Source organism: Sus scrofa, unplaced genomic scaffold (genome assembly GCF_000003025.6).
Source record: "Sus scrofa isolate TJ Tabasco breed Duroc unplaced genomic scaffold, Sscrofa11.1 Contig74, whole genome shotgun sequence".
NCBI classification, from domain to species: Eukaryota; Metazoa; Chordata; class Mammalia; order Artiodactyla; family Suidae; genus Sus; species Sus scrofa.
Genome location: NW_018085302.1, coordinates 515,433 through 587,521, shown reverse-complemented (window position 1 = coordinate 587,521; position 72,089 = coordinate 515,433). Strand labels below are relative to the sequence as shown.

Here is a 72,089-nt window from a genome sequence, read left to right as displayed (position 1 = left end):
TTAGGGGTGAAAGTCTAGGGCATTCTCGGATTTTATGATCATGTGCCCATCCTGATCATGCATGTGTCTGTCTAGATTCCCTGTGATACAAGTATCTTTGAAAAGCCCTCATTTATCATTTATCTCTTTCCTTCTCTGCTTTCTTCCCAGGTTTTATTCTCTCTGCTGCTTGCTCTGTCTGTTATCCCTTATATCATGTCACTGTGACTAGCAGATTGCTTTGATAATTTTGAAAAAAAAAAATTCCCTGGAAGTCACTGTAGCCCTGAGAAATTTCAAAGGCGGATAAAACAAAGTCAATAGCTCTGAGCCAGCTATTCAGGGACCCATCAGGCAAGTGAGGACACACAATACCGACTAGGTCCATGTTATTCCCCCTAATCTGAGCCAGCTACAATGGGAATGTGGGTCACCATCCCCATCCCCATGGCTGCCACTGAGTTGGAGGGTGCAGAATGGTGGGTGGATAAGTTAAAAGAGCTCGTTAGTAACTATTACTATTAAGTAACAATTACCCAGTAATTGTTATTCTTGAAAAACACTGTACCAGGTATATTTAGATGTTCAATGAACACTGATAAAAAAAAGAAATAAAGAATTTGGTTTCTCTATAAAACAGAAACAGACTCACATACATAGAGAACAGACTCGTGGTGGCCAAGGAGGAGGGAGGAAGGAGTGGGATGGACTGGGAGTTGGGGTTAGTAGATGCAAACTATTACATTTAGAATGGCTAAGCAATGAAGTCCTACTATACAGCACAGGGAATTATATCTAATCCCTTGAAATAGACCATGATAGGAAATAATATAAGAAAGGGAATGTATATACATGTATGACTGGGTCACATTGCTGTACACCAGAAACTGGCATGACATTGTAATGCAACAATGCTTTCTATATATACTTTACTATAGTGAAAAGAATTCAGGTTCTGACTGTACTTCAATGACAATCCAAGTGATGTAGATGAATTCTAACCCTTGTTGTTCTCTGATCAGAAGGACAGTAGGAAGAAGGTAAAAATATTTATTGGGCATTTTGTCAAAGGCTCCTAAAATTAAATACTTTACCCTTGAGGAAATATACAGAGGTGGTTAACCCACTTGAATAATCAACTCATCTCTCTATATTGTGAGAACAGAAGGAGTTGAGAAGGCAGGGATGTGAGGATTTCTTGGCAGATCAAATTATAGAGGCAGTGCTTCTCTCTGATACCCTCTGTGGCTAGACATAAGATTCTAGTGATATGGTGAGAGAGAGCAGGATAAGTACTAAAGACCAAAATATGTGGCTCTGCTCTGAGCATAGATGCTCTGAAAATAAGCTTGGAAGAATTGGCTTTGGAATAGATCTCATCCGGGGGACTTTTAATCAACTGCTGTCTTGATAATTGGATTTGCTTTGCTAGCCTTAAAAAAGCTCTTACATGTATGTATATTCTTTTTCTCATGAATCTTCCATCATGTTCTATCCAAGAGACTGGATATAGTTCCCTGTGAGGTCCCTGTGTAGGACCTCATTGCTTACCCATTCTAAATGTAATAGCTTGCATCTACTAACGCCAAACTCCTTGTCCATCCCACTCCCTTCTCTCTCCCACCTTGGCAACCCCAAGCCTGTTCTCTATGTTTGTGAGTCTGTTTCCATTTTGTAGGTAGGTGTATCACTGGGTCACTTTTCTGTGCAACAGAAATTAGCACAACACTATGAATCAACTATACTTTAATAAAAAAGAGATTTCATTGGAAAAGAAAAAAATAAAATAAAAGCAGTAGAAAAAACATGTCCTCAGGGCTCTTTATTAGTAATTGTGCTGTAGGAAAACAGAAGCAATAAAATATACATTAAACTTATTTTAAGGAATTGTTTGGCTCATGTGATTATGAAAGCTGACACATCCCAAGATCTGCAATGGGCAAGCAGGAAACCCAGGAGGCCTGATGATGTAGTTCAGTCTGGATGCTGTCAGGGTGGGATCCAGGAAGAGACATTTCAGTTTGGATCCAAAGCCAGAGAAAAAAAACAGTCTCTCATTTCAAAGGGAGTCAGACAAATAGAGAATTTTCTCTCAGTTTTTTTTGTTTTATTCAGGCCTTTGACTGATTGGATGAGGCCCACCCACATAAGGGAAGGTAATCCATTTTACTCAGCTTACTGTTTAAATTGTTAATATCTTTCAGAAACATAATTACACAGATACACTCGGACTATTGTTTGACCAAATATCTGGGCAGCCATGGCCTAGTCATGTTGATGCAAAAAATTAAGCATAAGTCCCCTCCTTGTCAAACTGGCACCCATACACATCTTTTTAAGTCATACTTCATTTTTTTTTCTTGCTTTTTAGGGCTGCACTCATGGCATATGGAAGTTCCCAGGCTAGGGGTAGAATTGGAGCTACAGATGTAGGCCCATACCACGGTCACTTCAATGCAGGATCTGAGCCGTGCCTGCGACCTACACTACAGCTCAGGACAATGCTTGACCCTTGACCCACTGAGCAAGGCCAGGGATCGAACCTGCATCCTTGGATACTAGTCAGATTCATTTCTACTGCGCCATGATGGGAACTCCGAAACTACCTTGCCTGTAATTGAAAATGTACTAAAACTCTTCCCAGAAGAGGAGGTAAAACCTTTAAGTGATATTTATTTTTTTGATACTCTGTAACTCCAATATTAAGTTTAAGTACTTATGTATGAAAAACTAGCCATACATAAGTACTATGATAGAAAGCTAAAATAACTTCTGTTACATGATAAGGGAATAGAGAAGACAGACAACACAAACGTATGCTTTATATATGCAAAAACACCCACAACCACATTCATAACACAATGAGGAGGAAATACTGATGACAATCATTGCCCTCATTTCTATAACTGGTCATGTGGTCATAGCTGGTATTTACAACTCCCTTCTTCCAATACCCATTCTATATTCTTTTTGCCTTCAACTGGCCATGATTCCTTACATGGTGTGGTGACTAAATATTCATTCCTGAAGAATCTGGACCTTTAGTAGTCTTGTTCATATTGAATGATTGCAGTTTTCCATTAATCATGGTGCACTGCGTTTTAAGAGTTGCCCTAAGGGATGTCTTGGAGTCCAGACATATCCTTCTTTCCCTCTCTTGTGGCGTTGTAGTCCACTTTCCCCTTGATACTTAGAATCAATCATTCCAACCAGCACAGTAACTCCTGTTTTTGCCAGTTGAATCAGAGAAAGCTTAAAGTGACTAGAGAGCAGTCTTTCAATTCAATGGAATCATTGTTATATTTCCTGATGGGAACATGCCTCTCTTTAGAGCTAAGACTTCTATGCTGGCCGAGTACGAGGTTCAGGATGAAAAAAATTTTGCTTGTGTGTCACTAAGTGTAATAGTGAAAGATGATACTCCTTAATTACCGGATCCATGAATCTTGGCTATGGACAAATGAGCACCATATATTGGATGCTGATTTAGGGTATGTGAGCCTTCTGGAGATCCTTGCTGCAGCCCTACAAGATGCTGCCACCCATCTGTAACTGTAACTGTATTCAAAAGGCCAGTCCACATTTTAATAAGCCAGTTGCTTTTAGGCATCTCTCAAATTCTTTTGTGTATAATTTACAAATATTTCTTGACCTCTATCTCTCTGTGTTAGATGGGGTCCTTAGAGGCAGATTCAAAGGTGGGATTTTTATGAAAATGATCTATAAAAAAGAGTTGAATGAAGGGACTATGGTGGAGGGAGAAGGATGTAGTAAACCAAACTCTGGTTTTAGTCTGTAGTCATGGAGGCTCTGGAGTATAATTTATGCTGCAGAACAGGTTCTACCCTGAGGCAAGTAGACCAGGTGGTTTCTCTTCTGGGGGTCCTTCAATGGATCCTAAGCTTTGGGAAGATAGGACCCAAAGTCCCAGCAATGAAGCCCCATTGATGATCTATGTTTCTGTCTCATTATTCAGGCCCCCAAATATTTATGGATTAATGAATGAAGGATGGAAGAATGAAAGGAAAGTATTTATTCTGAAATTTCTTTGTGGGTAAATGGAGCCACATCTTTTTTAAAAAATTAAGTATATCTGTTTTAATTATTCATTATTAATGTCATTTATAATGGTATCAGATTCATGAGTGGTGAGTTTAGGAACCAGTGACACCCAGTTTATTGGCAGTAAAGCAACACTAGAGGGTATCATACACATACACCATATATGTCTACATTTAAACATAGACACACGTGTTTAATATACAGAGATACACTGTTAGTAATGCTATTATCTTTACCTTTTGAAAACAAATACACACACATGTTTGAGAGTGTGTGTGTGTGTACATACATATATTTTAGTACTTCCAAATTGTGGAAACACACATTTTTAAAAAGAGGGTTTAATAAGGAAATGTTATCAAAAAGTAAACAGGAGTTCCCGTTGTGGCTCAGCAGAAATGAATCCGACAAGGAACCACGAGGTTGCGGTTTCGATCCCCGGCCTTGCTCAGCTGATTAAGGATCCAGCATTGCTGTGAGCTGTAGTGTAGGTTCCAGACACAGCTTGGATCAGATCCTGCATTGTTGTGGCTGTGGCGTGGGCTGGCAGCTGTAGCTCTGATTAGACCCCCTAGCCTGGGAACCTCCATGTGTTGTGGATACGGCCCTAAAAACAAAAAGAAAAGAAGAAAAAAGGTAAAGAGATTAATAGAAAATATAATATGACTAGCTCATATATGTAAGATAATTAGATCTTCCGGAAAGATAGGAAATACATTAAGATAAACTATTTGCTCATAGCCTGATAATCTCAGTTTGGATTTCTTTCTCATCCTCTTTAAGAGAAAAAGTAAAAAACAAATTGTGATTTTCCTAAGAGTTTCAACTAGAATTCTCCTCAGAATCTGAATCACATAAAGGTAGGAAAAAATTCCCTAGACTCCAGTATGTTTTTCCTCAACATTTTATTAATTTTTATGGTATATTTTTATTTATTCATTCAGTATTTATTACAAACCAGAAATTGTGCTGCCTCATAGAAACTGTTATTATATAGCATATGCAAGTACTTTATGGAGTACAACTTCATATTTAATACATAGAAATTCCTGACTGATATCAAGATGTTCTTTTGAGTCATTGTTCCTTCTGATTGTTTTCCAGCCTAAGATGGTGACAGAGCAATACTAAAAATCTTCTGAAGCTTACAAAGAAATTTGGAAACACTGTGCAATCTTTGTTCAATTCTTAACAGAAGTTCAATGGACAACGGTTTTTACAACTATGAAATGCTTATGCACATTATATTAAAGTCAACATATTACCATCAGCTGATATAAAAAATGAAAAGTTAATGAAAAATTATTGGGTTTTTAGTCACAGTAATGAACTACTATATACAATCTGTCCAGCACACTTCCTATCTCAATAAACAGTAACTAGTAATTATTCAGCTTTCTATCATCCTTTCTTGACTGTATAAAGCAGTTAGTATTATGGTCTGGGAAGCCATTCAGATTCTGATTACTGTCTCTTTGCTATATGTGCTTTGATACTTTCACTTTTCTTTCAATTTAATCTTTTGTAAAGTGGGCATGACAGCAGTGGCTACACCTTTGGCTTGTTATAGAGGTACTCCTTAATACCAATCTATTTATTATTTCTGTCATTTTATTACATGGAAAGTCTATGAATCCATACACATGGTTGAAGCTACTAAAACTAAGTTCCCAGTTGGTAGACTTTTCTAAATATGGAAAGATTGGTCCTGGGTTATGTTTTTTCTCTTTTTGCATCTATTTCTGTTTCCCCCCAAAGAATCTATAATTTTCTGTGATTAATTTATTTTTTATCCTTTACATAGTCCTTGCTGAGGTCATCCAAGATGTCCTTTGACCTTTGCATAAGTTGAATTATTGTTTGGCTCCAGACACATTTATCTGTCACCTGAAATGGCTTTTCTATTCCACAATTTCCTAATGGCAGTTTCCATCTGGGCATTTCTCAAGGTATAGATTAAGGGATTCAACATGGGAGTGATCATAGTGTAGAATACAGCAACTGCTTTATCAATTGGTAAAGTAGCTGCAGGTCTCGTGTACACAAATATACAGGGCACAAAGTATAACACAACTACAGTGATGTGGGAAACACAGGTGGAGAGGGCTTTGCGCCTCGCCTCCAAGCTGTAGGTCCTTAGAGAGCACAGAATGACCACATAGGAGACCAGCAGGAGAAGGAAGTTTAAAAGACAGATGAACCCACTGTTGGCAGCAACAAAGAGCCCCAGAGTGTGGGTATCAGTGCAGGCAAGATCCAGCAAAGGGTTCAGATCACACATAAAGTGATCTATGACATTAGGACCACAGAAGGGTAATCTGAAAATGAAGAGGATCTGAATGGTTCCGTGAAGGAAACCTCCCACCCATGACACTCCCAGTAGTAGCCCACACACTCTCCAATTCATGATGGTTGTATAGTGCAAAGGCTTGCAGATGGCCACATAGCGGTCATAGGCCATCACAGTCAGCAGGATGACCTCAGCACCTCCAAAGAAATGTTCCCCAAAGATTTGGGTCATACACTCATCAAATAGGATGGTTTTCTTTCCACGGAGTGAATCTATAATCATTTTGGGGGTACTGACAGAGGAATAGCAGGCATCAATAAAGGAGAGGTAGGCCAGGAAAAAGTACATGGGGGACCCCAGGGATGGGCTGGCAGTGATGGTGACCACGATGAGCACATTTCCTACCACAGTGATAATATAGATGACAAAAAACACAGCAAATATGATTTTCTGCATCTTTGGATTCTGTGTGAGCCCCAGGAGAACAAACTCTGTCACATTGTTCATATTCTTTATGTATTTCATGTAAATGTTTATTTCATTACCTGAAAGAAACCCATAATTTAAATATATGAAACTTTAGATTTATTCAACTTATTCATTCTAATAAATTATGTGTCCAGACTCTACTGAATGTGAATTTTTTGAGTTGATTTTTTTTTTGAGATGAATAAAAGATTCTGAATTCTTAAGATTAGTGGAACTGCCACCCAGGAGAAAATTCTGTTAAGATTGCAGACATGAAGAGGTTTTGTAAATACACAGGCAGGAGACCTTAATCATCAAAAATGCCAGAGTTTAACTTGAAGTAGTAGATTTCACAAATAAAGGCAGCTATGTCTGAAAAGAATCAGAAGATGGATGTAAATCTTAGAAATTTTCCTTTTCACTTCTAATAAATGGAACACTGTGGAAGGTAATTGAGAATACGAGTAAAAGGATGAAAGGAATTTGATATTATTCTAGTAAGCACTTTTGAGAGTTTTGGATAAAGTCGACTGGGGTTTAGTAAGGGTGTGGAAGGCAGAGACAGGAACCACCATAGCAGATTACTTACAATAGTTGAAAATGGAGTAACAAGAAAATGGTGGTAGGAATATAAAGAATAGGTACAAGTGCTAATTAAAAGTATTTGTAATGCAGATTGACTAAATCTAACAACTTCATAGTAGGTAATAGCATATACTTTTTAATGATTGATTGCTATGTGTATGGCATAACAGCAAATGCTCCCCCCAAAATACTTCCTTTTTATACTGATAACAACCTCTGTGGTTGGTATTGTATCATTCATTTTGCAGGTGAGGACAAACTCTCAGAGACTAATGCTAACAGTTGTAATAACCATGCTACTATTGACTAAATGAATATTTAGTGTGCTTTAAGTGCTTAGGCAGATATTTGGTATTTAGTATTTTATCAGTACAAGCATATGAGATGGTTACTATCGTTTTTATACTTCCTTTATACATTAGGAATTAGGAACATAGAGAAGTTAAGGAGTCTGTCCCAGGCCAAACAGCAAATAGAGGGCAGGGCCAAAATTAGGTTTCAGGTGATTCTTATGTATTTTCCCTTCCAAATTCTTAACCTAAACCTAATATTGTGACCTTGTAATAAACGACATTTAACTAGTCATCTCCTTTTGAAATGACCGTAAGAATTCTAATTACCGTAACACTAGCTCAGAGGCAAGCTTATATGGAGCAATTTCATCAGCACGCGTGCACGCGCGCACACACACACACGCACGCACACAGACACACAATGACATCTCTGAATGCCCAAGTAGTAAGTAAAATGTGGTACTGTGTTCATCAAATGGCCCTTTCATCTTGACTCCTCCCTCAGACCTAACTCTCCCTTCTCTGATTCTACTCCAAAGAATGGGTCCCCAGATTTCTCAGCAAAATGTTGAAAAATACTCTTCCAGTGATGAAGTGATTTGAGAGTAAGAAGGTTCAGATTTGAATCCTGGTTCTTTCACTTGTAACTTTTTTCATCTGAGGTACATTTATTTGCCAACTTACATCCTTGTTTTCTCATCTATAAGGTTATAATAATAATAATATCTACCTCCTAGATCATTGTGATAATTGATTGAGGAGGTATGTATGAACACATCTGCCACCCTGCTGTGGATGTGAAAAGGACTTTCAGTTATTTTTGTGACTGTGTATACACTTGTGGGATAGAAAGAATGAACAGTTGGAGCAGTAATACAGGGAATAGTTAACCCTGCAATAAACTCCAGAAGAATCAATTTTACTCTCAGATAAGCATCAGAGCCTCATCTTATCCATAGCAGTCCCCCCCCCCAGGAAGGATTTCCATGTTTGTGTTTCATAAAGCAGTTGATGATTTATGTTATGAATATTTTTAATTTTCTCTTTTATATATGTGAATTGTATTTAAATTTGTTTTAATCCTCATCAATAGCTGTGATTAGAATTGTCTCATAGCAAGGTATGGTTCCTGGTGTCAGAGAGCTGGGTTCTACAATTTGCTTAATCTCCATGAGCCTCCAAATTTTTATCTGCCAAATTAGGTGATACTTATGAATATCTTTTGAAAAATTGGAATGAGGAAGAGGAAATAGCCTATCACGGTGTCTGAAAACTGTTAAAGAATAGTGAGCACTATATCTAGAAAATAATAATCTAAAATAAGCAACAGCACTATTGGAAAGCTTACCTTGGCTCTCTTAGATGGTCTTAGTGATATTTAGGTGTGTACAGGAGCAGTTCCATATTCAAATTGACCACTTCTTGTAATAAACACCTTTTAATATGAAAACTGTCACATTTGGAAAGAGATTATTACTTGTCAAATGAACAGTTGTTAAGAAATTATATACATTGAACATGCACAGTTTTTTGGAATATTAATTATATCTCTATAAAATTGTTAAGAGGGCATTCTTACAAGTTTGAATCTTTCCAGGTAGTCTAAAGCCTCAAGTGTCCTTCACAGAAAGCCTGTTTCAAATCTGTTTTCTGGTTTTGAATTGGAATGGGTCTGCTTGAAATACTATGTAAAAATGATTTTAAATGAATATCTCCAGTCCTGCAGCGCAAGAGACAAATGGTGTGGAGGAAGCACATTGAAGTGGATCATTGCCCCTGATGAATCTTGCTTTGGAGAGGGGAACAGCAACAAAACTCATTTTCACCTTGCCCTTGTACAGACTTTTCAAGAGGTTTCTAAAGGGTTCAGGGACCTTGTATTATAACTGCTGCTTTCTCTCCTAGGAGATAATTATCTCCTTTGGTGGAAGAGTTTTGTCCAGAAGCATTTTTTTTTTTTTTTAATGGCTGCACCTGCAGCATATGGGAGTTCTCAGGCCAGGCATTGAATCAAGCCACAGGTGCAGCCTATGCCACAGAATGAATCTACTACATTATGTACAAGTACTCTACCTTGAAATTTTATACTACTTGGTTTTGAGACAATATAAAAATGCAGTAACCAAGATAGCATGATATTAACATAAGGTAAGTATATAGATATATGAAACAGAACCAAGTCCAGAAATAGACTGGAACGTATATGGTTAATTGATTTTCCCCAAAGCCACCATGAGAAAAGAAAAGTCTTTACAACAAAAGGTGCTGGAAAAAGAGGATATTCATATGGATAATAATAAATCTGAGCTTGTAATTCAATCACATAAAAATTAATTTGAGAGGAATTACACACCTAAAGAGTAAAAAAGTTAAGTCTTCAACAAGAAAACTGCAGTGTATCTTTTAGGAACAGGGATTGACAAAAATTTCATAATTAACATCAGTTAGATTTAGGATTTAAATATCAAAGCCAAGGAGTTCCCATCGTGGCTCAGTGGTAATGAACCCAACTAGGATCCATGAGGATGCTTGTTCAATCCCTGGCCTCGCTCAGTGGGTTAAAGGATCCAGTGTTGTATTGAGCTGCAGTGTAGGTCACAGACAGGGCTCAGATCTGGCATTGTTGTGGCTGTGGCATAGGCCGGCAGCTGTAGCTCCGATTTGAACCCTAGCCTGGGACCTTCCATATGCTGCAGCTGTGGCCTAAAATGTAAAAAAAGAAAAAATATATCAAAAGCCAAACCCAAGTATTTTAGAAGAAAAGTAGGTATATGAATTTTTAATTGATTTTTATTGATTACCAATTTTGCAGAAGCTTTAATTTATTTCAAGGTAAGAGAGAAAATAGGACAACACAGTAGAATAGAGACTGGGTCTGTGCTTATCTAATAGCTATGTGCTTTAACTAAGCTGTCTTTGTTCATATCTCAATGAGTCAGTGTTAAACTGGAGTTTTTCAGTTGCTCAGTCAGTGCACTTTAACTCTTCTTCTCAAGTAGTTTCCAGCTAATTGATAGTGACCATGAAGCACATACTTCAAGTATACTTGAAGATTATGTTTGGAAAAGTACAATTATTGGACATAATAAAATGGAATTACCAATGGATTTAGTAGCTTCCATAGGTACCTTCTTCACTATTCATCAAATGAGATAGTCCAGCTCAAAACTTAAACCTGTTATTAGTCCCAAGATCCCACATAATTTATCTAATCTAGGCCTAGGATAAAATTTTTTGGCTTCAACTTCAATATCACTTAAAAAAATACCTTACCTTTGCATTCTGCCTTTATCCCACGTTAAGCCATGTCCCAATTATACACACAAAGATACATATGTCCTTTTTCAGAGTGCTCACTGCTCTTTTTTAATTTTTATTTTTATGGTTAAACCTGAAGCATATGGAAGTTCCTGGGCCAGGGATTTAATCTGAGAGACAGCTGCAACCTATGCTGTAGCTGTGGCAGTGCCAGATCCTTTAAAACAATGTGCTGGGCCAGGGATTGAACCCGAACCTCGGCAATGATCCAGACCACTGCACCATGGCAGGAACCCCCTCACTGCTCTTTTTAAATAGTTGAATTTTCTTTTTTCTTTCTTTCTTTTTTTTTCCCCCTCTCTTTTTAGGGTCATACCTGTGGCATTTGGAAGTTCCCAGGGTAGGGGTTGAATCAGAGCTTCAGCTGCTGGCCTACGCCACAGCCATAGCAACGCCAGATCCAAGCTGCATCTGTGACCTACACCTCAGCTCACAGCAATGCTGGACACTTAGCCCACTGAGCAAGGCCAAGGATTGAACCCACATCCTCATGGATACTAGTCAGTTTCTTTACCACTAAGCCACAACTGAAGCTCTTAATAGTTGAACTCTTGCATCATGAGAGGAGATACATTTTTGAGGCTTTGGAGGCAGACTGGTATTTAAGTTTCTCTTTTGCCACTACTCAAGTCCAATCCTGAGTGAATTACCTAAACTGATAGTGCTTAATTTCCCAATTTGTAAAATGGGAATAAGAATAATGCCCATCACAAAATTTACCCCCACATAATGTGTTTAATGCAGGGCCTGGCCAGCTGTCATTTTTATTATTGAACAAAAATGTCCAGTGCATTTCAGATTTTCTGTAGACATGTATTGAAAGAAAAACAAGGAGTTTCTGTCATGGCACAGCAGAAACAAATCTGACTAGGAACCATGGGGTTGTGGGTTTGATCCCTGGCTTTGCTCAGTGGGTTAAGGATCCAGCATTTCCATGAGCTGTGATGTAGTTCACAGACTCGGCTTGGATCCTGTGTTGCTGTAGCTGTGGTATAGGCTGGAAGCCTCAGCTCCGATTTGACCCCTAGCCTGGGAACCTCCATATGTATGGCCCTGAAAGAAGAAAAAACAAAGAAATGAAGACTCCGAGTTCGAAGGGAGAAGAATTTGGTTGTCATTTTGGCAAAGTGCCCTAAAATTAATTACTCTTCCCTTGAGGAAATAGCACAGAGAATAGTCCCACACTTGAATAAAACTGGTGTCTTTATATTGTGAGAACTGAAGGATTTAAGAAGACAGGACCATGCAGATTTTTTGGTGAGTAAACCAGAAGGCAGTGTCTCTCCCTGACTTCCTTTGTGGCGAGTCACAGGCTTCCAGTGAAATGATAGGAGGAGGCAGAGTGAGTCCCAAGGACCAAAATATCTGACTTTGCATGGAGGAGAGATGCTCTGAAGAAAGACTTGGAAGAATTGGCTTCAAGAAATTTCTCACTCAGGAGTTCAAAGACACAACTTTGCCTCCTTGAGGATTCAGGTTTGACTCCTGGTCTCCCTCAATGGCTTAAGGATCCAGCATTGCCACAAGCTGTGGTGTAGGTCACAGATGTGGTTTGGATCCAGCATTACCATGGCTGTGGTATAGGCCATCAGCTGCAGCTCTGATTCAACCCCTGGCCCAGGAACTTCCATGTGCTGCATGTGCAGCTGTGTAGAAAAAAAAAAAGAAAGAAATTTCTCACCCAAAGCACTTTAATCCACTGATGATTTTCCTCATAGGATTTACTTTTCTACTGTTAGAAATGGCTGCCAGGTACTTAGGGCCTAGCAGACCAAGTTCTATATAAAAAATTAGTGATCTCATATGATATTTGATTTTCTCTGTCTGACTTCTTCACTTAGTATGATAATCTCTACAGGATCTTCCTCTTTGACATTTATCCTTGTTCGCCTCAATTTGTTAGCGTACATTTTCAAAGCCGTTGCCTTTTAGATGTGTTCAGAAACATTTTTTTGAAAGTTTTTTTAGTGATACACCCATGAGAATAGTAAAATGGTATAACAACAATAATTTTAAAATGATTGACTCTCCACAGCAATCCTAAATAAGGCATGTTCATCCCTCCTTTAACCAATGAAAAAAATAAGGCAGAGGGAGATAAAATGAATAGTTACATAGTTAATAGGGGGTGGATCCCAGACTCCCAAATAAGACTTTGGATTTTAAGTCCATTTCTCTTTTTTTACTCTTTAATACATTCCTAATTTTCCCTTTCTCCTTCTTTTCCGTTTTCTTTCTCCCCTTTTTTCCTTCCTCCCCCTGCTTCCCTCCTCCCTCCTTCCCTCCTCCCTCCCTCTTTCTTTCTTTCTTTCTTTCTTTCTTTCTTTCTTTCTTTCTCTCTTTCTTTCTCTCTTTCTTTCTTTCTTTCTCCCTTCCTTCCTTCTCCTCCTCCTCTTCTTCCTTTCTTTCATCAACTGTGACCTACACTGCAGCTGCTGCAAAGCTGAATTCTTTAACCCACTGCACCTGGCTGGGTATCAAACACAAACCTCCTCAGTGACCAGGGCCACTGCAGTTGGATTCCTAACTCACTGAACCATGGCAGGAACTCCTCTTTTCTGATTTAAAAAGTTACTTATTTTTAAGGGGGGAGAGGGGAGAGAGGGGAACCTACAGGGAGTTTGGAGTTGGTAATGCAGACTGTAATATTTAGAACAGGTGATGATAGGGTCCTGCTGTATAGTGCAGGGAACTGTATGTGATCTCTTGGGTAAGAATGTGATGGAAAATTAAAAGAAAAAAAGTGGTGGCTTGGTGGCTGGATCACTTTGCTGTACAGTGGAAATTGAAGAAACACTGTAAATCAACTCTACTTTTAATAAAAATTAAAAAAAGAAAAGTTACACTTTTTCATCATTGAAAACTAAAAACAGGGAGTTCCTATTGTGGCTCAGTGGAAACAAACCAGACTAGTATCCATGAGGATGCAGGTTCAATCCCTGGTCTTGCTCAGTGGGTTAAGGATCCAGCATTGCCATGAGCTGCGGTGTAGGTTGCAGACACGGGTGGGATCTGGTGTTGCTGTGGTTAGGCCAGCCGCTGCACCTCTGATTTGACCCTTAGCCTGGGAATGTTCATATGCGGTAGGTGTGGCCCTTAAAAAATAAAAAAATTTAAAAGGTAAATTAAAAACAAATGAGAAAATTATAAAGAACAAAACAAATACCACTTATATTGTCACTTGTAAGAATATACAAATAAAAACCATTTTTACATTTTCGTGGTTGTCTTTGCCTTTTGTAAAACTACCGAAAATAAGATACTCCACGACTGTATTCATTGCTTAAGGAAAGGTGGCGTCATTGAGGATGACTGTGACTTTCGTTTCAGGGAAGCCACTTGCCACCTGAACTGAATTGATGGAGAGGACGAATAATGTGTCGGAGTTCATCCTCCTGGGCCTGACTCAAAATATGGAGCTTCAGAAATTTTCATTTGTCGTGTTTTTAATGGTCTACTTGGTCACCTTGGCAGGGAACCTGGTCATCATGATCACCATCAGCACCAGCAAGGCCCTGGGATCCCCAATGTACTTCTTCCTGTCTTACTTATCCCTTTTAGATAGCTGTTGCTCTTCCTCCATGACCCCTAAAATGCTGGCTGACACCCTTACTGTGAGAAAGATTATCTCTTTTAGGGGATGTATGACTCAGGTCTTTGCCGAGCATCTTTTTGGTGCTGCTGAGATTATCCTTCTCACGGTGATGGCCTATGACCGCTATGTGGCCATCTGCAAACCCTTGCACTACATGACCATCATGAGCCGACAGGTGTGTAACCTTCTTATAGGAGTGGCTTGGGCTGGAGCCTTTATCCATGCGACCATTCAGCTCCTCTTCACGGTCTGGCTGCCTTTCTGTGGCCCCAATGTCATAGATCACTTCATGTGCGACTTGAACCCTTTGTTGAAACTAGTCTGCATGGACACTCACACCCTTGGTCTTTTTGTTGCGGCCAATAGTGGGCTCATCTGCTTGTTAAACATCCTGTGTTTGATGGTCTCCTACGTCGTGATCCTGCACTCCCTAAGGACCTACAGCTTGGAGGGGAGACGCAAAGCCCTCTCTACCTGTGCTTCTCACATCTCCGTGGTCATTTTATTCTTTGTGCCCTGCATATTTGTGTATCTGCGTCCAGTGAGAACCTTTTCCATTGATAAAGTTGTGGCTGTGTTTTATACCATGATAACACCTATGTTGAACCCTTTAATCTACACTCTCCGAAATGCAGAAGTGAAAAATGCTATGAAGCAGCTTTGGATCAAAAGGTGACTTCAATAGAAAAATACAGTAGCATAAAACGACTTTATCTTTTATTCATTTATTTATTTATTTTAGTTTTATTTACTTCTTCACAAAGCACTCAATGCGAATTCACTATTTTTGCAATTACAAAAAATTATAGTATTTTGAGAAAATAGATTTTTTTTTTTGGTATGTAAGCCCCATCTTCTCTTTCTATACTTTTTGTTTTTTGTCTTTTTAGGGCCGCATCTGTTCCATATGGAAGTTCCCAGGGTAGGGGTCGAATCAGAGCTGTAGCTGCTGGTCTATGCCACAGCCACAGTAATGTGGGACCCAAGCTGTGTCAGCGACCTACACCATAGCTCACAGCAACGCTGGATCCTTAACCCACTGAGTGACACCAGGGTTCAAAACCGCATCCTCATGGATAGTAGTTGGGTTTGTTACCACTGAGCCACAACGGGAACTCCTATATTTTTTAATCTTTTGCTACATCTGGCCTCTTTTCCCATTTGTGCTTCCAAAGGGAGGGTCTGTCATATATTCTTGCTGAATTATTTGGTATAAACTTCATTGTTATTGTAATCTCAACTCATCATTCATATTGAGAACATTGTTTTCACAATTTTGCTCTGTGAAGGAGGTTTTTATGTATCATTTTTACACTCACATGTGCTAGGGGTGAGTGATAGGGTTTATTATTCTATAATAGTTAAGAGAATAGTCTCTGAGTAAGATAGTTCTGAGATCAAAACTTATTGTTGCCACATAGCATGTGAGCTTTGGCAAATCAAAGCTCTTTAAATTTGAGTTAAAGGATAATGATAGAGATATTGTCAGGATTAAAAACTTCTTGTAGATCTTGTATTACTAATAAATGCTCCAGAGCTATTTGCTATCATGAACATTATTACTGGAGTCTCTGTAACCATGTAGAATGTTTGTCATGAGACATGTTTCTACAATATTTTCTTAGCCTTTTTGCTTCTATTTTCTATGCTGAAAACTCCATCTTATCCTGCTTTACTTTACCCCATCTTCCTGCTTGGAAAACAGTATCAGTGCTGGTAAATGCCATAAGCTTAAGAACAAACACCTAAAGACATAAGTTATTCATGTGGTCAGCTGAATGGGGACATAATGCATTGGTCTGGGCACACCTGACCTGTGCAGATCAGCAGCAGGCCATTTGCACAGCATATGTCCTCTAAAGAATAAAAGGAAGATGAGCTTCATGGCCCCAAGGGGTTTATGAGGGGTCATTAGCAGGATATGCATTAGCAAGGAGAACCAAGGTGCAAACCTAGGCACCCCAGGTTGCTGCAGATAGGCATGCTGTCTGCAGAAGCACAACGGTGATTCTCTAGAATGCTATGCATAGATATCGGATGCCAAGCTTCCTCAGTGCTAATGATTGTTAAATGCCTAAAGGTCAGAATAAAACTTTATCAGCTACCAGCTCTGTGACATTTAAAATAATTTAAAAAACCCCTATATCCTGCACCTACAACCCCCTCCTCACTTGACATAATCCCAAAGAGCAGGATAAAAGCAGTGTGGTATCTTGAGGTGAGACCTTGACTCCCCTGGTTCCCACCTTTACTTAAGATAAATGTCTCTGTGTCTTGTTTTATGTTCACTTTTTCCTTAGGTTTCACAGCACCCGTTCTTCAGCCTTAACCTGCTGAGCTGGTCTCAGCAAATGTTTATTAATCTAATGTTTTTAAGCATTAGAAGGGATAATACATAATTTCTCCACAGCTGCTGTGAAGAATGATACTTTTTTTTTTTTTTTTTGGCTTTTCTTGGGGGCACACCTATGGCATGTGGAGTTCCTAGGCTAGGGTGTTGAATCAAAGCTACAGTTGCCAGCCTACACCACAGCTGTGGCACCTTGGGATCCAAGCTGCCTCTGTGACCTACACCACAGCTCAGAGTAATGCCATACCCACAACCCACTGAGAGAGTTCAAAGAATGATACTTTGAACTGACTGGATTTGTAGGATTTCTTGGGGGCTTGAGTGATTTCCAATGTCCTTGGATATTACTGTACCACCTGGTTTTCTGATCTCCACTGGCCTCATGCCTCTTAGGCTTTAGATCCAATTATAGGTATGATTTTCTCATGATTAAAAGACCAAGTCATTTTATGAACTTGAGATCAACACAGCAGGCCATCAGAATATGAACAGATATTTGTTTAAAGGAAGTAGTAAGATGAAATGGTAGAGCAGACTTGAGTCATATTTCCTGGGTTTTAATGTCATCTGGGGAAGTTATTTAACCTTTCTACCTCATATTTTATATCTGTAAATGTAATAACAATGATGTCTATCTCATAATGTTTTGGGACCAGTTAAGTGGGTCTATATATATTAAGTGCTTAGGAGAGTTCCTGGCATATTGTAAATACTACAAAAACTTTTTTTTTTTTTTATTTTTCAATAAGTTTTACTGACTCCCAGGACTTTGTAGTAGAGCAGAATGGATATTGTTGAGAGACTATAAACTCAGTGTTAGAGAAAAATTGTTGTCTTATTAGAAGGTAAAGAAGGGATAAATACTAAACATTCCATCTGAACGGTTTGGAAGGTCAAGGGGGAATTTAATTTTCTGACACATAGTTTTTGGAGGTTGGAGGTTTTGTGTTGTTTATTTCTCAAGTGTTTTGGGATTTTTCACCTATTTTTTTATAGCTGATGTTTAGTTTAATTTCATTGTAGTGTGAGAACAGACATTATATGATTTCTTTTGTTTAAAATTTTTAAGGTGTGTTTTATGGCTCAGAATGTGGCCTCTCTTGGCGAATGTTCCATGTGAGTTTGGAGAGTGTGTCTTTTGCTGTTGCTGGATGAAGCAGTCTATAGATGTCAATTATATCCAGTTGACTGTTGTTGTTGTTGAGTTTAATTATGTCCTTACTGATTTTATGCCTGCTAGATTTGTCTATTTCTGATGGTGCATTTTTGAAGTCTCTAGCTATAATTACCTTACTAAGTTCCATTTTTTTTTTTTTATTGTCTGACTCTGAGCGTTATAATGTCAGTGTAAGCAGAGATTTTATCCTGATTTTCTTTTGTTTTATTTATTTTTATATCCTTAGCTCATAGCATAGAACAAGGCACAAAATAGATGCTCATTTTTTAAAAAAATAATTAATGATTTGATAAATAATTTGTTATTACATCTACCTTGGACATGAATTTTTCACATATTCAACCTCACTCTTATACAGAATACACTGAGTATTAGGGAAAAAGAAAAAAATCTTACTATAGCAAAGTAGGGAAAATGGCAAACTCATTTTTACTGGAACAAAATGACAGGGCTGATATTTTTCACTGGCAATATTTCCATAATTGTTCTGATACTCTTTTTTTCTCCTTGTTACATCTTCCTTCCTTACTCTTGTAATGCTGTGTGATTGGATTGACAGGTTTTTTTTTTAAATATATAGATGTTCTTTTAAAATATGGTAGAAAATCCTCAGTGAATTTAATTAAGCAAAAATTTGTTTTGGACATATTCCAATTTTAGGACTCCATGATTAACATCATTCGAAGGTATAAAATCTTCATGATCTTTGCTCATTATTTAGTAGAAGATGCTGTTCTCTTAAAAACAAATGTAATTATTTCAGGAACTACCTAAAACATGATATAAATAGGTACAAAACTGCCCTCTCCAAATCTCAAGTATAACAATTGAATGAAACTGGCTAAACCTCTGAATGGTAATTATTCTTTATTGATGTTACTAAAAAAAATAACTGATGAGATAAAAAGTTACCTGGTAAAATAGTTGCTGTCTTCACATGTAGACATAAAATGACATACAATTTTTTTGCATTTCTGATAAATTTTTCTAATGGGAAATTTTTAGTTTTTCCTGTTACACCTTGACTCCTATATGCTGCAATGCAAGTGGTAATGTTCTGAAATATTTAGAAGATTCTGTGGAGAAAATGAACTGACATAGGCATATGAAATCAAATATACCCTCACACAATAATGCAATTTTTGCCTCCTTTGGGGAAAATAGATGGGAGAAAAATTTCCAATTCTATATATGTGAAATAAAAGTCCTCCTTCAAATTGTGATCGAGCTTCCAAAAGGTAAGATTTTAACAGTTAATAGTGCAAACCAGGCTTTGCAGTTGTGTATATTTCTTTATCATAGTATATACAAAACAACATCACTTGAATTTCTAAGAACTGAAAAGTTAAAAAAAATTTCTGCTGATAGTACAGAGACTTTGAAATAAATCAAACTTGGATTCCAATTCCAGGTCTGTCACTTAAAAATAGGTAACTTTGGAAAAGTTAATTTTAAATTTTGAGCTTCAGTTTTTTTTACTATAATTTTTGTTATTGTGAGCATAAAATGTGACATTAAATATATGTATTTCTTTTAATGTGCACATGTATGCATGTGTGTATCCGATTGTGTATATATAACATGTGAGTATGCATGGGTGTAACATCTGAACATGATTTTGCAAAACAAATGAACTTATAGATGTTATTATAACATTTTCTTTCATTACATTTTTTGGGTCTATTTCCATGGAAATGCTGGAATAAAGGAAATTCTTTTTTTCTCCATGTTGTTTTGTATTTCAGAGGGATATAAACTTGTGATGCATGCTGATATACTTAAATTGAAGCTTCTGATGTTCTATAAGAAAACAAAGATTGATTATCCACTTAAGTCCAAGAACTGTGTTACATATGTTCTTATATTTTAGCCCACTAGATAATCACAAAAATTCAGTATCATAAGTTACTTTACTAATATGCAAATTATGACCCAGTGTGGTGACTGCCACCTATTTAAGGTATTATAACTAGATTTATAAAAATGTAATTTACTGATTCTATAGTATCTTTCACTACAAAAATGATATATATTATCTAAAAGAAGAATTGTATAGACATTTCAATAACATAAAACTGTTCCTGCACATACATTAATGATAAGGTCTATGTGAAACCAAGTGTCATAAAGCTTTTTGGCTTTCATGGCATATAAACTAAGTATCTTAAGCAAGGAGGGAGAGTTATAATAAGATGTGATAGTTAATTAGCAAAATGGAAACTTCCTCAAGGGAAGTTCAATATCATTGAATAATAAGTGAAAAAAGATTAGAAAGTGGCTGGTCATGACTTATGGTATTCGTCATGTAGAGATTAAAAGAAATTCAGTGAATTCAGCAGCCATCTTATAACCACAAGAGGTGTACATATCTGGAAAAACAGGAGCGTGATGATGCAAAGGTGATTCCTCAGTCAGCACCATCATTTCTGGTCTCTGACGATATGACTTGGGCATAGACCCTGACCCTTAATGAATTAGTAGACCCTCTGAGATGGCTGGGAGACTACATTATCTGAAAGGTGTGATCCAGTGTTAAGTACTTGATAAACATGTGTCAAATGAATAAATAAGATTACACTTACATTATACTGTTCTACAATATTTCCCATCATTTTAGAGGGAAAATATTTCTTATCTCTGAAATTAGAATCTACAAAAGAATTAATGGAACTGAAGAGATGGAAAAGCACTTTGCATATTTGAGGAATAGCATAAAGTCTTGAGCAGACTGAACATGGAGAATTGTAGGACATGAGTTTGGGGGGTGCCCAGCTTTTAAGGTATCTGGGGTCTCTTAGCCAAATGTATACCAAAGAATTTGATTTTAATGAGTGTTATAGAAATCTGCTGTAGAGGTTTTCAACAGGTGAATAATATGATTTGAATACAATTTAAAGAAAATTAAGAGTTGCCTTGTGGTGCAGCTAGTTAACAGCAGCTCAGGTTGCTGCTGTGGCAGGGGTTTAATGCCTGACCTGGGAACTTTCACATGCTGCAGGTGCAGACAAAAAATTAAAATTAAAATTAAAACAAAAGAAAAAAAAGATTACTTGGGCTGCTTCATGAGAATAATTTTTGAGGGATGGAACAAAAATGGAGAGAACTTGCAGGAGGCTACTGGAATAGATAAAGGAAGGAATGGGTGGTGTGTTAATGATCAAACTTGCAATATATTTTAAAGGGAGTCATTGGGACTGATGATAACTTTCCATAAATAATGCAAGCGAAGCAAAGGAGTGAAATATATTGTCAGATATAAATTCCGAACAATAACATACAAGATGGTACCATTTAATTAGGGAATGTCTAGGAAGGAATAAGCTTATTGTGGAAAAGTAAAGAGTTTTATAAATATTTAATCAATATTTATTTCAAGATATCAATTAGATAGTTGCATATACAAGTTTGAAAATTAAGGAAGAGATAGAGACTGAAAGCATACAATTTTTATTTATTTATTTATTATTTATTTATTTATTTTCTGCTGTACAGCATGGGGGCCAAGTGATACATACATGTATGCATACTTTTTCCTCCCATTGTTGTGTTGCAATGTAAGTATCTAGACATAGTTCTCAATGCCACACAGCAGGATCTCATTGTACATCCATGCCAAGAGCAATAGTTTGCATCCATTAACCCCATGCTCCTGATCCCTCCCACTCCCTCCCTCTCCCCCTCCTGCAGCCACAAGTCTATTCTCCAAGTCTATGAAAGCATACAATTTTAGAGTGATTTATCATTTGTACCTAATGAAAAAGAAAAGGATCTAAGTAAAGACACTAACTAAGGAGGTTTTAGTGTGGTGTTAGACTATTGGGACAACAATTGCTATGGGTTATATGATAGTCAGCTTATACAACTATGGTTCTATTGTGTCCTCTTAAAATGTACCTGTTGGCTCCTAATCCCCAAAACTTTATAATATGACCTTATTTGGAGACAGGTTCTTTACGAAGGTATTTGAGTTAAAATAAAATCACTTGGGTGAACCTTAATCCAACATGATGGGTTTTCTCATTAAAAGGGAAATTTTGATACGGGCATGCTCACATGGAGAACATCATGCAAACTCAAACCTGTTTATCTTTAAGCCAAGGAAGGAGGTGTGGAACAGCTCATTTCCCCACAGTCTTTAGGAGCACCCAACCCTGTCAATGCCTTGATTTTGAATTTTAATCATCCACAATGATGTGGTGATAAAGTTCTATGGCTTAATCCACTCAGCTTGTGTTATTTTGTTATAGAAGTTCTAGTTAATTAAAAAAGAAATTTGAGGCTGAGAAGTGGAGTGCTGCTATAATAAATATCAGAAAATACGGAGGTGACATTTGGACTTCAGCATCTGCTTTTAAAAAGTTTTGGAATGTATGATGGAAAAGATCCTACATTGCTTTGAAGAGGCTGTTGGTAGAAATATGAGCAATGAAAAGGGATCTTGATGATGGCCCAGAAGGGAGCATGGACAGTTGTAGAGAAAGCACTTGTCATCTGAGAGTATGTAGATATGAACATCATGAACAGAATGTTGCTAGAAATATGATGCTAAGGTGGAGGTCTCAAAAGGAATGAAGAACAACTCATTGGAAACCATAAGGGAGAATGATTATTGTTCTAAATAAGCAGTCCGAGCAACCATACAGTGACCTATGTCTCTAACCTTACTTCACATTTGTTTTACTGACTTTTGAGTATGTAAATTGTCTTAAATGAATCCTCAGTATCACACTTTTATGACTTTGTATGAGGTGCAACTTTTCACGTTATTCTCTTCCTATCCTTTTTTGTTTTCTCCCTTCTCCTTTAAATTCAGCTAAAGCATTGCTTCCTCTGGGAAGCACTTCCTACTCCCAGCTTGATTCAAATATTTCTTAGCACAAAATGAATATGTTTATAATGGTATTTGTTAAGTTGGCCTTAAATTTTATAATCCCATCATTATACATCATGTCACTGAGAGTGTGGAAATATACATAAGATTATTCAAAATGGTAATCCCAATTTTTTATTAGAGTGTAGTAGATTTACAGTGTTCTGTCAATATCTGCTGTACAGCATATGTGCTCAGTCATACACATATATAGAGAGAGTTTCTTTTTCTCATATTATCTTCCACCACGGTGTCTATCCCAAGAAACCGGGTATAGTTCTCTCTGCTATATGGTAGCTGCTGATTGCTTACACATTCTAAAGAGCAACAGACTCATAAACATAGAGAACAGACCTTTGGTTGCGAAGGGGGAGCAGGGAGAAGTGGGATAGATGGGAAGTTTGGGGTTGGTAGATGCAAATTATTACTTTTAAAATGGTAATTCCAATTTCTATGGCAGGTTGATACATATCGATCCTCCATGGGCATTTAAAAAATTGAATTAATAACAAAAATGTTAAGCTTATAATACTTTCAAATATCTTTTCCTTGATTTTCAGGCAAACTATTTCTAATATCTGAAATAAGTATCTATAAAAAATAGATGGAACCAAGGAACAATGTGACTTACTTTGTCCTCCTGAGCCTCACACAGAATCCAAATGAACAGAAAGTCCTTTTCGTTATGTTTTTCCTCTTCTACGTTTTGACTGTGGTGGGGAACACGCTCATTGTTGTGACTGTCACTTTCAGTAAGACTCTGGGCTCACCAATGTACTTTTTCCTTGCTAGCTTATCATTTATGGATGTCATTTATTCCTCATCTATTTCTCCCAAACTGATTTCAAGCTTGTTCATTGGGAAAAATACCATATCATTCCAATCCTGTATGATCCAGCTTTTTACAGGGCACTTTTTTGGTGGATCAGAGGTCTTCCTTTTGTTGGTAATGGCCTATGACCGCTATGTGGCCATTTGTAAGCCCTTGCATTATTTGGTTATCATGAGGCAGTGGGTGTGTATTGTACTCTTGGTGGTATCCTGGGTTGGGGGTTTTCTTCACTCAGTCATTCAACTTGGCACTATTTATGGGCTCCCATTCTGTGGCCCCAATGTCATTGATCACTTTATCTGTGACATGTACCCTTTATTGAAACTTGTCTGCACTGACACCTCTGTCATTGGCATCTTAGTGGTGGCTAATGGAGGCTTGATCTGCAGTATTGTGTTTCTGCTCTTACTCATCTCCTATGGAGTCATCTTGCACTCTCTAAAGAACCTGAGTCAGGAAGGGAGGCAGAAAGCCCTCCAGACCTGTGGTTCTCACATCACTGTGGTTGTCTTCTTCTTTGTCCCCTGTATTTTTATGTATGCAAGACCTGCTAAGACCTTCTCCATTGACAAGTCATTGAGTGTGTTTTATACAATCATAACCCCCATGCTGAACCCATTAATCTACAGTCTAAGAAATTCTGAGTTAACTAATGCTATGAAGAAACTCTGTGGAAGAAACACGAAGAGGATCATATGACTTTTGGGCTCATCTCCTTGGAAACTAAAAGTCTCTTAAAATTGACTCACCTATTCCTTTCTTTTAAAACATTTATTATAATGAAGAACTAACTGTATGTTTGGGTTATTAATGTTTCTCTGGTATAATGCTACCTCTATATGTAGTGTCTTGTTCATCACATTGCCAAGAAAAGTGTGATACATATAAAGTGGGAGTTGCTAAAAATATGCAATAATAAACTTTTTATAGTTTCAATGATTTTTAATCAATTTATGCACTTTAACTTTTTTCTGAGACTCTTTAATTTCTTTAGTTATATTCTTGCCATTTTTTTCCATTCTTTTTGTTTTACTAGTGAAAATATTTAGTTCTATATATAAGTATATTTAATTATATTCATTATATATAAATCTATAGAATATATATGTAATAGTCTCTATATTCAATTTCTAATGTGAGTGAAAATTCTTCTTTCACAATATTTCAAAACAAGATTAAGAAGAAAGGAATGATAAATTTGACCATATTAAGAACCTCTGTTCAACAAACACATTTGAAAGAAAGCAAAAAGGCAAGTTACAAACTGAATTGATGTTCACAGGATGTGTTCAAAGTTGGGATGATTTGCTGCTTGAAAGCTTAGTAAAACATCCTGTAAAACAAAATGCGACCAAACCAAATAAACCAAACCAGACCTCTTTTCCATCCTTTTTTAGTGCTTCCCAGTGTTCTTTCCCAGAGTAGTCACAAAAGTGTGTGTCTTAAGATTCTTCAAATATTAATCCTTTTAAATACAAGCATATTTACATATGGATATGTGTATATGTGTCTGCACATAAACTTTTGTGTTTTACTATACAACGTGTTGCGGATCTTTCCATACCAGTCTATATAGATCTAACATTTTTGATTATTCTTATAATATGCAATATTTGCTGATAATATTCCTGAATAAATGTGTCCAGTACTTTTCATGTCATTTCCAGTCTTTTACTATCACATATAATTCTGCAATAAATATGTGCTTTCTGGATTATGTGTTCCTAGAAATGTTAGTTACTAGAAATAGTGTTTTTGGGTCACAGGAAATATTCATTTTAAATAATGATATTCATATTTATTGCAAAAACATGATTCATGAGGTTGTACCTACACTTCTGCTCTCAGTCCTTGAGAGTATCTGCTTGTCCACGTTCTCAACAATCAGTGCTGGATAAACATTTTTTGTTTATGGCAATATAACTCATAAACCAAATTGTAATCCATTTAGATACTTTAATTGAAATTCTCAAAACATCATTGATTTAAGCAATCTTTCCCATTTTAAAGTTATATGTATCTATCTTTGAATCATGTATCAATGTTTTTAACCTATTTTCTTTGATTTCTAGTCTTTTCCATACTGATTTTTATGAGCAATTGTGTACTAAGAAAATAATCTTTAAAAAGTCATTATTTATGTAATTTTCTGTGTCATGACCTGATTTTGACTTTCTTCTCTGATATGGATTTTTTTTGGGGATATATAGTTTTTGTTATTTAACTAGTCAGTTTATGAATATTTTATTTGGTTTTTGTATCATCCTTAAAATATTTTGCTCATTTCCCCCACCAAAATTTTTTCCACGTCTTTTTAGAAGTTAATAATTATTAGCACTTTTGTGCTTTTACATTATATATGAAATTTTTGATTCATCAGTTATTTATTTTTGTATATAAGGAGTTAAATATAAATTGTGTTTTGTTTTCTGAATCAACTTTTTTTTTTTTGTAGTTGCATAATTGCCTTCCACCATGGATTTGAAATCCTAACTTTATTGTATTTTAAAGTTCCATTTATATTTGAATGCAATTCAGGTCTCTATTTTATTCCACTATTCTCTTCAGTCATGAACAATTTAATGCACGATGTAATTATAAATCATCTATAATACATCTTAAAATCCAACAAGCCTAATATTTCCCCATTCCTCTTCTTTTTCAGACTTAGGTATGTTCTTACATATTCATGTTGTCAAATTAAATTTATAATAAATGAAAATGTCTACATGTTCCAATATGTTTTGTGTTAGGAAGATTACTTTAGGAAGGGTTTATATCTTTAGCAATTACAAAATTCCCCTCCAGATTGGGCCACATTATACAAAGCATTAGAAAGTAATTAATAAAACCTCAAGACCCCGGATATATTCAACATACTGTTTCTCTTCCTTACTGGTGTGGTTGTTGCTGATTTTTACCTGCAATTGGTCTGTTATCTTTTGTTTCTACGTAATTTGTTGTGTCCTTCATCAAGACACATCAAACATGAACAAAAAAATCAGAAGATTTTAGCTCTATTGGTGGATGGAGATTGTAGAAAGGACACCCCTGCTCTGAAGTTCTTGCTCAAAAACTTTTCACTTCTTTCCCTGTAGAACTAGTGGGAAGGATATGGATGTTAAAGCCAGCAGTTTGTGGTTAAGTTTCCAGATCCAGTATCTGCTATTTGTTATATTTTATAAGCATGAGTGTCCTACCAGTAAAATAGGATAGTAAGATCTAAAATGGACAGTTTCTATCCACGCGAACCTGAATAGACTGATCAAACTCAGTCGTTAGTAGGAATCATCATCATCATTATTATTATTGTTATTATTTGCTTTTTAGGGCCACCCCCCATGGCATATGGAGCTAGAGGTCTAATCAGAGCTATAACTGCTGTCCTACACAACAGCCACAGCAGCTCAGGATACGGGCCACATCTGAGCTCTACACCACAGCTCACAGCAATGCCAGATCCTTAACCCACTGAGAAAGGCCAGGGATTGAACCCACAACCTCATTGTTACTAGTTGGATTCATTTCTGCTCTGCCACAACAGGAACTCCCAAGCGTCTAATCTTAATAAAGAGAAAGAAAGAAAACTCAATATCTCAAGTTAAGGAATTAATCCCTTTTCTATGTATGGGGAAAGTGCCACATTAGAGCTCATTGTACTCATTCCTTGGGTATGCACCTCAGCTCTCTGGGGCCAATATGCTGGGTTCTCTCATCCTGTGTCTCCTCAGTGTATACCATTGGGGCTGGCTGCAGTGGTGGGCATTGTTTCCATCTTTGGTTCCCTCAAAGCTCACTGTCCAGGCATCTGTAATGTAATGCTTGATGGCTGTCACATCAATTGTCAACTGATATGGCAGGCAGTATTGCTCATTCACCAGTCTAAAGCAAAATGCAATATACCACTCTTAATACTGTCCAATCAGGAATGCATAATGAACTTACAAATACCTACAAAACTGGCTTTGTCTATAATGGCCAGAGACATTCAGAGATATCTAGTGAAAGATGATGGTTTCAGTAGGTGGTTCTCCTTGTGGTTATGGCCTGTAACCACTGCGTGGACATCTGTCGACCTCTGTACAGTGTGACCATCATGAACAATGACACATTTGGAAGTGGGTTTTCTTAACTTGGTTGGACAGATCCTTGTCACATTCTGGCTTCCATGCTGTGGTACAGACATCACGGCTCACTTCATGTGTGACATTTTCGCCCTGATACAATTGCCTACACAGACTCCTTGATGGTCTCTTAGTTGTTGCAATGGTGGGGTAATCCCTGCGATCAGTTTTGTAATGTTTTAGTATCCTGTGTGCCTTGAAGACTAACAGCTCTGCAGGGATGTAAAAATGACATCTACCTGTAGCTCTCTCATCACACTTTTGTCTTGTTCTTTGTGCCTGTATTTTTATGCATCTGTGACGAGTAGCTACATTCTCATGGATAAAACCACAGTTGTATTCACTATTATTCTTACTCCCATGAAAAACCCTGTTCCTTACATAGTAAAAATGCTGAGGTCAAGATGCAACTAGGATGTTATTAAACAGGAATGCAATTCAGACAATAGATGACACATAATGAAAATTTTATTTCCATCATGATCTTTATATTTTCATGTTTTATGACACCAAATTTCTTCCCATGCCTCTCACTTGACACTAAAAGCACCTTAGAGATATCATGATTATTCCCACTCCACACATGAAGAATAATGAGTTTCAAAGAAGCCAAATAACCCACTCAGTATCAAAGTCAGAGTTAGTGTTAAGATCTCTATTCTTCTAAAGCCAAAATGATTCTCTTTCAATAGTTTCAATGCTGTTAGAGAAAAGACCATTCCCTCAGTATCTCTCTTATTTTGTAGTCATTGAAAATTTTTCTTTCATGGAGTTCCCATTGTGGTTCAGCAGGTTACAAACTGGACTAGGATCCATGAATTTGCGGGTTCTATCCCTGTCTTTTCTCAGTGGGTTAAATAGCCAGCATTGCTATGAGTTTTATGTAAGTCACAGATGCAGCTCAGATCCTGCTTTGCTGTGGCTGTGGCATAGGCTGGCAGCTGCATCTCCAATTTGACCCCTAGCCTGTGGACTTCCATATGCTGTAGGTTTGTCCCTAAAAGCAAAACAAAACAAAACAAAACAAAAACCCTAATTCTCTCTAAATAATTAGTTATATACTATGCCTATATATAAAATCAGTGGGATCTCAAAATGCTGTATGGCCAACTGATATCTAGGATGCTGTGGAGTATGAAATAGAAAGAAAATACTTACCAGTACTTTCTTGACACATAATTGATACAACTATCCTAAGGTTATTGGAGTTCCTATTCTGTGGGATGAGTTGTCAGTGATTATAAAATTTAATGGCACAGTATTTAAACTGATGTGAAAACTGTAAAGTATTCTGAAATGGTTATAATTAAATCATAAAATCAAAATTTTGCGTTTTTAATTTACAGAAATAAAATGAGTATCAGAACGTTTAATTAGATCATGGGACCTGAAAGTCAGCTTTGAGACTAAATACTCTTCCTCTACATTTTGTGATCTTTACATTGCATGGAATGATTTGATGCTTGTATGTGATTATAGTTTGGTATATAAAGAAATTTTTGATTATATGCCAGAGGCAGTGATAATTGTTTAGATTAACAGTTATTACTAGCAATTATGTTTGGGTGCTTTTCAAAATCACACTGTAAAATATATGTGTAAAAAATTTCACTATTAGGCATTTGGCTTTCCATTTAGTTCCCTTTTTTCTTTTTTGTCTTTTTTTGCCATTTCTTGGGCCACCCCTGTGGCACATGGAGGTTCCCAGGCTAGGGGGTCTAATCGGAGCTGTAGCCACCCACCTACACCAGAACCACAGCAATGGGGAATCTGAGCCGCGTCTGTAACACACACCACAGCTCAGGGCAACGCCGGAACCTTAACTCACTGAGCAAGGCCAGGGATAGAACCCACAACCTCATGGTTCCTAGTCGGATTCACTAACCACTGAGCCACGATGGGAACTCCTCCACTTAGTTCCTTGAATCTGGAATCCTCTTTGAAAACTGAGGAGATGAGTTATAAGAAATATGCGAATTAATAAAAAAAGGAATCATTACTCTGCAGTTGACCAAAGAAAGGATTTGTCAACTAAACAAATATCTAACATAATAAGACTTTGTTGTTAATATATTTTGGCTCTTTTCATAAATGAAGACTGCTTCTAAAATAAAAATGAATACAAATGTGTGTATATGTGTTTATAGTTTCCTATTTGACAGAAAGATACAGTTCTCATTTCATGGCTACCATATGCTGTGTGTATATGTGTTTATAGTTTCCTATTTGACAGAAAGATACAGTTCTCATTTCATGGCTACCATATGCTGTATTGAAGAAAGCAGTGGACCTTGGATATAGCAATATTTCCAAGCATACGGTGGTTATAAAAACATGATGAAGAACACTAGCTTCAGGATCAGGAGACATGAATTTTATTTCACACTATGCCATCATCTCCTGTTTCAACCTTAAAAATTGCCCTACTTCTACAAGTCATTTACTTAGGTAAATTGGAAGGTGTTTCCAAGTTCTGTGATTCTGCCCAAGCCAATGTGTTTATTGCCATAAATATTGTTCTCTTTGCTTTTACTTCAATTTTAGGTAAAATTGGAAGAGTTTTGATACCACATTCCATCTCTCATTCCTGGTAAACAACTTAGGGGATGGCCTTATGGGATGAGACACTTTTGGAATGGATTAATACCATGGGAGCTCTGCTCTGAGTGCTTTGATATTTCGAGATTGATTCTCTACCTATTGAAATGAATGAAACTGCCCATAAGAACAATGTAGCAGGTACCTGTTTTTTTTGTTAGTCTCTGAACCTTCCAAATATCATACTATACCTCAATTCATTTCTGATCAATTGTGCTAAGATCCATATACAATTACTCCTGATGTCTTTCTGGTTTACCCTGCAACTGTGAGATCCTGTGTTGCTGTCACTTTAGGGTTTTAAACCACTATGTCCTTGCATTTGTAGTGCGGAAACAACCTTTTCTGGTACTGCTCCAGGAACTCCTCTTGTGCAAAATTGTTTTCATGGACAAATGTCTCTAATTTAGATCTAAACTTGTTTTCCATTCCATGCTACTTTAGGGCTTAAGGCTAGAATAGATGGATGTAAGAGTTCTAAAACAAGCTCTATACCCTGCACTTAGCTTTTTAAGTAGAAACTGGATCACCACTGAATGAATGATTTCAATTTTTCATGAGGTTGGAAATTATGACTTTTTCAGCACATGCTAATTCTGTGAACTGTGGCTTTCATTCCAGAGTTGAGAGACAAATTCGAGAGTTAAATCCACATTCCTTATAACTTATTAGATAATTTCAAATCCTCATTCAAGCTGTCATTGTCGTCTACCATCATAAATATTATTTTGGCACTAAAATATTGGAGTGCTTAATCACATTAGGTTGAAGCCTGTAATGGCGTTTGTTTGTTTTTTTTTTTTTTCCTCTTTTCTAGGGCCTCACTCATGGCATATGGAGGTTCCCAGGCTAGGGGTCTAATCAGAGCTGTTCTGCCAGCCTACACCAGAGTCACAGGAATGCCAGATCCAAGTCAGGTCTGCGACCTACACCACAGCTCACAGCAACACAGGATCCTTAACCCACTGAGTGAGGCCAGGGATCAAACCCACAACCTCATGGTTCCTAGTCAGATTTGTTAACCACTGAGCCACAATGAGAACTCTTGTAATAGCATTCTTAAACAATTTTCCTTCATGACACATGCTTCTCACAGTGACTACATTCTCTGGAGCCCATCCAGAGTTATGTTCAATTTATTTTTCTTCTTATTAATGCCAGCATATTTGAATATGGTAAGTTAGCTTGTATATAGGAATATTCCTGAGTTGAACTGAATTATATTTACTTACAATATAATTTCAAATATTGGTATTTGTTTCTTTATTATAGATTGTTTTAGGCCTTATAATTGGTGGCACTATACAAGTATCATGACTCTTTACTGGTAAAACAACTTTTGAAGATAAGAAACTTGGTCTGGGATTACTGACCTAGCTTCTTTTTCCCCTTGGACAATGGTGCTCTTATCCCACGTGTTGTATTTTCTATTTATAAATTGTGAATATTATTGCCTATTTTTCTTTTCCATAAGTATAATTTGAGATTAAATTTAAAATACTTATAAAGGCATTTTACCATCTTTGAATATATATATATTTATATATATATATATATATTTTTTTTAGGGCCACACCCATGGCATATGGAGGTTCCCAGGCTAGGGGTCTAATTGGAGCTGTTGTTGCCGGTCTACACCACAGCCACAGCAACACTAGATCCTAGCCGTGTCTGTGACTTACACCACAACTCATGGCAACACCAGATCCTTAACCCACCAAGCAAGGCCAGGAATCCAACCCACAATCTCATGGTTCCTGGTCGAATTCATTTCCGCTGTGACAAGACGGGAACTCCATCTTTGAATATAATTTAAAAATGGAATTCTTTCCATCATTATCTTGTACATCTAGTTCCAGAACTGGCACAGGAAAGCTACTTTGAAGATGTAGTGTAATTTTTAATTGGTGTGAAGTGCCAATATTATAATAGGGTTCATAATGACCACCTAGTGTATACCAGAAAATGATATTTAAATATTATGATGAACTTAATGTTAGGAAATTAAAAATAAAATATTGGGAATCCTTTAGTGGCTCAATGGGTTAAGAACCCAACATTGTCCGTGAGGATGCAGGTTTGACCTCTTTGGGGGGTTAAGTGTCTCATGTTGCTGAGGGCTATGGCATAGACCAGCAACTGCTTCTCTGATTCAACCCCTGGCCTGGAACTTCCATACACTATGGGTGCAGCTGTTAAAAGAAGAAAATATGCATAATGAAAAAATTAAAATCAGATAGTGACCTCCCTAAGTGTTTAATTTATACAATAGTCAATATTAAGATTCCATATTATGTATACTTCTTATCAAAGGCCAAATTTCAGATGTGATTCACTTGCTGTTTTTTTTTTTCTCATATTATTTTGTCCTCATATAGACGTATGGAATAATTCACAATAAAAAATGAATAGAATAAAAGTTCTCTGCATTTCAGTTATGTGAAATAATTGAATTGTTTGCATGATCCACTAATGGTGGTGAAATAGCCCTGAGGTCCAATTAGCCACAGTTAAGAAACTTCACAGCATTTGCCTACAAAAAGAATATATGGTAGTCCTTTTAAGGCTCAAGAGAAAGGCCTTATGCAAAGGTACTATTTATAAATCAACAGAGACACTTATGGTCATTATCATTTTTAATCTTATAACTTTTTTCTTGGTGGACCAACAGTTGCTGGGGGCCCTTTCTGTGGAGCCATGTCAGACAAATTCATAGGTGAGTTTTTTTCCAGGAAATCATATAATCATAGACTCTTGGGTTTAAATGCATCTTACAAATTTATAAAATCACTTCCATACTCACCAGTCTGAGCTTTAAATCCCTTATCTCTTTAGCATGAAGAAAGATAGACGCAAGAACAAGACTATGAAATGAGAAGTAAAAATAGTTGACTTTTCTCTGTCATATATATTTAAATTCATTAGACAAAGAATAAAATTAGTTGGAATTAAATTTTGTAGAATAATTATACAATTTAAATTTGTGTCCAAAATTTTCTCCACTTTACAGTACAACTTAAATATGTACCTGGAGTTCCCGTTGTGGCGCAGTGGTTAACGAATCCAACTAGAAACCATGCGGTTGCGGGTTGGATCCCTGGCCTTGCTCAGTGGGTTAAGGATCCGGCATTGCCCTGAGCTGTGGTGTAGGTTGCAGACATGGCTCAGATCCCGCGTTGCTGTGGCTCTGGCATAGGCCGGTGGCTGCAGCTCCAATTCAACCCCTAGCCTGGGAACCTCCATATGCCGAGGCAGTGGCCCTAGAAAAGGCAAAAAAACCAAAAAGAAAAAAAAAAAGAATGTACCTATGATATCACACATCTTTTTAAAAAACTCTTGTTAAAAAGTACACATTAAGCAAAGAGATACACTGTATTTTAATAATCCATTTCTCTAATGTTGAATATTCCATATCATCTCTAAATTTTCCACAGCTCTTAATAATTGTATTAACATATATTAAATAATGATTTTTCTCCTTCAGGGTTTATTCCTAGAAAAAGTATTGTGGAGTCAAAGAAAAAAGCAGCTGTGAAATTTATTTCTTCATAATTACTTCTAAATGACTTTCAGGAATTATATCTAAATTCTTATTTTAAACACTACACTTTTCTATGAAAATTTGGGGGAGTCAAAGTAAGAAAAAAAGTAATCCAATGAGGTTGATGAACTTTGTTTCCATGTATGTATACAATTTTCATCTTTGAAAATTAAAAAAAAAGTTCTTTACACAATTATTTTTGAAAGAAAAAAAAACATGTTTTTGCAGGAATACATTTTTTATATCTCCTTTTCATTGGGAAACCTATGTTCCCAAAATTTCTCAATCTATTAGTAACACAGTAGCCTGTAACCAGGAATGATAGAGGAAGTATACTATGGAAAGATGGGAGAAGTAGGCCTGAGAATGCATGTAGCAGAAATATAAAGGAGTGCGAAAGTCACTGATATCATGGAGGGATGACTTACTGCTATTTCATGATTAAATTTCAGGTATTAAGTGCATTTAACAGGGAGAATCTTCATGACTTTATTTAGATAAACATACATTCATATACATAGTAAGAGTCCTTTAAATATTTGTATAATGACTGAACATGTAGTAGGTACTTATTATAATTAAAAGGCTTTACATGTTTGTGTATACATGTATATATGTATATATGCATAGTGCCTTATCTATCTTACCCAGTAAAATGTTTCTTTTCGCTTTTCATTAATTTCTATTTTTAGAACTTTGAAAATAAGGACTTCCTTTGCTTGATAGATCCTTGCATATTGAACACCTATGTCAGAGGTTTCTTATCTTTTCATCCAGATCTATGAAAGTGGTAAATGTACTATGTAATGAATATGACTATGTAAAGTTGTATGTGGCACAGAATTAAAAAAATAAACATATTCATTACTAAATATAATACTATCTTGAAAGAACAATGACCCAGTAAAACTCCCTTACCTAGAGGTAATTAGTATTTTCACACTTACCTTTTAAAATGTGTCAGAAAAAAACTAGAACGCCACTTCTTTTCAAATGTTTATTTATGATTTTCTTAAAGTAAAGGGTAATGCTAAACAGAGTATGGGGATGAAAACACTTGAATTCCTCCTAGGTTTAGGGTTTGAAGCAGCATGCATATTCTCACCATGGAGAGTGGCAATTTATAAGCAATTACTTAACATCTAACAAGTTTCATACCCTGTATATATTATGCCAGGCACTATGGTAAGTGAAGTAACAGTTGAAAAGAGCATATGTGTTTGGGTGGGTACCAGGGAGGGTGTTTCCAACAACATGTACATCTCCCTAAACTGGCTGTTTATGGCAGATATTTATCGACAGTGCCTTTCTTTCCACATTTTAGAGCTGAGGGTTCAGTTGTTAATTCTCTTGAGAGAATAATTCTTACCTGTATGAGGGACCTCTCAGCTCACAAGATATATCCGAGAATTACAATGTGTAAGTTCACAAACGCAGAGGTGGGCCCAGAATCATGGGACACTCAGGTGACTTACAAAGCCACTTGAAGTTGGAATCAAGAGAAAAACCCAGATCTCATGCAATAGCACAGTGTTTTCTCGGTAAATAACCACCTGATGTTGCCCTGTAGATTTTTCACGTGTGACAGGTATGAGGTGACTGAAGAGATGTAAGTCATCATGAAGAAAGTAAGAAATATTTTAAAAAAGAACTGGGGGATGACTGCCAAGAACATGCCCTTCACTGACAGTGACTACTCTGTTTAGTTCTGAGAAATTGAGACTACAATTATTTTCTGACTAAAAGGTATCATTCTTTATTCCTTTGCAGAAAATTCAGGGACCTGGAAGGTGGTCCTTAGTTGAATGGATCTCCCCATGCCTCCCAACAATGTGACTGAATTTGTTCTCTTGGGATTCACACAGAATCCACACTTGCGGAAAATACTCTTCGTGGTTTTTTTGTTCATTTTTCTATTTACCTTGCTGGCAAATCTGTCCATTGTCATTACCATCTCCCTCAGCCCCACGCTTTCAGCTCCCATGTACTTCTTTCTCACTTACTTGGCCTTCATGGATGCCGCCTTTTCCTCAGTCACTACCCCCAAAATTACCATTGACCTGTTCTATCAGAGGACAACCATCTCCTGGGGTGGCTGCATGACTCAGCTCTTTTTGGAACACTTTCTGGGAGGGTCAGAGATCATTGTTCTCATTGCCATGGCTTATGACCGCTATGTGGCCATCTGCAAGCCTCTGCACTACACAACCATCATGCGCCATGGGCTCTGCCAGCTCCTAGTGGTGGTGGCCTGGGTTGGGGGGATACTCCATGCCACCGTGCAAATTCTCTTTGTATTTGACTTGCCCTTCTGTGGTCCCAAAGTCATTGACCACTTCATGTGTGAATTCTTCTCACTGCTGCAAATTGCCTGCAGTGACAACTACTGGCGTGCAATAGTGATATCAGCTAACAGTGGGGGCATATGTTTGCTCATTTTTTTCATGCTCCTCATCTCCTACATGGTCATTCTGAGATCTCTGAAATCCCATGGCTCTGAAGGAAGACGCAAAGCCCTCTCCACCTGTGGTTCCCACTTTACAGTAGTGGTACTCTTTTTTGTCCCTTGTATCTTCGTCTATGTACGTCCTCTGGCCACCTATCCTGTGGATAAGTTGGTAAGTTTGTTCTATGGAACCTTCACTCCCATGTTAAATCCTATCATTTATACAGTGAGAAACATGGAGGTGAAGAATGCTATGAAATGTTTGTTGAAGAGGAGAGTAACTTGGGTTGTGCCTGATGCCTAGAAATTGATAATTTATATACACAGGGAGGTTGATATCTGTTGTAAATTGTGAAAGAAAACTAAGAAATCTTGTGGATTGGTGACAGAAATAAAGACCAAAACTAATATTTGTTGATTATTTAACAGTGGCTAGGCATTTATTAGACATTTGATAACATTTAATTTCTAGGCAAGGCTTGAATATTCATGTTCATAACTTCAGAATAGACAATGGATAAACAACTGTATAACCCTAGTTTTATGAGTATAGAGTATATTTTACTCCAGAGTCTTCTACTCCTTTATGAAATTCTTCATTTTTGTTACTTGCATGAAATTGGCTTTTCCAGAGCACCTTGGTCTTAGAACTTCTTCCATTATTGCTGAGTCTACATTAAAACAAAGGATAGAAATTCTTAGTATGTGCATAGAAAAGGGACAGTTGCAAAAGCAATCACAGCTGGTTTTTCATAATGTGAATTTACCAAAAGTGAAGAGTCTCTCATAAAAGTGGAATGAATAATTCACAATCTCTCTCTTTACTTGACATAAAATATAAGCCCCCAAATTTGACATTGCTCTGTATTTGCTCCATTTTTAAAATATTCTATGGCTCACAGCTTTGAATACAAAATAAATGTTTTCATTTTCCATACCATGACTTGAGTCATTCAAAACAAAGATCAATATCTTTTATCAAATTTGAACAAGAAGGCATATGATTTTATTCCAAAACTACAGCTTTGTAGAGGTGATACATATATTTATATTAACAAATTAATACTTTATTGACTATCGCACATATTCTCCTCTGCTGATTTACTCTTGTAAAAAATGGTAGTTCCATCATTAGCATCCCTATTTTACAGAAAAGCAAATTAAAGCCAGAAGAGTTTTATTAATTTACTTGCCTGTCACAACACACATAGTTCCTCCATAAAGTGTGCTGGGAAATATTACACTGGAATGCAGCTTCCTTTCAAAGTTTCAGCTACAAAATTGCAACCAAAGTCATTAGAATTCAAACCTATTTACATTATAATGAAACATAATTATATGTGATACATTTAAATTCTATAGATAACAACATTATCTCTACTATTCATAAATCACTTTGAACTTCAGTGAGTTATCAACCATATGTTGTAGAATTATCTCTTGTGTAGCAAGATATTTCATCACTGTAAGTATTTTCCTCTCTTTGAAAGTTCAAGTTATGCCACTTCACATTTACAAAAGATAAATGCTATTATGGTAAAAGTTATTACTATTTTTTTTAGTAAAGGTAAAAATCCCCTTAAGATTTCTTTCTCACAAGAGAAAATATACACTAACATATACATTCATAAAATCAACGTTGCAAATGTGAACCTTCAGAAAGTGGGGTATACCTGCAATGTGCTTCTTAGTGTGTGGAGAATAGCGGGTGATTTTACATTATTACATCTCCGTTAATCCATGCATCTCTGTTTACTACACTCCAACTCACGTTACATCTCAGAAAATCACTTTTCGTAGTCAGTGGTCAACTTGAGCTATTTCTTCCATAATTTGACCTTACATCAATGCCCCAGAATGGTACTGGGGAGAATAAGTTTACTAGGTTGAGCATGACAATCTCCAAGGAGGTAAGAATATACAATAGTGAAAGAGTCTCTTCAACAAGTGCTGCTAGTATCAATTAAAAAAAAAAAAAACCTAAAATTTGAGAGTGATGTTTTATTTGGTGGGCATTCTGAGGACTCAAGCCTGGGATAGAGCATCTGAGATAATTTAGAGAAAGTGTTATGAAGAGGCAAAGGGAGAACCTGAACATATAGGAGTTTTGCACAAAAGGAGTGGGGAGTCGGAACATCAAGATAATCATTAATAGAAGAAAACCCCCTATCTAAGGAACTTAGGACGTTTCCCTGTTTGGGAAGATGCAGGGGTCTGGGCTCACTGAAATCATTCCTTTGATAGGCACCTCAGCTCTCTGGGTCAGTGTCCTGTGCTTCCTCATCCTGAATCTCCTCAGGGTGCCTCAACCAGTATCTCTATAGCAGGTGACTGCTACATGGCAGGTACTTTTTGTTTCCATTCTCAGGGCTTTCTTTCAAGGTGGCTGTAATGTGGGGGCTTGAGGGCTGTCACATCCTTTGTTTACTCACATGGCCTGCTATATTTTAATTCACAGTCCCTCTCTTTGGGCCCCAAACTCAACCAATACCTGGCAGACATTTCATGAACAGTTTATGTCCTGTGTCACTAGGAAATTCATCCCAGATCAGGTGAAATAGATACTGTTGGTGTACCATGCCCAGGGATAATTTATGGATTAAGCCCTGCTGAGAATTTATAATTTTCTGGATCCTTGTCTTACCAGTCCAACTGATGCAGGAAATATCTTCCCTTCTTCCTCTCTCTCATACCTAGAATCACACCATTACAACCATTCCCTAAGAGGCATAAATGTGATCTATTTAGTCAAGATGTTCAGACATGTTCAGTTTTATTGGAGTTTGGGATACACATTCATTTAGGTAAGAGAAAACATCTTATAAAATAGACAGGATATAATCATATAGCTAGCAACATTGCCTAGGTCATAGCACAGCAGAGAAACACAAAGCAAAACAATTTGAAAAGCAATGAAATTAAATTAATGATTAATGTAATGATTTATAATCTGGTAGCAATAAACCATCAAATCCACTGGATGCGTAGCTGGAGAAGCCACATTCTGGACAGATCAGCTAGAGAGAAATAAGATGGTTCATCTTTGTTCACATAGGTTTACTTTATCAACTGGTTCTATGTCATAGCATAGAAGGAACCCTTTTTAGGAAAAGAAATACCAAAGTCCAGTGTATTTCCCTAAAAATGCCAGAAAGCTATAATTGATATTTATGAGTTCCTTCAGTCCCCTGTAATTAAACAATGTTGATCTGGATGAAGTCTTCAGGTTTTCCATTAGAATTTTGCCATATGTTATTCAGTGCAGTGATACTGTCTAAACAAAGGCTATCAGAAACTTGAATTTCTCAAAAAGTTCCCTTTATGCATTTTCTTAAAGATCTTCATTTTATGAGAGCATTAATGTAAAATAAAGATTGCCTGTAAAGGAAAAAACTTGAAATGGCATGGTTAAGCATTTAAATACAATGTAATTGGTATGAAAGTGGGATATTTCTGTGATATGTTGCATTATAAGATAGAACAAGGATTATGACTAATATCATTGTATCAGGGCATGTCACATCTTAGGACTTTTACATACATCGTTAAATATCTATGATAAACATGTTTATACAGTATAACAAATATTTATCCCCAATCACTTGACAGTGTTACTCAAGTAATTTACCATTCCATAGCAGCCTAATTAGTTTAATACTCCCCTCTGAGATGTCTCAGTGTTCCTGTGAAGTACCCTAGAGGTTGGTGGAGGCTAAAAGAACTTAAGTTAGATATTGAGATTTCAGAAACTTTTAAAAATATCCAAAAGTTTTTAAAGCAAACAAGATCACATGTCACTGGGCAAACAATACCTGTTTGTCAAACCAAATTGTCAATAAATAAATCCAAATTAAAAAAAAAACAAATACAGATCATTGAGGGCACAGAAACCCACATAAGAAGAGAATCAAAAGGGCAGAGGAGTGAGACATGGTGCTCACCTTCACCCACAAACACATCGAAAAATCCCAGCTTCATGTAGAACAATTCTCAAGGAACATCTATGGAACACTGACAGAAAACCTTGAAACTCTACAAAGGGCAAGAAACCCTCCACATAACTGGGTAGAACAAAAGGAAAAAAAAATAGAGAGAGAGAAAAAGAATCAGGACAGACTAGAACCATTTTGAGGGAGCTGTTAAAGAGGAAAAGCACCCAAACCTGGGAAAGACACTTAACTGATCAGGAGATCAGCTGTGACAGAGGGACCTCCAAATGTCCCTGCAGAGAAAACTCATCAGCTGGACTGAGGAGGGCAAAGCAGAGTGAGAGCTGCACAGATCATCTGCACCACTGCTCTGGACACCACAGCCTGAGAAGCTCAGGAGGGGGCTGGATGGGGAGATCAGGCTTGGAGTCTGTTTGGGGAGAAGACTAGGGTTGGCTCTGTGGAGACAGCTTGAAAGGCTAGGGAGAAGTGTCCATTGGCTGGGGAGCTGAGGGAACCTTGGAAGAGGTCTGGACCCACAGGAGAAGCAAGGCACCATTGCTGGGGAGGGCCAGAGGAGGAGGGGCCGGCCACCATAGAAATAGTTTCACTGCATACACATGGATTCTCAGACAGTGGGGCACCTCTGGGGCAGGATAAAGTGGCCAGGAGCCACTTGCACAGGACATGGCAACAGGGCAATTCTTGTGTGGGCTAAGAGCAGTGAGGGAGGAGACTAAGGGCAATGCAGTTATATTTTATTTGGTAGATAATACTGAGGTCTAAAGTTCAGGACACAGCCTTTCAAATAATTCTGAGAGACTACTCTGAGGAGACAAAGGGGTAGGTGCTAGAATACATGGATTTTTCTGACAAAAGACCAGATAATTGGAATCAAAAGATTATTGTTAAGTAAAGAAAAGTATATCTCAAATTAAGGAATTAATCCCTTTTCTATGTATGGGAAGATGGAGCATCTGAGCTCCTTGTACTCATTCCTTGCGTATGCACCTGAGCTGTCTGGGACCAGTATGCTGGGTTCTCTCATCTTGTGTCTCCTCAGGGTGCACCTCTGGGGCTGGCTGCAGTGGTGGGCATTGCTTCCATATTGAGTTCCCTCAAAGCTCACTGTCCAAGTATCTGTAATATAATGCTTGATGGCTGCCATATCCTTTATTTACTGATATGGCAGTCAATATTTCTTATTCATCAGTCTAAAGGAAAATGCCATGCACCACTCTTCATGTTTTTCAATAAGAAATGCATAATGAATTTACAAATACCTACAAAACTGGCTGTGTCTGCAATGGTCAGGGAAATCAATCAAACTTTCAGTAGATTGCTGTCCTTATGGTCCTTATGGTAGATTGCTGTGTCTGATACATGATCTCTGCACTATATGACCATCATGAACCAGGACACGTGATGCCTCCTGGTGGAGGTGGGTTTTCTGTGATTGATTGGACAGATCCTTGTCCCTTCCTGGCTTCCACGCTGTGGTTCAGACATCGTGGATCCCTTCATATGTGACATTTTCCCCCAACACAGATACCAGCATTGACTCTTACCTTGTTCAAGTGTTGGTTGCTGCAATGGTGATCACTTTTGTAATGTGGTTGGTATCCAGCGTGTTCATCCTGTGTGTCTTTGGGACTCACAGCTGTGCAGGGAGGAAAAAGTCCTGTCTACCTGTAGCTCCCTTATCACAATTTGTCTTGTTTTTTGTGCCTGTATTTTTATGATTCTGTGACATTCTGTGCATCATAAAAAGACATTCTGTACTTTTTCCCATGGATAAAGCCATAGCAGGGTTCACTATTAGTGTTACTCCCATGTTACCCCCTGTTCCTTATACAGTAAAGAATACAGAGGGCAAAAACACAACTAGTATATTCATAAACCTATTCCTATCACATAAACCTAGGAATGTGATTTCAGATATTAAATGGCCCAAAATGAATATTTTATTTCTATCATGATCTTTAAATTTTCATATCTTATTACTCTAAATTTCTTTTCATACCTCTCGCTTAACACTAAAAGCACCTAAAAGATGTTATGGTTATCCCTGGTCCACATATGTGGAGGAGTGAAGTTCAAAGAGGTTAAATAACACACTCAATATCAGAGTCAGAGCTAGTATTCCGATCTTCATCATTCTAAAACCAAATCTGATTCTCTTTCAATAGTTTCAATGTTGTCAGAGAAAAGACCTTTCCCTCAGAACTTCTCTTATTTTGTAGCAATGGAAAATTTTCCTTTCAGGGAGTTCTCTTTGTGGGTCAGTCAGTTATGAAGTGGACTAGGATCCATGAGGTTGCATGTTCTATCCCTGTCTTTGCTCAGTGGTTTCAGTATCCAGCATTGCCATGAATGGTATGTAGTTCACAGATGGGGCACAGATTCCATCTTGCTGTGGCCTAGACTGTCAGCCACAGCTCACATTCGACCCTCAGCCTGTGAACATCTATATGCCGCAGGTTCAGTCCTAAAACCATACAAACAAACAAACAAAAATTCTTTCTAATTACATGGTTATATACTGTGCCTATATATAAAATCAGTGGGTTCTCAGAAAGCTATTTGGCCAACTGGTATCTAAGATGCTGTGGAATATGAAATAGAAAGAAGATTCTTGCCAGAACACTCTTGACCCATAACTGATACAACTAATCAAAGGTTATTGGAGTTCTTATTCTGTTGGCAAGTGTTGTAAGTGAATATAAAATTTAATTTATTTAAACTGATGTGAAAATTATTAATGGTTCTGAAATGGTTAAAACAACATTATAAAATTAAGATTTTGTTTTCTTAATTTATAGAAATAAATGGTGTAAGAGAATCCCTAATTAGATCATATGACCTGTAAATCACTTTGAGACCAAATATTCTTAATCTACATCGTGATCTTTGGATTGATCCATAGACTCTTTTGGTGCTTGCATTTGATTATAGCTTTTTATGAAAATATTATTGTTTATATGCCATAAGTAGTGGTAATTTTTCAGATTAACAGTAATTACTAGTGTTTATGTTTGGGTTTTCTTCAGAAGCACACTGTAAAATATATCTGTAAAATAATTTCTCTAATTAACATTAAGCTTTCCACTTAGTTCCTTGAATCTGGAATCCTCTTTTAAAACTGAGATGAATTATAAGAAATATGTACATTTAAAAAAAAAATGAATGATTTCTCCACAGTTGACCAAAGAAAGGATTTCTCAAATAAACCAATGCCTAACTTCAAAGATTTTGTTGTGAATTAATTGTAGCTATTTTCATAAATGAAAAGTGCTTCTAAAATAAAAATAAATTCAAATGTGTGTATATGTCGTAGATGTGTTTTCAGTTTCCTCTTTTGACAGAAAGATCCAGCTCCCATTTCATGGCTACAATATGCTTTCTTCAGGAAATCAGTGGACCTTGGATATAGCAATATTTCCAAGCATACGGTGGTTATGAAAACATGATGAAGAACACTAGCTTCAGGATCAGGAGACATGAATTTTATTTCACACTATGCCATCATCTCCTGTTTTAACCTTAAAAATTGCCCTACTTCTACAAGTAATTTACTTAGGTAAATTGGAAGGTGTTTCTAAGTTCTGTGATTCTGCTCAAGCCAATGTGTTTATTGCCACATTATTGTTCTATTTGCTTTTACTTCAATTATAGGTAAAATCCAAAGAGTTTTGAGACCTCATTCCACCTCTTCTTCCTGGTAAACAACTTAAGTGGTGACCTTATGGGATGAAAGATGTTTGGAATGAATTAATACAATGGGATCTCTGCTCTTGAGGGCTTTGTTATTTTGAGACTGTTTCTCTACCTATTGAAATGTATGAAACCGCCCATAAGATCAATGTAGCAAGTACTTGTTTTTTGCTAATTAATCTCTGAGCTTTCCAAATATCACACCATTCCTCAGTTAGCTTCTGATCAACTGTGCCAAGATCCATTTAAAATTTCTCCTGCTTTCTTTCTGGTTTACTCTTCAAGTGTGAGATCCTGTGTTGCTGTCCCTTTAGGATTTTAAACCACTCTGTCCTTGCATTTGTATTCTGGGAACTGCCTTTTCTGGTATTACTCCAGGAACTTCTCTTGTGAAAATTGTTTTCATGGACAACAATTTAGATCTAAACTTGACTTGTTTTCCATTCCATGCTACTTTAGGGCTTAGGGCTAGACTAGGTGGGTGTAAGCATTCTAAAACAAGCTGTATAAGCAGCACTGTAGTTATTTAAGTAGAGACTGGATTGCCACCTAACAAATGTATTTCAATCTTTTGTGAGGTTTGGAATGATGATTTTTTTTTTCCAGTACATGCTAAGTCTCTGAAGTGTGGCTTTCATTCCAGAGCTGAGAGGCAAGTTCAAGATATTTCCAGGATGACACTAAGTTAACTTCACTTTCCTTATAACTTATTAAATAGTCTCAAATCCTCATTCAAACTGTCATTTTCATGTACCAACACAAATGTTATTTTGGCCCTAACACATTGCAATGTTTAATCAAGCTAGGTTGAACCCCATGATAGCTTTCTTAAAGTATTTTCATTCATGACACTTGCTGCCCACAGTGAATACTTTCTCTAGAGCCCATCCAGAGTTATGTACAATTTATTTCTCTTCTTACTAATGTAAGCATATTGGAATGTGGAGAGGAAGTGAAAAAATATATATAGAAATATTCCTGAGTTGAACTGAATTGTGTTTATTTACAAAATAATTTTAAATATTGGTGTATATTTCTTTAATGTAGAATTGTTTTAGGCCTTGCAGTTGGTGGCACTATAAGAGTATCATGACAATTTAGTTGTATACCAACAATTTGAAGATCAAAAACCTGGCCCATGATTTAGTGACCTAGCTTCTTACTTCCCCTTGAAAATGATGCTCTCATTCCCTATGTTGTATTTTCTAGTTATAAGCTATGGATATTGTTGCCAATTTTTTTACATAAGTATACTTTGAGATTAAATTTAAATGGCAAATAAAGGCATTTTACCATCTTTGAATATAATTTAAAAGTGGAATTATTTCCACCATTATCTTCTTCATCTAATTCCAGAATTGGCACTGGAAACAACTACTCTGAAGATGTAGTGTAATTTTTACTTGGTGTGAAGTGCCAATATTATAATAGGGTTCATAAGGACGACCTAGTGCACATCAGAAAATGATATTAAAATATTATGTTGAGCATGAATGGTAATTAAAAATAAAATATTGGAGTTCCTTTTGTGGCTCAGTGGTTTAAGAACCCAACATAGTATCTGTGAGGATGCAGGTTTGATCCCTGGCCTTGCTTAAATGGTTAAGGATCTGGCATTGCCACCAACTGTGGCAAAGACCATCATGATATGGCTTACTGGCAGCTGTACCTCTGATTCAACCCTGGCCCCGTGAACTTCCGTATGCCAAGTGTGAGTCCATAAAATAACATTTATCATGAAAGAAAATTAAGTCAGATAGTTACCTACCTAACTGTTTAATTTATACAATCATCAATATTCAGACTTCATATTATGCTCATTTCTTATCGAATACCATATTTCAGAGGTAGGCAAATTGCTGTTTTTTTTTTTCTTTCTCTCATCATAGTATTTCAGCCTCATTTAGCCTTAAGGAAGAGTTCAAAATTAAAGATGAATAGAAAAAGCACTCCTCTGCTTTTCAGTTTCTATGAAATTATTGGGTTGTTGGCATGATCGGCTAATGGTGGTAAAATAACCCTGAGGTCCAATTAGCCACAGTTAAGAAACGTCATGGAATTTGCCTACAAAGAGCCTATGTGGTAGCAATATAAGGCTCAAGAGAAAGGCCTTATGCAAAGATACTGTTTATAAATCAGCGACACTTACTATCATTATCATTTTCACTCTTAACAGCTTCTTTCTTGTTGAACCAACAGCTGCTGGGGGCCCTTTCCATGGAGCCATGTCAGACAAATTCATAGGTGAGGTTTTTTTCCAGGAAATCATATAATCATAGACTCTTGAGTTTAAATGCATCTTACAAATTTATAAAATCACTTCTCATGCTCACAAGTCTGAGCTTTAAATCCCTTATCCAGGATGTGAAACATGAAGAAAGATAGACACAAGTAGAAGATTATGAATTGAGAAGTAAAGCTATTTGGATTATTTTTCTCTGTCATATATACTTAAATTCATTAGAAGAAAAATAAAATTGGTTGGAAATAAATAATGTAGAATAATTATACAATTCAAATTTGCATACAAAATTTTTTCCAGTTTACTGTACAACCTAAGAATGATCCTATGATGTCATACGTTTTGTTTTAAAAACACTTTTGTTAAAAAGTACACATTAATCAAAGAGATTCACTATATTTTTATTCCATTTCTCCAAAGTTGAACATTCCTTGTCATTTCTAAATTTTCCACAGCTCTTAATAATTGTATTAACATATATGAAAATAATGATTTTTCTCCTTTAGAAATGTTTTCCTTTTAGGTTTGTTCCTAGAAAGAGTATTGTGGAGCCAAAGAAAAAAGAAGCAGTGATTTTTATTTCTTCACAGTTATTTCTAAATCGCTTTCAGTAATTATATTTAATTCTTGTTTTATTAACACAATACACTTCTCTGAAATGCTGGGGAGTCCATCTCAGAATAAAGGAACACAATGAAGTTGCTGCACTTTGTTTCCATGTATGTATAAAATTTCATCTCAGAAAATTAAAAAAATAAAGATCTTTACTCAATTAACTTTGAAAGGAAAAAAAGCATGCTTTTTATAGGAATACATTTTTATGTTCATAGTTTTCTTCCCCCCTCATTGGGAAATCTATGTCTCCAAATTTCTCAATCTATTAGTAACACAGTCACCTACAACCAGGAATAATGGAGGAAGGATGCTATGGGAAGATGGAGAAGAAGGCATGAGAATGCATGTGTCAGAAATATAAAGGAGTGGGAAGTTCATTCACATTGTGGATAGATGGCTTGCTGCTCTTTGGTAATGAAATTTCAGGCATTAAGGGCATTTAACAGGGAGGTACTTCATGATTTTGTGGAAACAAACATACATTCACATACATAGAGTCCAATAAATCTTTGTATTTGTATAGTGAGTGAACTTCTCATAGGTACTTACAATAAATAGAAGACTTTATGTATGTTTTTGTGTACATGTATATAAGTATATACACATCGTGTGTAATGTATCTTACCTAGTAGACTATTTCTCTTTGCTTTTCACATTAAATTTCTATTTTTAGAACTTTGAAAATAAGGATTTCCTTTGCTTGATAGGTCATTGCTTATTGAACACCTATGCAAGAACTTTGTTTTCTTTTAATCCTAATCTATGGAAGTGGTAGTTTACTGAATATGACCTTGTTAAGTTGTATGTGGCAGAGAACTTTAAAGAATAAACACATTGATTAATAAATATAATATCATGAAAGTCAAATGACCCAGTAACACTCTCTTACCTAGAGGCAATTAATGTTTTCACACTTAACCTATAAAATGTTTCAGGAAAAAACTGGAATGCCACTTCTTCTAAAATGTTTATATCTGTTTTTCATAGAGAGGAGTGCTAAGCAGAGTAGGGGGGTGAAAATACTTGAATTCCTCCTAGGTTTATTGTCTGGAGAAGCATGCATGTTCTCACCCATGGAGAATGGCAATTCATAAGCATTTACTTAACATCTAACAGGTTTCAGATCCTGTAAACATTATTCCAGGCACTATGGCAAGTGAGGATACAGTTGAATATCATATATGTTCGGGTAGGTACCAGGAAGGGTGTCGCCAACAACATATACATCTCCCTAAACTGGCTGTTTATGGCAGATAATTATTGATGATGCTTGTCTTTCTACATTTGAGAGTTGAGGGTTTATATAATTCTCATGGAAGAGAGAATAAGTCTTACCTGTATAGCAGAACTCTCAGCTTATACAATATAACTGAGAATTATAAAGTGTAAGCTCTCACACACAGAGGAGGGCTCAGAATTGTGGGACACTGAGATGACTTACAAAGTCATCTGGAGATAGAACCAAGAGGAAAAGCCAGATCTCTCAAAGATTGCACAGTGTTTTCTCAGTAAATTACTCACCCAGTGTTGCCCTATAGATGTTTCACAGGTGACAGACTTTAGGTTTCTGAAGAGATATAAATTATCATGGAGAACATAAGAAAGAATTGAAACAAGAACTGGGGCAAGATTTCCAGAAACAGGCTCTTCACTGACAGTGACTACTCTATTTTAGTTTTGAAAAACTGAGACTATAATTCTTTTCTGACTAATACATATCATCCTTTATTCCTTTGCAGAAAATTCAGGGACCTGGAAGGTGGTCCTTAGTTGAATGGATCTCCCCATGCCTCCCAACAATGTGACTGAATTTGTTCTCTTGGGATTCACACAGAATCCACACTTGCGGAAAATATTCTTCATTGTTTTTTTGTTCATTTTCCTGTTTACCCTGCTGTCAAATATGTTTATTGTCATTATCATTTCCCTCAGCCCCACACTTTCAGCTCCCATGTATTTTTTTCTCACTTACTTGGCCTTCATCGATACTTCCTTATCTTCTGTCACCACCCCCAAAATTACCATTGACCTGCTCTATCAGAGGACAACCGTCTCCTGGGGTGGCTGCCTGACTCAGCTCTTTTTGGAACACTTCCTGGGAGGATCAGAGATCATTGTCCTCATTGCCATGGCTTATGACCGCTATGTGGCCATCTGCAAGCCTCTGCACTACACAACCATCATGCGACATGGGCTCTGCCAGCTCCTGGTAGTGGTGGCCTGGATCGGAGGGATACTCCACGGCACTGTGCAGATTCTTTTTGTCCTTGACTTGCCCTTCTGTGGTCCCAATATTATTAACCACTTCATGTGTGATTTCTTCTCACTGTTCGAACTTGCCTGCAGTGACACTTACTGGCGTGCAATAGTGATATCAGCTAACAGTGGGGGAATGTGCTTGCTCATTTTTTTCATGCTCCTCATCTCCTACATGGTCATTCTGAGCTCCCTGAAATCCCATGGCTCTGAAGGAAGACGCAAAGCCCTCTCCACCTGTGGCTCCCACTTTACAGTAGTGGTACTCTTTTTTGTCCCTTGTATATTCATCTATGTACGTCCTGTGGCCACCTACCCCGTGGATAAGTTGGTGAGTTTGTTCTATGGAACCTTCACTCCCATGTTAAATCCTATCATTTATACAGTGAGAAACACAGAGGTGAAGAATGCCATGAAGGGTTTGTTGAAGAGGAGAGTAACTTGGGTTGTGCCTGGTGCCTAGAAATTGACAATTTATGTACATAAGGAGGTTGATATCTGTTGTAAATTGTAAAAGAAAACTAAGAAATCTTGTGGATTGGTGACAGAAATAAAGACCAAAACTAATATTTGTTGATTATTTAATAGTGGCTAGGCATTTATTAGGCACTTGATAATATTTAATAGCCTTAGCAAGGCTTGAATGTTCATGTTCATAACTTCAGAATAGATAATGCATAAACAACAATATAACTCTAGTTTTATGAGTAGAGAGTATTTTTTACTCCAGAGTCTTATACTACTTTTTAAAATCCTTCATTGTGTGACTTTGATGAAACTGACTTTTCCAGTGCACCTTGGTCTCAAAGTTTCTTCTGTTTTTGCTAGGCCCATATTAAAGTAAATAAGTGATAGAATTTCTTAGTACGTGCCTGGGAAAGGAAGAGTTGCAAAAAGGAATCACAGCATGTTTTTTGTAATATGAATTCACCAAAAGTGAAAAGAGAGTCACTCATAAAAGTGGAATGAATAATTCACAATCTCTTTCTTTACTTGGCATAAAATATAAGCCAGAAAATTTGAAATTACTTTAAATTTGCTCTATATACTTAAATATCCTGTGGCTCACAGCTTTGAATATAAAATAAGGTTTTCATTTTCCATACCATGACTTGAGTCATTTGCAACAAGGCTAAGCATCCTTTATCAAATTTGAACAAAAAGGCATATGATTAGTTCCAAAGCTATTGTTCTGTAGGTCTGATAACATATTTACATTAATTAATTAATGCTTTATTGACTATCAGACATATTCACTGCATTTGATTTACACATGAAAAATTCGTAGTTCCTTTTTTAGCATCCCCTTTTTACAGAAAAGCAAATTAAAGCCAAAGGAGTTTTACTAATTAACTTGCCTCTCATATCACACATGCTTCCTCCATAAAGTATGCTAGAAAATATCACAGTGGAATGCAGCTTGCTTTCAAAATTTCAGATACAAACTTCCAACCAAAGTCTTTAAGACTCAAAACTATTTTCTTTATAATGAAACATGATTATCTGATGTATAAGTCTATAGATAAAAAATTATCTGCAGTTTTAATAATTCACTTTGAACCACAAGGAGATATCATCCATAGTTGTAAAATTATGTCATGTGTAGCAGTATATTACAGTGCTGTATTTTCCTCTCTTTGAAAGTTCAAGTTCTGCCATTTCACTTTTACAAAAGACCAACACTAGTATAGCAGCAGTTTTTTGTTGTTGTTGTTGTTATTGCTGTTTTTGTAAAAGCAAAAATCCACTTTAGATTTCTTTCTCATAAGTGAAAATATGCACTAATATAGACCTTCATCAAACTTAAATGACCAAAGTGAACCTTCAGAAAGTGGGAGATACCCGCAATGTGCTTCTAAATATGTGGAGAATACCAGAAGATTCTCCATTATTGCATCTCTGTTAATCCATGCCTCTCTGACTACAACCCTCCAACTTATGTTACTTCACTCAGAAGCACTTTCTCCAAGTCAGTGGTCAACCTCAGCTATTTCTTCCATAATTTGAACATACATCAATGCACCAGAATAGTACTGTTGAGAATGTGCTTGCTAGGTTGTACATGGCTGTCTCTGAGGAGGCAAGAATATACAATAGATAAGAGAGTTTATTCAACAAGTGGTTTTAGTATCACCCCCCCTCAAAAAAAGAACAACCTAAAAATTGAGAGTTATATTATTTTTGTGGACATTCTGAGGACTTAAGCCTAGGATAGAACATCTCAGATATAGCAGAGAAAGTGTTATGAAGAGGCAAGGAGAAGAGCCAAAATATATGGGAGTTTTTGCATTAAAGGAATGGGTAGTCAGAATATCAAGATTACTATTATTAAAAGAAAACTTCATAAATCAAGTTAGAGAATGGAGAACTTTTCCACATATGGGAAGATGCAGCATCTGGGTGCACTGCTCATTCCTTGGATAGGCATCTCAGCCTCTGGGTCAGTATCCAGTGCTTTCTCATCCTGAATCTCCTCAGGGTGCCCCATACAGGATCTCTGCATCAGGTGACTGCTAAATGGTTGGTACTTTCTGTTTCCATCCTGTGTTCCCTCAGGGCTTACCATCAAGGTGGCTGTAATGTGGTGGTTGATGGCTGCCACATCATTTGTTTATTCACATGGCAGGCAATATTTTAGTTCACAAAAGTCAACCAACATCTGGCAGACATTTCATGAACAATTTTTGTCCTACAGCAATAGGAAATTCATCCCAGATCAGGTGAAATAGATACTGTTGTTGTGCCATTCCTGGTGATAATTTATGGATTAGACCCTGTTGAGAAGTTAAAATTCTCTGGGTCCTCTGTCTTACCAGTCTAATTGATGCAGGAAATATTTTCCCTTCTCTGGATCCTCTGTCTTACCAGTCTAATTGATGCAGGAAATATTTTCCCTTCCTTCCCATACCTAGAATCACACTATTACAATTATCCTCTAAGAGTCATAAATGTGATCTATTTAGTCAAGATGTTCAGACATGTTCAATTTTATTGGAGTCTTGGATACACATTGGTTTATGTAAGAGAAAACATCTTATAAAACAGACAAGATATAAGTCATGCAGCTGGTAACATTGGCAATGTCATAGCACAATAGGGAGACACAAAGAAAATGTTTTGGAAACAAATTAAATTAAATTAATGCAACAAGTTATAATCAGGTTGCAATAAACCATCAAATCCACAGGAGACCTAGCTGGAGAAGCCACATTCTGGACAGCTCAGGTAGAGAGAATAGGACGGTTCATCTTTTTTTCACATAGGTTTACTTTATCAACTTGTTTTGGGACATAGCACAAAAGGAAACTTTTTCTGGAAAACAAAGATCAGTGTATTTCCCCCCAAAATCATCAAGTTATAAATGATATTTATGAGTTCCTTCAAACCCTTGTAATTAACATTGAACATGATAAAGTCTTCAGGTTTTCCATTATAGTTTTGCCTTATGTGACTTGGCTCAGTGATATTACCTAAATAAAGGCCACCAGAACCTTGAATTTGTCAAAAAGTTCCTTTTACAAATTTTCTTGAAGATCTTCATTTTATGAAAGCCTTAATGTAAAATAAAGATTGCCCATAAAGGACAAATGGCAGGAAAGTGAGAGATATCTGTGATATATGACGTTTTAAGGTAGTAACAAGGATTATGTCTGATATCAGGGCATGTGAAGTTTTAGGAATTTCATATAGATTTTGGAATAGCTATAATAAACACATTTACCTATTCAGTATAAACAAAGATACATCTCCAGTCACTTGACAATGTTTCTCAAGTAATTTAACATAGCAAAGGAGCCTAATTATTTTATTTATTTATTTATATTTTGTCTTTTGTCTTTTTAGGGCTGCACCTGTGGCATATGGAGGTTCCCAAGCTAGGGGTATAATCAGAGCTGTTGCTGCCAGCCCACACCAGAGCCACAGAAACCCCAGATCTGAGCTGCATCTGCAACCTGTACCACAGCTCAGGGCAAAGCCGGATCCTTAACCCACTGAGCGAGGCCAGGGATCAAACCTGCAGCCTCATGGTTCCTAGTTGGATTCTTTTCCTCTGTGCCAAAATGGGAACTCCAGCCTAAATATTTTAAAGTTCCTCTTGAGTTGTCTCAGTGTTCCTTTGATGGACCCCAGAGTTTTCTGGGTATTAAAAGAACTTAAGTTAGATTTTGATATTTGAGAAATTTGCTAAAAAAAAAAAATTTTCTAAAACAAGCAAGATCACATGTCACTCTGAAATAATACATATTTATTGAACCAAAAATCACAATATTTAAATAAAAAAACAAGTACAGATCATTTAACAGCAGAAGCCCACAATTCTTCAAGGGCAGTGCTTGAAGAAAATTTGTTCTCCTAATAAAGAAAATTTAATCTAGTCTGGTACTAATTTTAAAAAAAAAAAATTTTAAATAAAATTTATGGCCACACCAAGGGCATATGTAATTTCCCAGGCTAGGGATTGAATCCAAGCTGCATCTGAGACCTACACTGCAGGTATGGAAATTTGACCCATTAAGCAAGGGCAGGGATTGAACACACATCCTCACAGAGACAACATCAGATCCTTAACCAGCTCAGCCACAATGAGAAGCCCAATGAAATATATATTAACAGTGATTCGAACAAATAGAACACAAGAGGCTTCCCCATAAGAGATTGGGGAGGATGGCACTAAACAAGACCCTGAAAGTTTATGTTTACTCTCCAAAATATGATGGAGGTCATGTTTTCAAAACACACACACACACATACACACACACACACTCTAAGAAGAACAGATAGAACATTTAGCCATTTAGATCTCAAGGTCACTGGAAGAGAAATGTATGTTTCCCCTACAAGGCTTTTGGTTGTGGTCCGAAGCCTATGAAAATATTTTTATCAAGTCAGTGTTTTTATTTAGCTGCATACCATCCCACTCAAACAAAATCAGCCCAATTTGGCCATTTAGGGCTGAGATCTCTTTTAGTATAATTTAGGAACTTACAAGAGTGAGCTCTGTAAGTATTGTACATGGGTGGATCTAGAGTGATATTTGGAGGTTGGCTTTAAAGAGGTCAGGTCAGCCTCTTCCCCACACTAGCAGCTCAGACTCTTCAGTTTCTTTAGCACATCCCAGGCTCTGCTAATATCTTTCAATCAGGATGATTTTCTCCCAGTTCTTTTTCAAACAGCCTCCCATTATACCTTTAAAATAGGGTGGGAGTTACTCTCCAAAATCTTTCAACTGGGGATCCAGGTAACAGACACTGCCAAATAAAACTCAGGATCATCAATAAACACTAGGAAAATCCAGACACCATGAGAGACTTGGCCAAATTCTTGTGCACTCTCCAAGGTGATGGATGAGCACAAGAGGCCTCTGCTGGTACCAAGGCTCCAGACCCTCATACAGTTCAGGCCAAGGAGAGAAGATTGCTCTGAGTTCCTTTGTAATCATCACCCAAACTCTCAACTAAAAAATAATTCACACCTAAAAGTTGGTAATTACGTTTTATTAGGTGGACAAAATTGAGGATGTAAGTCCAGCATCTCATATAATTCTGAGAGACTGGTTGGAAGAGGCAAGAAGGGTAGGTGGGCAGAATATATAGCTTTTTTCAACTAAAGACCAGGTATTTAGAATCAAAAGATTATTGTTAATTAAAGAAAACTAGATATCTCAACTTAAGGAACTGATATCTTTTCTATGTACAGGAAGATGCAACATCTGAACTCATCGTAATCATTCCTTGGGTATGAACCTCAGCTCTCTAGGGCCAGCATCCTATAAGTGCTCATTCTGTGTCTCTTCAGGGTGCACCACTGGGGCTGGCTTCAGTGGTGGGCATTGTTTCCAAATGGAGTTCCCTCAAACTCATGTTATCTCTAATGTAATGCTTGATGGCCATGACATCCTTTGTTTAGTGATATGGCAGGCCATATTTTATTCACCAGTCTAAAGGAAAATGCAGTGAACCACTCTTCAAGTTGTTCAATCAGGGATCCATAATGAATTTACAAATAACGAGCTTTGTCTGCAATGGTCAGGGAAATCAATCAAACATCCAGTAGATGGCTCTCCTTGTGGTCAAGGCCTGTGACTGATACATAACCATCTTTCCACCTCTGCCTATGTGACCAACATGAGCACCACACTTGCTGCCTCCTGGTGGAAATGGGTTTTCTTCGATTGATTGGACAGATCCTTGTCACTTTCTGGCTTCTATGTTGTGGTCCAGACATTATGGATCACTTCATGTGTGGCATTTTCCCCCTGACACAAGTTCATTCATTGACTCTTTCCTTGTTCATCTGTTGGTAGCTGGAATGGTGGGGTAATCCCTCTGATCACTTCTGTAATGCTGTTTGTATCCAGTGTGCCTTGGGACTCAGAGCTCTGCAGGGAAGAAAAAGTCCTGGCTACCTGTAGCTCCCTCATCATAGTTTTGTATAGTTTTTTTGTGCCTGTGTTTTTATGATTCTGTGACCAGTAGCTCCTTTTTCCCCTGGAAGAGGCCATAGTAGTATTCACTGTTATTTTTACTCCCATCTTAAACCCTCTTCCTTACACAGTAAAAACACAGAGATCAAAAGTGCAACTAAAATGATATTAAACAGATATGCCATTTCAAATACTAAATGACCCCAAATGAAAATTTTATGTCTCTCATGATCTTTACATTTTCATATTTTATTGCTCTAAATTTCTTCCCATACCTCTCACTTGACACTAAAAGCACCTAAATGATATGATGATTATCCCCATTCCACCCACGACAAACAGTGAATTTCAAAGAAGTTCAATGACCCACCCACTAGCAGAGACAGAGCTAGTATTCAGATCTCCATTCTTCTAAAACCAAAGTTGATACTCTTTCCATAGTTTCAGTGCTGTCAGAGACAAGGCCTTTCCTTCAGACCCTCTCTCATTTTGTAGCAGTGTAAAATTTCCTTTCAGGAAGTTCCCATTGTGGGTCAGTGGGGTATGCATGGGAATAAGATCCATGAGGTCGTGGGTTCCATCCCTGTCTTAGCTCAGTGGGTTAAGTATTCAGCCTTGCAATCAAGGATATGGGTGTGTAGGTCACAGACCTGAGTCAGATCTTGCCTTGCTGTGGCTGTGGCAAAGTTGGCAGCGGCAGCTCCAATACGACCCCTTGCCTGGGAACTTCTATATGCCACAGGTGCAGCCCTTAAAAGCAAAAACAAACATAAGAAATTTGTTCTAATTTTGTAGTTATATACTGTGCCCACATAAAAAAACAATGGGTTCTCAGAAATCTGTATGGCCTACAGGTATCTAGGATGCTGTGGGATATGAAATAGAAGATACTTGTCAGTACTCTATTTACCCATAATTGATACAGCTATCCAATGTTTATTGGGGTTCTTATTCTGTTGGCAAGAGTTGTCAGTGAATATAAAATTTAATGGCACACTATTTAAACAGCTGTTTAAATTATGAAGTATTCTGAAAAAGGTAAAACTATATTATAAAATTAAAATTTTTTCTCAATTTACAGAAATAAATGGGATAAAAAAGAAAGCTTAATTAGATCATAGGACCTGTACCTCTAAGTCAGATTGAGCCAAAATACTCCTCCTCTACCTCCTCTGGTGCTTGTATTTGATTATTTGATTATAACTTGGTATGAAAATATTTTCGATTATATGCCATAGGCAGAGATAATTTTTTAGATTAACAGTTATTACTAGCAATTAAGTGTGGCTGCTTTTCAAAAGAACACAATAAAATACATCTGTAAAATAATTTCATTCTAAGATATTTGGCATTCTGCTTAGTTCCTTGAATCTGGAATCCTCTTTGAAAACTAAGGAGATGAGGTATAAGGGATATGTATATTTAAAAAAAAACAACAAAAAAAAACAAAAAAATGAGGAATCATTACTTCATTGATCAGAGAAAGGATTTCTCAACTAAACAAATACCTAACTTAAAAGATTTTGTTGTGAATTAATTGTGGCACTTTTCATAAATGATGCCTGTTTCTCAAATAAAAATGAATACAAATGTGTGTATATGTCATAGACATGTTTATTGTGTGCTCTTTGACAGAAAGATCCTGCTTCCATTTCATGGCTACAATATGCTGTTTTGAAGAAATCAGTGGACCATGGATATAGCAATATTTATAAGCTTATGGTAGTTGTGAAAACATGATGAAGAACACTAGCTTTAGGATAAAAGACATGAATTTTATTTTACACAATGCCATCTTTTTTAATCTTAAACAATTTCCCTATTACTACAAGTCATTTACTTGGGTAAATTGGATGTTATTTCCAAGTTCTGTGATTCTGCCCAAGCTAATGTGTTTATTGCCATAAATATTGTTCTATTTGCTTTTACTTCAATTATAAATAAAATTGGAAGAGTTCTGAGACCACATTCCACCTCTCATTCCTGATAAAGAGTTTAGGATGTGTCCTTATAGGAGGAAAGGCTTTTGGAATGGATTAATATGATGTGAGCTCTGCTCTTGAGTGCTTTGTTTTTTGAGACTATTTCTCTTACCATTGAAATGCATGAAACTGGCTCAGTATTGGTAGGTTGTACCTTTGAAAGAATCTGTCCATTTCTTGTTGTCCTTTTTATTGGCATATATTTGCTTATAGCAGTCTCTTATGATCCTTTGTATTTCTGTGGAGTCAGTTGTACTTTCTTCTTTCTCCTTTCTAATTTTATGGATTTGAGCTCTTCTGTTTTTTTCTTGTTGAGTCCAGCTAAAGGTTTACCCATTTTGTTGATCACTTCAAAGAACCAAGTTTTCATTGCATTGCTCTTCTCTTTTTTTTTTTTTTTGTCTCTATTTCATTCATTTTTGCTCTGATCTTTATGATTTCTTTCCTTCTGCTAATTTTGGGCTTTGTCTGTTCTTTCTTCTCTGATTGTTTTAAGGACAAGTTTAGGTTGTTTATTTGAGCTTTTTCTTCTTTCTTGAGGTAAGATTCCTTCTTCATTGAAAAAGATACATGCACCCTTATGTTCATAGCAGCACTATTCACAATAGCCAAGACAACCTAAATGTCCATTGACTGATGAATGGACTAATTAGATGTGGTACATATACACAATGGAATATTACCCAGACATAAAAAAGACAAACTAATGCCATTTGCAGCACCCAGTATGGATCTAGTGACTCTCATACTAAATGAAGTAAGCCAGAAAGAAAAAGACAAATACCATATGATATCACTTATTTGTGAAATCTAAAGTATGGAACAGATGATCCTATCTAAAAATAACAAACAAACAAACAGAAAACAGAAACATATCATGGCCAAAAAGAGCAAACTTGGGCCTCATGGGGTGGGGGGAGGAGGGGAGGGAGAGCGATAGGTGGGCATTTTGGGTGTTTTGGGGATGCAAACTGTTAAATTTGGAAAGGATGGACTGAGGTCCTACTGTACAGCACAGGGAAATGTATGTGATTGGTTCAATTTGTTGTACAACAGAACTTCGTGAAACATTATCAATCAACTACACTTGTAATAATAATAATAATAATAATAATTGATGTGGCTGTGGCATAAACACCAATTCTACCCCAGACCTGGGAAATTCCATATGCCAATGGGTGGCTGTAAATAAAAATTATAATGAAAGAAAAATCGATAGTTACCTGCCTCAGTGTTTAATTTATACAATAGTCAGTATTCAGACTTCATATTATGCTCATTTCTAATCAAATACCAGATTTCAGAGGTAGGCAACTTGCTGGGTTGTTTTTTTTTTTTCTCTCATCATAGTATTTTAGCTTCATTTAGCCTTAAGGAAGAGTTCAAAATTAAAGATGAATAGAAAAAGCACTCCTCTGCTTTTCAGTTTCTATGAAATTATTGGGTTGTTGGCATGATCGGCTAATGGTGGTAAAATAACCCTGAGGTCCAATTAGCCACAGTTAAGAAACGTCATGGAATTTGCCTACAAAGAGCCTATGTGGTAGCAATATAAGGCTCAAGAGAAAGGCCTTATGCAAAGGTACTGTTTATAAATCAGCGACACTTACTATCATTATCATTTTCACTCTTAACAGCTTCTTTCTTGTTGAACCAACAGCTGCTGGGGGCCCTTTCCATGGAGCTGTGTCAGACAAATTCATAGGTGAGATTTTTTTCCAGGAAATCATATAATCATAGACTCTTGAGTTTAAATGCTTCTTACAAATTTATAAAATCACTTCTCACCAATCTGAGCTTTAAATCCCTTATCTCTTTAGCATGAAGAAAGATAAACGCAAGAACAAGACTATGAATTGAGAAGTAAAAATAGTTGATTTTTCTCAGTCATATGTATTTAAATTCATTAGAAGAAGAATAGAATTAGTTGGAATTAAAATATGTGGAATAGTTATACAATTCAAATTTGTGTCCAAAATTTTCTCCACTTTACAGTACAACTTAAAATTGTACCTATGATGTCACGCATCTTTTTAAAAAACTCTTTTGTTAAAAAGTACACGTTAAGCAAAGAGATACAATATATTTTAATAATCCACTTCTCTAATGTTGAATATTCCATATCATCTCTACATTTTCCACAGCTCTTAGTAATTGTATTAACATAAATGTAAATAATAATTTTTCTCCTTTAGAAATAATTTCCTTTAGGGTTTATTCCTAGAAAGAGTATTGTGAAACCAAAGAAAAAAGAAGCAGTGCAATTTATTTCTTCACAGTTATTTCTAAATCACGTTCAGTAGTCATATCTAATTCTTATTTTAAACACTACACTTTTCTCTGAACCTTTGGGTGAGTTGAAGTCAGAAAAAAAGTAATGCAGTGAAGTTGCTGAACTTTGTTTCCATTTATGCACAAATTTTCATCTTTGAAAGTTAAAAAAAAAAGTTCTTTACATAATTATCTTTGAAAGGAAAATAACATGCTTTTTGCAGGAATACATCTTTTTTTTTTTTTTTGGTCTTTTCTAGGGCCACACCCAGGGCATATGGAGGTTCCCAGGGTAGGGGTCTAATTGGGGCTGTAGCCACCAGCCTATACCAGATCCACAGCAATGCTGGATCTGAGCTGCCTCTGGGACCTACACCACAGCTCAGGGCAATGCCAGATCTTTAACCCACTGATCAAGGCCAGGAATTGAACCTACAACCTCATGGTTCCTAGTCGGATACATTAACCACTGCACCACAATGGGAACTCAAGGAATACATTTTTTATACTCATATTTTCATCCCTTTTTCATTGGGACACCTAATTCCCCCAAGTTTCTCAATCTATTAGTAACACAGTATCCTGTAACCAGGAATGATGGAGGAAGGATACTATGGAAAGATGGGAGAAGTAGGCATGAGAATGCATGTAGCAGAAATATAAAGGAGTGGGAAAGTCATTCATATCATGGAGGGATGTCTCACTGTTATTTCATGATGAAATTTCAGGCAATAAATACGTTTAACAGGTAGAATCTTCATGACTTTATTTAGACAAACATACATTCATATACATAGCAAGAGTCCTTTAAATATTTGTATAATGACTGAACATGAAGTAGGTACTTATAGTCAGTAAAAGGCTTTATATGTTTGTGTATACATGTATATATGTATATATGCATAGTGCCTTATCTATCTTACCCAGTAAAATATTTCTTTTTGCTTTTCATTAATTTCTACTTTTAGAACTTTGAAAATAAGGATTTCCTTTGCTTGATAGATCCTTGCATATTGAACATTTATGCAAGAGATTTCTTATCTTTTCATCCAAATCTATGGAAGCAGTAAGTTTACTGAATATGACTATGTAAAGTTGTATATGGCACAGAATTAAAAAAATAAACATATTGATTACTAAATATAATACTATCTTGAAAGAACAATGACCCAGTAAAACTCCCTTACCAGAGGCAATTAATACTTTCACACTTACCTTTTAAAATGTGTCAAAAAAAAAAACTAGAATGCCACTTCTTTTCAAATGTTTATTTATGTTTTTCTTAATGTAGAGAGAAATGCTAAACAGAGTATGCAGATGAAAACACTTGAATTCCTCCCAGGTTTATGGTCTGGAGAAGCATGCATATTCTCACCAGGGAGAATGGCAATTTATAAGCATTTACTTCACAGCTAACGGGTTTCAGACCCTGTAGACATTATGCCAGGCACTATGGTAAGTGAAGAAACAGTTGAAAAGAGCATATGTGTTTGGGTAGGTACCAGGGAGGGTGTTGCCAACAACATGTACATCTCCCTAAACTGGCTGTTTATGGCAGATATTTACTGACAGTGCCTTTCTTTCCACATTTTAGAGCTGAGGGTTCAGTTGTCAATTCTCATGGAGGAGAGAATAACTCTTACCTGTATGAGGGACCTCTCAGCTCACAAGATATATCTGAGAATCACAGTGTGTAAGCTCTGAAACACAGAGGATGGCTAAGAACCATGGGACACTGAGATGACTTACAAAGTCACTTGAAGTTGGAACCAAGAGGAAAACCCAGATCTCTCAGTGATAGCACAGTGTTTTCTCAGTAACATACACATGCGGTGTTGCCCTATAGATGTTTCACAGGTGACAGGTACTAGGTGCCTGAAGATACACAAATTATCATGGAGAACATAAGAAAAAATTGAAACAAGGGACGTGCTCCTGACTGACAATGACTATTTTACTTCTCAAAAATTGAGACTACAATTATTTTCTGACTAAAAGGTATCATTCTTTAATCCTTTGTAGATAATTTGGGTCTCAGGAAGGTGTTCCCTTGTCAAATGGATCTCCCCACATCTCCCAACAATGTGACTGAATTTGTTCTCTTGGGATTCACACAGAATCCACACTTGCAGAAAATACTCTTCACGGTATTTTTGTTCATATTCCTGGTTACCTTGCTGGCAAATCTGTTCATTGTCATTATCATTTCCCTCAGCCCCACACTCTCAACTCCCATGTACTTCTTTCTCACTTACTTGGCTGTCATAGATGCCTCCTTCTCCTCCGTCACCACCCCCAAAATTACCATTGACCTGCTCTATCAGAGGACAACCATCTCCTGGGGTGGCTGCATGACTCAGCTCTTTTTGGAACACTTCCTGGGAGGATCAGAGACCATTGTTCTCATTGCCATGGCTTATGACCGCTATGTGGCCATCTGCAAGCCTCTGCACTACACAACCATCATGCGCCATGGGCTCTGCCAGCTCCTGATTGGGGTGGCCTGGATTAGTGGGATACTCCATGCCACTGTGCAGATTCACTTTGTGCTTGACTTGCCCTTCTGTGGTCCCAAAGTCATTGACCACTTCATGTGTGAATTCTTCTCACTGTTGGAACTTGCCTGCACTGACACCTACTGGCGTGGAATAGTGATATCGGTTAACACTGGGGGCATGTGCTTGCTCTTTTTTTTCTTGCTAATCATCTCCTACATGGTCATTCTGAACTCTCTGAAATCCCATGGCTCTGAAGGAAGATGCAAAGCCCTCTCCACCTGTGGCTCCCACTTTACAGTAATGGTACTCTTTTTCGTCCCTTGTATATACATCTACATACGTCCTATGGCTACATATCCTATGGATAAGTTGGTGAGTTTGTTCTATGGAACCTTCACTCCCATGTTAAATCCTATCATTTATACAGTGAGAAACACAGAGGTGAAGAATGCCATGAAGTGTCTTTTGAAGAGGAGAGTAATTTGAGTTGTGCCTAATGCCTAGAAATTGATAATTATGTACATAGGTTGATATCTGTTGTGAACTGTGAAAGAAAACTAAGAAATCTTGCAGATCATTAACAGAAAAAAAAGGTCAAAACTAATATTTGTTGATAATTTAATAGGAGCTAGACATTCATTAGGCATTTTCATTACATTTAATGAAATGTTTAATTCATATTCTTAGCAAGGCTGCAATGTTCATGTTCACAGGTTCAGAACAGACAGTGGAAAAACAACTATATAACCCTAGTTTTATTAGCACAGAGTATATTTCACTGCAGAGTCTTATACCACTTTACTAAACTCTTTACTTGTGTTACTTGGATGAGATTGGCTTTTCCAGAGCACCATGGTTTCAGAACTTCTTCCATTTTTGCTAAACCTGTATTAAAGCAAAGAAGCAATAGAAATTCTTAGTAGTTTCATAAGAAAGAACAGTTTCAAAAAGGAATCATAGTAGATTTTTTCTAATGTGATTCTACCAAAAGCAAAAAGAGAGTCACTCTTAAAAGGTGAAAATAATAATTCATAATCAATTTGTATACATGGCATAAAATATAAGCCAGAAAATTTGAAATTACTCTAAATTTGCTCTATGTACTTAAATACCTTATGGCTTACAGCTTTGAATATTCCATACCATGACATGAGACATTTGAAATAAGATTGAGCATCTTCTATCAAAGTTGAACATTTGAAAGACACATGAGTAGTATCCAGAGCTATTGTACTGTAGGTTTCATACATATATTTATATTAAATTAATGCTGTATTGACCACCAGGCATAATCATAACAGTTGATTTACCTGTATAAAAACTGGTATTTCCATTACAAGTATCCCCATTTTACAAAGAGCAAATTAAAGCTAAAAGTGTTTTACTAATTTGCTTGCCTTTCACATGACCCATGCTTCCTCCATAAATTATGCTAGGAAATGTGACATTAGAATGCAGCTTCTTTTTAAAGTTTTAGCTACAACCTTCCAATCCAAGTCTTTAAAACTCAAACTTACTTTCTTTCTAATGAAATATGATTATCTATGTTATGTTTAAGTTTATAAACAAAAAAGCTAACTGCAGTCATAATACTTAATTCACTTTGAACTTCAAGGAAATAGCATCCATAAGATGTAGACTTTCTCACATGTAGCAATCTATTTCATCACTGTAATTATTGTCCTCTCTTTGAACATTCAAGCTACACCACTTCACTTTCACAAAAGACCAGCACTAGTATGGTAACAGTTTTGTTATGTTGTTGTTATTTTGGGTTTTTTGGGGGCAGGGGTTATGTAAAAGCAAAAATCCCCTTCAGATTTCTTTCTCATAAGTGAAAAAATGCACTAACATGGACCTTCATAAAATCAAAATGGCTGAGTTGAACCTTCAGAAAGTGGGAGATACTTGCAATGTGCTTCTCACCATCTGGAAAATACCAGGAAATTCCAAGTTATTACATCTCTGTTCATCCAAGCCTCTCTGCCTCCAACACTCCAACTCACATTACTTCTCACAAAATCACTGTCTCCAAGTCAGTGGTTAACCTGAGCTCTTTCTTCCATCCTCTGACCATACCTTAATGCCCCAGAATGGCACTGGGGAGAACATGTTTATGAGGTTGTGCATGGCGTTCTCCAAAGACGCAAGAATATACAATAGAGAAAAGAGAGTCTCCTCAACAAGGGGCACTAGTTTCAACCCCAAAAGTGTACAAGCTAACATTGGAGAGTTATGCTGTATTTGATGGGTATTCTGAGAACTCAAGCCTGTGAGAGTGCATCTCAGATAATGCAGAGCAACTGTTTTGAAGAGGCAAGGGGAGGAGCCAGGATATATGGGAGGTTTTGCAACAAAAGATCAGGAAGTCAGAATACTAAGATTGCTATTAACAAATGAAAGCTTCATGAATCAAGTAAAGGAACTTAGAGCTTTTCCATATATGGGAAGATGCATGGGTATGGGCTCTCTGAGATCATTCCTTGTATAAGCACCTGGAGCTCTCTGGGTTAGTGTCCTGTGCTTTCTCATCCTGAATCTCTTCAGGGGGCACCAATGTGGTGGCTTGATGGCTGCCACATCCTTTGTTTACTCACATGGCCTGCAACATTCTAGTCCACAGTCCCTTCCTTTGCCCCCCAAATTCAGCTAATATCTGAACAACTTCTGTCCTATGTCACTAGGAATTTCATCCCAAATCAGATGAAATATATACTGTTGATGTGCCACTGCTGGTGATAATTTATGGATTAGGCCATGTTGAGAAGTTAAGATTCTCTGAATCCTCTATCTTACCAGTCTAATATGATCCAGGAAATATTTTCCTTTCTTCCTCCTTCTCATACCTAGAATTACACACTTACAAATTATTCTCTGGGTCATAAATATGGTCTTTTTCCTCAAGATGTTCAATTGTGCTCAATTTTATTTGTCTTAGATACACACTGTTTATGTAATAGAAACATCTTACAAAACAGACAGGATATAAGTCATACAACTGGTAACATGGACAAATTCATAGCACAGTGGGGAGACACAAAGCAAAATAATTTGGAAACAAATATAATTAATGTAATGAATTGTAATCTGGGAAATCCATAGGAGACCTAGTTGAGAGAAGCCACATTCTGGAGAGATCAGCTAGAGAGAATAAGATGGTCCGTCTTTGTACACCTAGGTTTACTTTATCAACTTGTTTTGGGACATAGCATGAAATGAAAACTTTTTCTGGAAATCAAAGATCAAAGTCCAGCATATTTCCCCCCAAATACCATGAAGTTATTATTGATACCTATGAATTCCTGTTGGCTTTAAAGAAGTCAAGTCAGCATCCACAACAACTCTCAGCCCAGACTCTTCTTGAATAAATTCATAAATATGATCTGGATGAACTCTTCAGGTTTTCCATTAGAGTTTTGCCTTTTGTTATTAAGTTCAGTGATGTTGTCCAAATAAAGACCACCAGAACCTTGAATTTTTCAAAACAAACCTTTTATGAATTTTCTGGAAGACCTTCATTTTATGAAAGCCTTAATGTAAAATAAAGATTGCTCATAAAGGACAAAACTTAAAATGGCATGGTTAAACATTTGAAAACAATGTAATTTGCAGGAAACTGGGAGATTTCTGTGATATATAACATTGTAAGAGAGTAACAAGGACTATGACTGATGTATATATAAATACATTATATTGGGGCATGTCAAATTAGGAATCGCATATGCATTTCGGAATATCTATAATAAACACATTTATCTATACACTACAACCAAAAGTTTATCTCCAGTCACTTGACAATATTCCTCATGTAATTTAACAAACCAAAAAAGCCTAATTAAAGTTCCTGTCTGAGATGTCTCAGGGTTCCTTTGAAAGATCCCAGAGTTAGCTGGAAGCTAAAAGAATTTTGCTTAGATTTTGTAATTTGAGAAAATTGTAAAAATATCCAAAAGTCTTAAAACAAATAAGATCACATGTCACTGTGAAACAAAATTTATTTATTGCACCAAAATCACAAGATTAAAATAAAAAAGCAAATACAGATCATTTAAGGACACAGAAATCCATATAATGTCTTATCAATGGCAGTGCTCAAAGAAAACTTTATTCTCTTAATAGAGATAGAAAATTAAAGTCTTTTGTTAGCTTCCTTTTTTTATATTTTTTTAAAATAAAATTTATGGCCCAACCAAGTACATATAAAAGTTCCCAGGCCAGGGATTGAATCCAAGCCACATCTGCACCCTAAACAGCAACTGTGGAAATTTAACCCATTAAATGAGGGCAGGGATTGAACCCATATCCTCACAGAGACGACATTGTGTCCTTAAACAGCTGAGCCACAATGAGACATCTAACAAGATATTTATTAACAGTGATTCAAACCAATAGAACACAAGAGGCTTCCCCGTAAGAGAATGGGGAGGATGCCACGAAACAAGATCCTGAAAATTTACAAGTGTACTCCTCAAAATAGTATGACAGAGGTCAAGTTTTCAACACACGCAAACACACAGAAGGGCGCACACACACACACACACACCACACTCTAAAAAGATCAGGTAGAACATTTAGAACTCAAAAACACAGGAAGAGAAATATGTTTCCCCGAAAAGGCTTTTGGTTGAGGTCAGAAGCCTGTAAAAATATTTTTATCAAGTCAACATCTTTATTTAGCTGCATACCATTCCACCCAAACAAAATCAACCCAAATTGTCCCTTCAGTGCTGAGATCTCTTTTAGTATAATTTAGGTATTTATAAGAGTGAGCTCTGTAAATATTGTACATGGATGGATCTGGATATTTGGAGGTTGGCTTTAAAGGGGTCAGGTCAGCATCCACAACAAATCTCAGTCCAGACTGTTCAGATTTTTAGCATATCCAGGCTCCACTAATACCTTTCATTCCGGAGCATTTTTCTCCCAGGTTTTTCTCAACCATTCTCCAATGATATCTTTAAATTGGGGTGGGGCACTTCCCAATGTCTTTCAACTGGGGGTCCAGGTACCTGTTAAACACTGTCAAATAAACTCAGGATCATCCACAAATACTAGGAAAATCCAAAAACCAAGAGAACTTGGCAAAAATATTTTGGAGAAGGATGAGCACAAGAGGCCTCTGCTGGTACCACGGCTCCAGACACTCACAGAGATCAGGCATAGGAGAAATGACGTTCTCATTCCCTTTGTAATTGGTCATCAAAACTGTCAATTGTAGAAAAAAAAAATCACACCTAAAAGGTGAGGGTTATGTTTTATTTGGTGGGCAAAACTGAGGACTTAAGTATGGGACAGTATCTCATATAATTCTGAGACATTACATGGATGAGGGAAATGCGTAGGAGGGCAGAATATATGGGACTTTTTTCAACAAAATACCAGGTATTTGGAATCAAAACATTATTGTTAATTAAAGAAAACTCAGTATCTCAAGTTAAGGAATTAATCCCTTTGCTATGTATGGGAAGATGCAGCATCTGAGCTCCTTGTACTCATTCCTTTGGTAGGCACCTCCGCTCTCTAGGGCCAGTATTCCATGTTCCCTCATCCTGTGTCTCCTCAGGGTGCAGCATTGGGGGCTGGCTGCAGTGGTGGGCATTGTTTCCATCTTGAGTTCCCTCAAAGCTCACTGTCCAGGTACCTGTAATGTAATGCTTGATGGCTGCCACTTCCTTTGTTTACTGCTGTGGCAGGTAATATTTCTCATTCACCAGTCTAAAGGAAAATGCAATGTGCCACTCTTAATGTTTTTCAATCAGAGATGAGTAATAAATTTACAAATAAATACAAAACTGGCTTTGTCTTCCTTGGTCAGAGAAATCAATCTTTCAGCAGATAGCTGTCCTTGCAGTCGTGGCTTGGGATCGCAAGGTGGCGAACTGCCCCGTGTGACCCTCATGAACCAAGACGCATGCTGCCTCCTGGTGGAAGTGGGTTTTCTTCTCTTGACTGTGCAGACCTTGTCACTTTCTGGCTTCCATGCTGTGGTCCAGACATCATGGATCACTTATGTGTGACATTTTCCCCTAATACCGATGCCAGCATTGACTCTCCTTGTTCATCTGTTGGTTGCTGCAGTGGTGGGGTAAATATGTGATCACATTTGTAATGTGGTTGGTATCCAGTGTGTTCATCCTGTGTGCCTTGGAGACTCACAGCTCTGCAGGCAGGAAAAAGTCCTGTCTACAAGTAGCTCCTTCATCACCATTTTGTCTTTTTTTTTTTTTTTTTTTGTCTGTCTTTTTTTGGAGGGCTGCACCCACAGCATATGGGGAATCCCAGGCTAGGGGTCTAATCGGAGTTGTTGCTGCTGGCCTATGCCAGAGCCCAAGCAATGCCAGATCCCAGCCGCAACTGCGACCTCCACCACAGCTGATGGCAATGCCAGACCTTTAACTCACTGAGCAAGGCCAGGGATCCAACCCACAACATCAAGGTTCCTAGTCAGATTCGTTTCTGCTAAGTCACGAAGGGAAACTTCTGTCTTGTTCTTTGTGTCTGTACTTTCATGATTCTGAGACCAGTAGCTCCTTTTCCCATGGAGAAATCCATAGCAGTATTCACTAGTATTGTCACTCCCACGTAAAACCCTCTTCCTTACACAGTAAAAACACAGAGATCAAAAATGCAACTAAAATGATATTAAACAGATATGCCATTTCAAATACTAAATGACCCCAAATGAAAATTTTATGTCTCTCATGATCTTTACATTTTCATATTTTATTGCTCTAAATTTCTTCCCATACCTCTCACTTGACACTAAAAGCACCTAAATGATATGATGATTATCCCCATTCCACCCACGACAAACAGTGAATTTCAAAGAAGTTCAATAACCCACCCACTAGCAGAGACAGAGCTAGTATTCAGATCTCCATTCTTCTAAAAGCAAAGTTGATACTCTTTCCATAGTTTCAGTGCTGTCAGAGACAAGACCTTTCCTTCAGACCCTCTCTCATTTTGTAGCAGTGTAAAATTTCCTTTCAGGAAGTTCCCATTGTGGGTCAGTGGGGTATGCATGGGACTAAGATCCATGAGGTCATGGGTTCCATCCCTGTCTTAGCTCAGTGGGTTAAGTAGCCAGCATTGCCATGAACAATGTGGGTATGGAGGTCATAGACCTGAGTCAGATCTTGCCTTGCTGTGGCTGTGGCATAGTTGGCAGCGGCAGCTCCAATTTGACCCCTTGCCTGGGAACTTCTATATGCCACAGAGGCAGCCCTTAAAAGCAAAAACAGTCATAAAAAATTTGTTCTAAAATAATGTGCCTACATAAAAAATCAGCGGGTTCTCAAAAGCTGTATGACCTACTGGTATCTAGGATGAAGTGGTATATGAAATAGAAAGAAGATACTTGTCAGTACTCTCTTGACACATAACTGATACAACTATCCAAAGGTTATTGGTGTCCTTCTTCTGAAGAGTTCTCAGTGAATATAAAATTTAATGGCACACTATTTAAACGGATGTGAAACTTATGAAGTGTTCTGAAATGGTTACAACAATGTTATCAAAATAAATTTTGTGTTCTTAATTTATAGAATTAAATGGAATATCAGAAAGTTGAATTAGATCATAGGATCTGTAAGTCCATTTGAGCCTGTACATCCTCTGCTCTTTACATTGCATAGAAAGTTTTGGTGCTTGTATTTGATTATATTTTGGTAGGTAGAAATGATTGTGAGTATATACCATAGGCAGTGATAATTTTTAGATTAACCTTTATCACTAGCAGTTAAGTGCGGATACTTTTCAAAAGCACACAGTAAAATATATCTGTAAAATAATTTCACCATTATACATTTGGCTTTTCACTTACTTCCTCTTTGAAAACTGAGGAGAGGAGTAGATAATCTCAAATCCTCATTCTAACTGTCTTTTTTTTCCACCATCACAAATACTCTTTTGGCACTAAAATACTGGAGTGTTTAATCACACTGGGCTGAGTCCTGTGGCTTCAGCTTTCTCTACCTATTTTCCTTCATGACACTTGCTGCTCACAGTGACTACATTCTCTGGAGCCCATCCAGAGTTATGTACAATTTATTTTTCTTCTTCTTCATGCAAGCATGTTGGAATATGGTGAGTGAGTGAATTTCTATATAGGAATATTCCCGAGGTGAATTGAAATATACTTATTTACACAATAATTTCTAATATTGGTATTTATTTATTCAATATACTATTGTTGTAGGCCTTCTAATCGGTGGCACTATAAGAGTATCCTGACCCTTCTGTCATCAACCAACAATTTGAAGATGAGGAAACTGGCCCAGGATTTAGTGATCCAGCTTCTAATTTCCTCTTGGAAAATGGTGCTCTTATCCCATGTGTTGTATTTTCTACCTATAAATTGTGTATATCATTGCCTAATATTTCTTTTCCATAGGCATACATTGAGATTAAATTTAAATGACAAATAAAGGCATTTTACCATCTTCAAATCTTATTTAAAAAAGGAAAAATTTCCATCATCGCCTTGTGTATCTAACTCCAGAATTGGTATAAGAAATAAGTATTTTGAAGATGTAGTGTAGTTTTTACTTGGTGTGAAGTGACAGTATTATAATAGGGTTCATAATGATCACCTACTGTTCATCAAAAAATGACATTTAAATATTATGATGAGCACGAGTGGTAGGAAATTAAAAATAAAGTATTGGAATTCCTGTGGTGGCTCAGCGAGTTAAGAATCCAACATAGGAGCTCCCACCATGGCGCAGCAGAAAAGAATCCGACTAGGAACCATGAGGTTGTGGGTTCGATCCCTGACCTTGCTCTGTGGGTTAAGAAACCGGCATTGCCGTGAGCTGTGGTGTAGGTCGCAGATGTGGCTCAGATCTTGCATTGGCATGGCTGTGGTGTAGGCCAGCAGCTGTGGCTCTCATTGGACCCCTAGCCTAGGAACCTCCATATGCCACGGGTGCAGCCCTAAAAAGCAGAATAAAATAAAATGAAATAAAATAGATAAAAAATAAAAAAGAACCCAACATAGTATCTGTGAGGTTGTAGGTTTGAGCCTTTGCATTGCTTAGAGGGTTAAGGGTCTGGCGTGGCTGTGGCTGTGGCATAGACCAGCTGCTGCTGTTCTGATTTGACCCCTGGCCCAGAACTTCCATATGCTAAGGGTGTGACCGTTAAAAGAAGGAAAAAAAATGTAGAGTGAAAAAATTTAAATCAGATAGTTACCTACACAAGTGTTTAATGTATACATTAGTCAATATTCAGACTCCACACTATGCACACTTCTCATGAAATACCAGATTTCAGAGGTGATTCACTTGCTGTTTGTTTTTTTTTTTTTCTCCTCATATTATTTTGTACTTATGTAGAGCTAAGGAATAATTCAAAATTAGATATGAAAAGAGTGAAAGTTCTTTGCATTTTTGTAATGTGAAATAATTGGGTTGTTGTCATGATCTGCTAAGGGTGATGAAACAGCCCTGAGGTCCAATTAGCCACAAGGACCTTAGAAACTTCTCAGCATTTTCTTAAAAAGAGAACATAGAGTAGCCCTTTGAAGGCTCAAGAGAAAGCCCTCGTGCAAAGGTACTATTTATTAATCAACAAAGACACTTATTGTAGATGAGCTAGTTGGCATGTTTAATCTTACAACCTCTTTCTTGG

At 37.0% G+C, this 72,089-nt stretch overlaps 6 protein-coding genes across 6 annotated transcripts; 5 read left to right on the top strand and 1 right to left on the bottom strand.

Moving 5' to 3' along the window:
- Window positions 1–5,917: 5,917 nt before the first annotated feature.
- On the bottom strand, window positions 5,918–6,841 carry LOC100523664 (olfactory receptor 4C46-like). The gene has a single exon (XM_003124207.2). The coding sequence runs from the start codon at window positions 6,836–6,838 to the stop codon at window positions 5,918–5,920; it is 921 nt and encodes a 306-aa protein (XP_003124255.2). The 5' UTR covers window positions 6,839–6,841.
- A 7,513-nt stretch (window positions 6,842–14,354) lies between these two features.
- Window positions 14,355–15,266, top strand: LOC100517934 (olfactory receptor 4C12-like). Its single transcript, XM_003124182.1, has one exon. It carries the CDS (start codon window positions 14,355–14,357, stop codon window positions 15,264–15,266), a length of 912 nt encoding a protein of 303 aa, XP_003124230.1.
- An 8,322-nt stretch (window positions 15,267–23,588) lies between these two features.
- LOC100523839 (olfactory receptor 4A47-like) lies at window positions 23,589–24,518 on the top strand. Its single transcript, XM_005654673.2, has one exon. It carries the CDS (start codon window positions 23,592–23,594, stop codon window positions 24,516–24,518), a length of 927 nt encoding a protein of 308 aa, XP_005654730.1. The 5' UTR covers window positions 23,589–23,591.
- An 11,369-nt stretch (window positions 24,519–35,887) lies between these two features.
- LOC100524015 (olfactory receptor 140-like) lies at window positions 35,888–36,832 on the top strand. The gene has a single exon (XM_003124208.3). The coding sequence runs from the start codon at window positions 35,888–35,890 to the stop codon at window positions 36,830–36,832; it is 945 nt and encodes a 314-aa protein (XP_003124256.3).
- An 11,970-nt stretch (window positions 36,833–48,802) lies between these two features.
- LOC100524192 (olfactory receptor 140-like) lies at window positions 48,803–49,747 on the top strand. Its single transcript, XM_003124209.3, has one exon. It carries the CDS (start codon window positions 48,803–48,805, stop codon window positions 49,745–49,747), a length of 945 nt encoding a protein of 314 aa, XP_003124257.3.
- A 12,271-nt stretch (window positions 49,748–62,018) lies between these two features.
- Window positions 62,019–62,945, top strand: LOC100524365 (olfactory receptor 140-like). The gene has a single exon (XM_003124210.1). It carries the CDS (start codon window positions 62,019–62,021, stop codon window positions 62,943–62,945), a length of 927 nt encoding a protein of 308 aa, XP_003124258.1.
- The last annotated feature ends 9,144 nt before the right edge of the window (window positions 62,946–72,089 follow it).

Excerpts from the sequence above, each read along its gene's own strand:
- LOC100523664 (XM_003124207.2), bottom strand. The coding sequence starts at position 6,838 with ATGAACAATGTGACAGAGTTTGTTCTCCTGGGGCTCACACAGAATCCA.
- LOC100517934 (XM_003124182.1), top strand. The coding sequence starts at position 14,355 with ATGGAGAGGACGAATAATGTGTCGGAGTTCATCCTCCTGGGCCTGACT.
- LOC100523839 (XM_005654673.2), top strand. The coding sequence starts at position 23,592 with ATGGAACCAAGGAACAATGTGACTTACTTTGTCCTCCTGAGCCTCACA.
- LOC100524015 (XM_003124208.3), top strand. The coding sequence starts at position 35,888 with ATGGATCTCCCCATGCCTCCCAACAATGTGACTGAATTTGTTCTCTTG.
- LOC100524192 (XM_003124209.3), top strand. The coding sequence starts at position 48,803 with ATGGATCTCCCCATGCCTCCCAACAATGTGACTGAATTTGTTCTCTTG.
- LOC100524365 (XM_003124210.1), top strand. The coding sequence starts at position 62,019 with ATGGATCTCCCCACATCTCCCAACAATGTGACTGAATTTGTTCTCTTG.